This window comes from Vigna unguiculata, chromosome 5 (genome assembly GCF_004118075.2).
Source record: "Vigna unguiculata cultivar IT97K-499-35 chromosome 5, ASM411807v1, whole genome shotgun sequence".
Lineage (NCBI taxonomy): Eukaryota > Viridiplantae > Streptophyta > Magnoliopsida > Fabales > Fabaceae > Vigna > Vigna unguiculata.
Window position 1 is genome coordinate 37,059,209 of NC_040283.1, and position 72,089 is coordinate 37,131,297.

Below are 72,089 nucleotides of genomic sequence, written 5' to 3' on the forward strand. Positions count from 1 at the left end.
ATTATTTTATTTGCTAAACCAAATGGAAGTATGAATCACCTCATTGGTTATGAGAGTGTTAAAAAAAGATGGATTTTCTCATATTGATATTTTTGTTTATATGAAGAATGAATGTTGGCATTAACACCAATGATGAGGATATGTGTCTTATTGATAGTGCAACAACTTATACAATTCTCAAGAGTATTAATTTTTTCTCTTGTTTGGTAATGCGAGACATCAATGTTAGTATTATTTATAGTACAACAAATATATGTGAAGGCTCTGAAAGAGCTATTATACTTCTACCAAGAAGTTGAATATAAACTTATTGAACTTCCAATAGTTTGACTTATTTACAGTTTGACTTTTCGACTGTCACTTTGATGAATAAGTTTTTCCAACATTAGGGGGGAGAAAGAAAACAATTGGAAAAGAATATTGGTTTGAATGAATTATCATTATCTTATCTTGATTCTCGTACAAAAGAATGTGATATGGAAGTTCAAAGAATAATTCATTTACAAAATTAGTCAATCAATTACCAAATGTTCTTACTGACAGAAAGGGTAATCAAATCATATATACCAGCTACTAATGCTTCGAGTATATTTGATATTAATTCATAACACGCCTAAAGCGTGCTAGGCCTGTTAATTCCAAAGACATGTTTGAAGCATGGTAGGTCTATTGGTTCCAAAGATTAAAACTCTTGAATGAGAAAATGAGCTAAAATACAAAATGATCTAATCGAAAAGGTTGAAATCCCAAAAGATTCATTTGACATAATTAATGATTCGGTTCTATAAGAACCTCAGATACCTAGAATTGTTGAAAATGATGAGATCTCAATAAATTATGTCATGAATCATATATTATGGAACCAAAATGAAGTCAACATCGACAAAACTTTTACATATAATATAACAATGAATGCTATAAATGACAATGAGGATCAATAATAAATTATCATTGAAGATTGTCGACAAAAAAATGATTGGCCAAAATGAAAATATGCAAAGAAGCATAACTAGATTTGTTTGCTAAATGAAAGGTTTTTGGATCTATACTTCTCACACCTGAAGGTGTCAAACCCGTTGGGTACATATGGATTTTTGTGCAAAAATCAAATTAAGAATGATGAAATTGTTATATACAAAGTACAATTGGTTGCTCAAGATTTTTCACAAAATCTAATATTTATTTGTGAAAAGACATATTCTCTGGTATTGGATGCAAAAACATTGCAATATTTGACTATCCTAATTACACAACAAGGTTTGCATTTACATCTAATGGATGATGTTACAGCCTATATGTACGGTTCTCTTGAGAATCATATTTATATGAAAATCCCTGAAGGATTTTATTTGCCCAACAAGACAAAATCTAAAGAGGGTTATTCAATAAAATTGAATAAGCCCTTTTATTGATTAAAGCAATCAGGATGTGTGTCTTATTGAGTACTTATTAAAAGAAGGATATATAAATGATCCTATTTGTTCTTGTATTTATATGAAAAGATCCAAAAATGAATTTGCCATAATTATTGTTTATGTAAATGACATAAATATTGTTGGAACTTCTAATGAGTTCACAAAGGCAATTGATTGCTTAAAGAAATAATTTGAGATGAAGGACCTTGAAAAGACAAAATTTTTGTTTGAGATTACAAATTGAGTATTTAAACAAAGATGTTTTTTTATACATCAAGACGCTTATATAATTAAGTTGCATAAAAATGTTCTAAATGGACAAGTCGCATTCATTATGTACTCTCATAGTTGTGAGGTCGTTAGATGTTAATAAATGCTCTTCTTAGACCTTAAGAAAATGATGAAGATCTTCTTAGTCCATAAACATCATATCTTAGTGTCATAGAAACGCTAATGTATCTTGCTAAGTATACTCGACCTAATATTGCATTTGCTATAAATTTTTTAAGCAAGATATAGTTCTTCAACTACAAGAAGAAAATGGTTTGGAGTAAAACATATACTTCGTTACCTTAAGAGTACTACGAATATGAGTTTATTCCATCCAAATGATTCAGAATCAGACCTATTAGGTTATGTATATGCATGTTATTTTACATATTCTCACAATGTCATAATGGTTGATCACAAACAAGATGTTTGTTCACATGTGGTAGTACAATGTTTCATGATGGTGTATGAAACAAACCATAGTAGCAACATCGTCTAATCATACATAATTACGAGGAAAGTTGTGAATATGTTTGGTTAAGGTCTATAATTCAACATGTGCAAGAAACTTGTGGCTATCCCTGACAAATATGGAATCAACAACCATATATGAAGATAAATATATTGTTCAATTGAAAGGATGGTATAGATATCCAAAAAAACATTCATGTGAAAATCTAGCAGGTCTATTTATAAAGCCTTTGCCAAGAAGAACTTTTGAGCAAATGATTCACAAGTTCGGACTCTGTCACCTTAATGATGTAAGTTTACATGAGAGGGAGAAATAGAATATGTGATAAACAATATTGTATTAAAGAATACAGAATGTTGTACTCTTTTTCCTTCACTAGTTTTTTTATCCCAAAGGGTTTTTCCTAGCAAGGTTTTAACGAGGCACATTCTCTTATCAATGGATACTCAAGGGGAGTGTTATGAATTAATGATTGTCCATTGATTTGATACATTTACTCATATGATTGATATGATTGATACTCATATGATTCGTTACTCTTTATGTAAATATTTGTATTAACTAGTTGATTTGTTTCCTTTATGGATTATATGTTGTATATATAAATAAGACTCTTCCTATCAGTAATAATAAACATAAAGTTGCTCCCTATTCTCTAATTCTCTATTATTCCTCTCCTTCTCTCTTATTAGCTTCATTTCATAACAATATCTAATTTAATTTCCACCAATTCTCTGATATATACATTACATATAATTTAAAATTTTTTAAAAATTTTAAAAATTTCAAGTATATAAATATATTATTTTAACAAATTTTAGGGAGGCCATGACCCCTCCAGCCCCTTAAAAGATATATATATATATATATATATATATATATATATATATATATATATATATATATATATATATATATATATATATATATATAATTAGTTACATAAATTTAATACCAAAATATATAAACTATATATGGATATTATGTTGATTCATGAATCGATCAAATTAAACTATGTATGTCCTATAAACTAATTTTTGTAACTCGAAGTTCAATATCTATTTTGGTCAATGAATTAACTTCACGAAAATGATTGTGCTGATAAGTTAACTAATCTAATTTTCATTCCTAGAGAATAATTTAAATGATTTAATGTTTTACCTTCATGTATTTTTTATATTTTTTTTATAACATGTTTAGTTTGTTTGTGTCTCGAGAAGTATAAATTTTATCATGGGTTTGGTATGACCTCCATATGCTTTGTATTCTTTTATTTTATTTTTTTAATAAATTTTCGTGTGATGACAAATGATTAATGAGCTTTGGAGTGTCAGCATAGCTGAGATATCAAAGTTGATAGTGATGCCTAACATGACCTTATGTGGAATTAATTTCAACGAATTAATTTATTAAATGGAGTTTCAAATTATTTTAGTTGATTTGGCTAATTTTCAACCTATTTTTTGAATGCTAACGAAAACTATGCATTATTAGAATTGATTCTAAACATTAAAATAAATAAATAAGAGAGAGTTATAATAGGTTTGTTGAGTTTAATCCAATATAGGACATGTTTGGGACATGTATTACAATTGGATTAGTGTTACATAATGATGAGTCTATCAAGGGAAGAATTCACTAGATAGATTTAACAACAATGTGACCGTAGCCCAACTAACATAAGATATTGACACTACTTTTAACCCAAAACCTTAAGGCAATGAGTGTATGGGTTATATGTTGCTTAACTTTCTCATTTCTACCCAATTGTTGGGAATCTAAGTGTGAGTTTAAGCCACACATTGATAAAAATGAGAAATTTAAGCAACATATAAGGTAAAAGATCCATAAAATTATTGCCTTAAGGTTTTTGGTTGGAGTTGGTGTCAATCCCATATATGGTTGGGCTCTAGTTCAGGTAAGTGTGTTTCATTAAGATGAGTGACAATTAGAAAGAGGTACTCGAGGTTGAGAATCTTTTGCTTAAGGGAAAATGTACCATGTGGAAGGGACTCAACCTTGAGAGTGGAGATTGTTGGAATAGGAGTGTGAATCTAAGTCCCACATTTGGTAGAAATGAGAAAGTTGAACAACATATATGGTAGACGACCATAAACTCATTGCCTTAAGGTTTTGGGTTGGAGGTAGTGTTAATCCCTTATATAGTTGGGTTCAGGTTTCATTAGTGTTGTATCTCTCCAATGATTTCTTCCCTCGAAAGACCCATCACATAGGAACAACACAATATATCAATTGATCACTTTAAATAATTTAGGTTATTCATGTTGATGGGGAAGGATCTATAACCTAAAAATTGTGAGAGAGATTTAGAAGTAGGTTAGTAGAAAGGTAGTTTGTAGGTTTGAGAATGTTGGTAGGTCACATAAAGTTGTGGAATAGAACAACTACGAAGATTGTTATTTAGGAAATTCTGGGAACAATTTGAGGCCATTTATAATAAATGCACTAATAAAGTTCCCGAGTTTCTATTTTGTTCGAGGTTATGTGGGGTTGACACTTTACAAATGTCTTGCAAGATAAGAAGAATTTTAAGTGTAGTGATACATTAAAAACATATGAAGAACATGATTTCTTTTGTAACATAAGAAAGTTCTTTTGGGGGGCCTCAACATGATATTGTTGAGACAAAACAAGTTCTACAAGGTGCTTGCAGAATGGAAGATAAACAATTTCAAAATATGGGATTATTGTGGGGGTTAAATATGTTTTTGGTCCCTTAACTTTTAGTGAAAATTGGAATTAGCCTCGTTTCAAAATTTGGCCATATTTTGTCTCTCAACTTTAGAACTACGTGGATTTAGTCCTTTTAACTAAATTTTGCTAAGTTTATTTGACGTTTCAAACGCATTTCTCAATTAATATTGAACCGGAAATAAATTATATGTTGTAAACAATTCAAATGTTATCATGAAATACATTTGAAACATTAAATAAACTTTAAGAAAATTGGTTAAAAGGATCAAATCCACGCAGTTTTAAAGTTAAAGGACTAAATTGGACCAACGTTTCGAAGAGAGATTAATTTCAATTTTCACTAAAAGTTAAATGACTAAAAACATATTTAACCCTTATTGTAGTGAACGTCATACAATTAAATAATATTTTTTAATTGTTTTCATAAACTTAGTAGATATTAAGATGATACTTATCTTTGATATGGTTTGGTGAAGTGTATTGTGATTAAAATTGTACTAGTAGGCCGAGGAGGAGGACACCTTAGCCAACACTACAACATGGGATAAAATGCTTAAATATCCACATAGGTAGCATGATAAATCGCAATTAAGTAACAATAGATTAAAGGTAATTAAGCAAGTTAGGAAACCCTAAAATAAGGTAAACCTATAAACCCTAAATCGAACAAACAGGACCCATGCAAGTACTATATATAGTCATTGGTCATTAGGTATGTTTGTAGATTCATTTATTAATATATTACTATTCACTACAAGTTATTGACTTGAGTGTTGAGTATCTTTGCAGGCTCCTCCGCAGAAAACATCCAAGTCATATCAGAATAGGACATATCGACATTGTTGGTAGAGAACATATGGACCTAAAGAGTGACAAAACAAGTGGATTCATGTGCTTCTAGGTACATCTCGACCTAGCAAGAACAATTCTATACCGATATTGCTCAAAAGGGCCCAAGATAAAGGAATTTTTATTGCGTTGTTGGCCATACACCATACTAGGTCCCCCTTGTGAAATTTCCTCAACTTGACCTTAATGTTATACCCAATGGCAACAAGGAGGGTAAAGATGCCTGGATCGCATTTTTTTTTTCTCAATTGTTTTTTCTCTTTTTTTCTTTGTTTGTATTTACATTTTTCTCTTTATTTATATTTATCTCTCTTTTTTCTTCACTCTCAATCTTTTCTTCTTCATTAGGCCAACAACTCATTTCTCCCTCACTCTCTTTTTCTTTTTTAGTCTCTTCATCATTTGTTTCTTTTTCTCTCAGATTATCACCAATCTTCTTCCCTGCTATAGTGCCTTGTTTAGTAGTAATGCTTTTGCATTATTCCTTGGGGATTGCTTACCTTGGTGTTTGTTGAGAATTGACCTTCCTACTGCTCAGCCATTTGTTTAGCCAACTGCATACCTGTACTTCCAAATTCTTGATGGATGTTTTAGTATTTTTCTTGTTTGTTGTTGACATTTCGATGAATTATATTAAAGTATCATCCATTTTTGACAGTTTATCATGTTGAAAGGTTGTTGCTTCTAATATGGTACTTGTTGTGGTTGTGGGAAGGTCCAACATCTTCTCTCCAACTAGAGATTTCATTTTGGTTGCTTTTCCATCCAACATTATGGTTATAATAATTATTGCTATAACTATATAGCCTTCTTTGATTATTCATGTAATTAACTTGCTCCTCTTGAGATGGTTCCGCAATTGAGTAGTGACCATTGAAATGGTTTCCTACACAAAAATCACAGCTCATTACCTGTTGAGATGAATTTTGTGCTAGTGATTCAATCTACATCTTTGTCATTTGTTCTATTAGTTCCTCCATCTGTTGTGATATGAGCTTGTTTTGGGCCAATATGGCATTTTGTGTGTCCAGTACCCGAATTCCCCTTTTTGATGGCTAACTCCTATCATGATGTGTTTGGTAATCACTTGCAGCTAGAGCTTCAATGATTGTCATGGCCTCTTCAACACTTTTTGTCATCATAAATCCTCCTGTAGAAGCATCCAACAACATCTTTGTGTAACATAATCAAAAGCTTGTGTCTTGATCAAGGGCATGGTTAGTGCAATTCTCTATCCTTTGGAAGCATAACACTCGATCATTATGTTAGACGTTTGAGCCTATGCTAGATGCTTAATTGTTGTCTAAAGCACTTGAGCGAGGTGAAGGATAGTATGTAGGGGCAATCCTTAGTGTATCTATAAGGGCCCATCACCCCCCCCCCCCCCTCTCCAATTATTTTCTATGTATATATATATATATATATATATATATATATATATATATAATTTTAATGCATTTGATATTTTTAAAAATTTTATATATTTTTTGTATTAAATATGTTTTTAATTTTTGAGTTTTAATGTGTAATTAAAATTTGTCTTTATTTGAAACTTTAATATAGTTTGGTCCATAATGTTAAAAATAAATAGATATAGTTATTTTAGTCCAATTACTTTAAATTTCTTTTAAAGTATAGACGCGTTTCATGCTAGCATTTGAGTTGTTTATAGTGTCTGACACATTCCCGTTTCAATATCTACTGAAAAACGCGTTTGACACATAAAAAAATTAACATAATTGTGTTAAAAGGACTATATTCATTCATTTAAAATTTGAGGACTAAAATGTATTAAAGTTTCAGATAGTAACGAATTTCAAATTTGCATCAAAGTTCATAGACTAAAAACATATTTAACCTTTTATCTTGGCATCCCCTAAGTTTTGTCTAAAGATCTGCCACTGGTAGTATGCATGAGTTCTAGATTCTTGGAGAAACATGTAGTTATGTTGAAGGCACTCAAGCGTTGATGATTGTTCAAGAGTTAGTGCATGGTTGAAATTTGTTTGAAACATGTTGGTTGGTATATTGCTAAAGTGTTGGTAAGAAACTAAAGAAATGAACACTTAAGTAACTGGCTAAGCATTAGAACAAGTAGAGTAAATAATTTATTCTCACTCTCAAGATGAATCTCACTCAAGTGTAGAGTGATTGCTTAAGTAGGGAAGTTTGTTCTTAGTGTGGGAAAAGATGTTGGTCAACCAATGTTTTATTTTTTGTATGTATGTGTGTTGGCATGTGTTACAATATGAATTGATGGTTGTGATATATACATTAATAAATTAATTATATATGTTTGAAATATATGATTAAAGATATGCATGTTTATTATATGATGAACATGTTTATTTAAATGTCTATTTACTTTCTTTATTAAATTTTAATGAAATATCTTTTTTAATATAATAATAAAGATTATAATACATCAATCACACAGAGAAAAAAAAAAGCTAATAATAATTTAAATTTAGACATAAATATTTCATATTTCTATTTTCAATCTATGTTGGATAATGATAAACAAGAATTGTGACAATAACATTAAATTATTAAAAAAAAAGTTAAAATGCCTTTATAGAAATGCATGGTAAAATTAGACTTGTGAAAATAAGTTAGAAAATAAAAAATAATTATATAAAAAATATCAAAGCAATATTCTATATAATAGATAAAAATATTATATAGAAGTCAAAATGATTAAATATATGCCCTAGATTTGATACATCACTAAACGAAATAATACGAAGGAAACAAAAATGTATAGTTAAGGATATGATAAGACGGAAAGAGATAATTAAAAATGTTTTAGCAAAACAAAAGTTCTTCAAATGAAACAAAAATTAAGGATAAAAGAGAATAAAAAAGATAAGTTTATTATATTACCTAGTGAATGAAGGGTTTACTTGATTAAATAGTTAAAATTGAGACTCAAACATTCTCATGTGAAAAAAGTAAATAATAAATCAAAATGTTAAAAAGAAGTACAAATAATCAAATGTGAGATAAAAAACTATTTGATTAACTGAAATTAATAATACACCATTTGAAGATAACCCCATAAATAATAAGAAAAAGTTTAATTTAGGTTGTGATAAGAGTGTAAAGTACATTGGATATTGGAGTGAATTTGTGGATATAGAAAAGTTAAATAAGAAGGAAAAATGTATTATAAAAGAAAAAAAATACAAAAGTAAAAATTAAAAGAATTTTATATATATATATATATATAATTTCTACTTTAGTAATTTAATAATTTAAATGGGGACGAGATGATGACAAAGATGAGTATTGGGATGTGGATGAGGATGAAAACAACTCATATGAAGACTATGAAGACAGGAAGGATATACATATTCATCCTATCCTCATAGCTAATTGAAAATAAGTTATTACTTATACATATACTTATGCCCAGTTAATATGGGGATTGTCGGTCAAAATGGAAATTGATTTGAATAATACACATGGGAATGAATTTATTTACTATCCCTAAATTAGTATGTAGTGTTATATGTTTTGTTATGTGTTTTTCGTCTTTCAAAAAGTGATTTATGATGATCTCATATGCATTGGAAATAAACATGATGTAGTTGAGATTATCCACTAAAGATGTCGAGAAATACACTTATTTTCTTAACAATACAACAATATTAATTTGTGTTATGTAAATTAAATATGATGTATGATTATATATATATATATATATATATATATATATATATATATATATATATATATAATTGATATTAAATTATTAAGAAATATATAAATCAGAAAAACAAAAAAATTATATTTTTTGTTAAAGTATTTTATATTATTTAAATACCATTGCATGCAAATATTTAAATATGTATTATTGAATGAATGAACAAATGTATAGTTTTAGAACTTTCTTACTTTCCTTTTCACCTTACGTTAATGTTTTTGAAATAGTACTCTCTCTTTTTTACAATATTTTATACTTAAAAGAATAACTATTTTAACAATATTTTAATTAATGATGTCTTACCTAAATTCTTAAATTTTTTTCAAGGACACTTTAAGTTATTCAATAAATCCTTGTTTAGTTAAAAATCACTACTTTTATATCTAAAATATCATATAAAGATACTTTCTTTTACATTTTTTTATCCAAATTTAGTTTGTAATTCTTGAAGTCTGTTGTTAAAAGTAAATAATTTCAACTTAAAAATTAGGGAAAACATAAATAAAACTAAAAGCATGAAAAAAAAAAGTTAAACTCTTTGTACAACTTTTTAATGATGAAATTATAAATTCTTTTAGTAACTTTTGCAATAACAAATTTGTAAACTTTTATGTACAATTTTTAGAAGGATGAAATTGCGAACTTTCTTTATAACTTTTGCATCAATAAAAATGCAAACCTTTTTATACAATTTTTGCAAAGATAAAATGTAAATGATAAAGTGACATAGTTTTAGCACTCAACAAGTGTTCACTTCTCTATCTTCTTCTTTAAAAGATAATATTATATAGAGCTTGAAAAAATATTCGTTGCAAATCTCTTTTTGGTTAATGAGAGGTTTTGAACTCAGATAACTTCGTCTTCTTTGTCTAATAAACATAGATGTATAGATGCACTACATGTGCTTCATGCTACATTAAATGTCAATCTCCTCTTTAAATAACACATTGATAGTTGGTAGAACATATCAACACTAAGTCATATAAATTTTTACTCAAAGTGAAGTAAAAATGAAGATTATACAAGACAAATAGGTAAGTCAAAGTTGACATAAACTTATGTTAGAATGATTGTTAAAATAAAACAGGTTTAGGTCGGTGATCTTAGTGTAAACTTGTGCTTTGTCGACTATTTGGATAGTCAAAAAGACAAAAATATTCTCTATAACTAGATAATAAGCTTTAAGAATATTTTTGTTCGGCACGATGTGAGTTTAGAGATTAATTGCATGTACCACATGTTAAAGTTTTTACTTATAAGATGAAGTGAAAACTACACAGTGTTGTATTGCTAGTCAAACGAAACACTTTTGTTTCCTATGATGTTATTTTTCATAATTTCTTATCTTTCATGTGAATATCTTCCTGTTTTATAATTTGTTCCGAGAAACATTTAATCAACAATTAGGTCAATTGATCTTTACTCTTTTTTTAAAAACACAATTTAATCAAGTAAGATATTCTTTATTATATCATTTATATTTTTATTTAACAGTTTACTTCTTCTGACATCTCTATTATAGGGTTACCAAGTCATAAATTTTATAATTTTTTTATTGAAAAATGCCGACATGACATAAAATTTAAAATCTTCAGTAATAATGAAAAAAATATTTTTCTATCTTAGAAAATATATTTTTACCAACAACCAAAGAAAATATTAATTAGCGTATAAGTTTATGATTCAAATCCTTACATAGCAGTAGAAAGAAACTAAAAAAATAAATCTTCAAAAAGAACCCAAAAAAATTAAATTAAGATATCATATAATGACTCTTACAATGGATATAACTTTAAGATTGTATAACTATAATTCATCTAACATATTTAGAACCCAACTATTATATCATATATATATATATATATATATATATATATATATATATATATATATATATATATATTAAAAATGATTAAATATATTTTTATCATATAATATTCAATGAAAATTAGGATCGGTGTTTTTTTGAAATTTAGACCTAATTTTTAATTTTTCAATTGTGAATTTAATTTTTATAACTAAATTTTGTTAAATTTATTTTACATTAAAATAATATTATTTTTTCTTTTTTATTTAGATTTGAAGTATATAGACAATGACTCTGTGGTTTAACATGACTCAGCTAATGTGATTCCAAGAAATGCACTTAAGTCAATTTTTATTTATTGATTTTACTTATAATAATACTATCCAATAAATATTTCTTGAAAGTTGTAATATTGATTGTATTTATAAGAGTTTGAGACGGGTTAAATTTACCCACATGCCTTAAAAAGATAAGGTTACCTTATATACTAAAGTATAGACACAATTTTTTACTATATATGTCACGATCTTTTTTATGCTTGTAACTATATTGTAATTTGTTAGAAACTTTTGTTTAAGAGTGCTGCGGATTTCAATTAATTATTATGGGATTTATTTAGCTTCTCAATAATTATTTTTGAAAGAGAAAAAGTTAAAAGAAAAATAAAATCCATTTCTTTGTTGTATGAGATAACTTTGGAAACGTTTTATTATTTTTCAAAATTTTATTTTTAACTTTTGCATGAACCAAAGTTCAGTGTAAAACCAAAGACTCTTTGTATGAATTCAAGTATTGCATTACTTTATATCAAAGTTATTAGTTATGTGAATTGGGTTTAGCCTACTCTAAAATAACATGAAAATTATTCAACAAAAAATATGCAAGTAATGTACGGAGCAAACATAATTTAATGTGGTTGAATAAGAGGGGTTATATTCAATCATTAATAAAATTAGAAGACTAAACTTAATTAAAGTTTTAAATAAAGATAAATCCCAATTTTAAATTGGGTGACGAAAAATATATTTAACACTTATTAAAATATAATTTTGCTTATGTAAATTTGTGAAATGAACTCCTGAATAATCTTATTTTTGTTTAGAAAACGTTACATAAACACTTTTCAATCCTACAACCTTACCCTCTTCCTATGATTTACTGTTTTTGCAAATTGAAAAGCGATACAAATCCGAAAAACAAAAACGAAAAACACAAAAAGTGATAAAAAAGATATATGCCAATAAACTTCTTGTATGATATAGCAATAATTTAATATATTTATAAAAAATTGTAAAATATTTACATATATAATTGATTGAATTAATAGCATAATCCATTAAGTTTAAAAATATTATTTTATTACTTACATGTACCGGTCACAATAATTATATTATTAATATATTCTAATATTATATATTAAATATAAAATAATATTATTTTTGAAATATATATATATATATATAATAAAAATTTTAAAATAATAAATAGAATTAAATTAATTAATTTAAATTTTGATACTTTATAAAATAATTATCTTAGTATATTACGTAATGTGTTATCACGTTTTCGTATAAAATATATATAATATTATATCAGTGATGTTATAATATTATTAAGTTAATATATGAAATAAATTAAATTTATTAAAAATAAAATTAAATAAATAAATAAAAAGAAAAAATAATTATTAATAAATAAAAACAAAAATTAACCGTTAAAATAATTTTAAAAAAATGTTTAAAAATAATATTAAAAATTATTGTATTACATCAAATCAATCAACTTCAAAAATTTTCACTTATTTTCTTTAATTTTCCACATTTTTTTTCTTAATTAGAATAGTATTATCTTTTACTCACTTTTTTCATCCAAACAAAAACAAAATGATAATACTTTTTTTCAAAAGGATTTATATTTTAAAATAATATGTTAAAGGAGTATTTAATAAAAAATAGGATGTCTGATTCTTATCTCCTTTTTTGTTTTTACTTTCCTTTATGTTTTGGTCTTTGTAAAGAAAGACAGAGAAAGAAGATAAAAGCTGTCCCCACAGTTAAAAAAAAAAACACCATTCCAAATAATAAAATAACTGACCAATTTAATCCTTAATTGCATATTTCTCACATTTAATAATTCCCATAATCTATAATCAAACACATCAGGTTGTATTTAATTATCAAAAGAACAAAAAATCTGATACTTAGAAGATGAAAAAAGCACCTCTCTCTCTCTCTCTCTCTCTCTCTCTCTCTCTCTCTCTCTCTCTCTCTCTCTCTCTCTCTCTTTCTTTCTCTACTTCACTCACTCCTCTTTTACTGCTTTATGTGAAAGTAAGAAACGAAACTCGCTCCTTAGGTTCAAACAGAAAGCCGAGTGAGTAAGATAAAGAGCTCTCTTAGGCCTTACCTTAGCCAAATAAATATTCACACAAACAAACAAACATAGTCGCAACTCCACAGAGAAAGAGAGAGAGATGAAGAATCGGTTTCTCTGTGTTTGTTAAGCAAACCATTGTAGACTTTGCTCAGATCAAAAACATTGTTAGAAGAAGAGAAGAAAGTTTGCTGTGTGTGTAATTGTCAAGAGAAAGGAAAAAAAGTGCACAGTGAGAGATATAGAGATATAGAGATATAGATATAGTGAGAGAGAGATGGTGGGCTCAGGAGCATCAGATAGGAGCAAAGAAGCTGTAGGGATGATGGCCCTTCATGAGTCCCTCAAAAGGGTGTGTCTCAACTCAGACTGGACTTACTCTGTCTTCTGGACCATTCGTCCTCGCCCGTATGCCATGCCATGCCATGCTTCTCACTTTTTTTCATTCTCTCTCTTTTTCTGCCTTCAATCCTCAACTGGGTCTTCTCCATTTCTTGCAGGAGAGTTCGAGGTGGTAATGGCTGCAAGGTTGGAGATGACAACGGTAGCTTGTAAGCATACTAACCATATTAACCGTATTAACCATATTCCTCTCTCTCTCTCTCTTTCTCTTCATGTTTGTGTTAATTTAAGGTTTGGTGGGTGTGTTTTTAAGGATGCTGATGTGGGAAGATGGTTTCTGCCGAGGAAGTGTTGATGGAGAGGATCCTGTGAGAAAGGCCTTCAGCAAAATGTCCATTCAGTTGTATAATTATGGAGAAGGGTGGGTACTGGGTAGGTGTTTGTCATGTTGTGGTTTTTCATTCTCTTTCGTTTCTTACTCTTTCACTTTTTTTTTTTCTCTCTCTTTCTCTTTCTCTCTGAAATCTTTTTCAGTATCAAATATATATATATATGGAGGGACTAGGGAGTTACTTATGCAGAAGCATGGTTTCTTTTTCCCTCCTCTGAACTTTGCTCTGATTGGATGGATTCGGATTTTGGAACAGGTTGATGGGGAAAGTTGCATCTGATAAGTGCCACAAGTGGGTCTTTAAAGAGCCCACAGAATGTGAACCCAATATCTCCAACTATTGGCAGAGTTCATTTGATGCTGTATGTATATGCAGATTCTTAACTTCTCTCTGATTTTTTCTTTTTTATTTCCCTTTTGTTTATTCAGAATATAAACATAGATGTAGATTTGGACAATAATATCTGCATTTGAAGTAGTAGGATGTTTTGTTTTTTCTGGTGGTTATTTTGTGGAACTGTTTGTTTGATGATTGATTGACTCAACCTCCTTTTTTGATGCCATTAACTGCAGCTTCCTCCTGAGTGGACAGACCAGTTTGAGTCAGGCATTCAGGTCAGAACAGAATCATGGTTTTGTTTGGCTTTTGTTGTTACTATTGGTCTAAACATATTTTCGTTTTACATTTTTCAACCTTTTGTTACATGACCAGACAATAGCTGTAATTCAAGCTGGGCATGGCCTTCTCCAACTTGGTTCTTGCAAGATTGTGAGTTCATCATCAGTATCTCACTTTTTCTCCCCAAAATTTGTTTAAATTCGTTTGGCTAAGTTGGAGAGAAGAAGTCACTAAAAAATATCAAACATTTGATATTTTTGGTTCTCTTTTCAGATTCCCGAAGACCTTCATTTTGTGCTTAGAATGAGACACACTTTTGAATCCCTTGGCTACCAATCTGGTTTCTACCTCTCCCAGCTCTTCTCTTCAACAAGGAACACTTCTTCTTCCACTTCCGTTCCTTCAAAACCATCCACCATTCCAGTTAGGCCACCTCCACTCTTCAACTGGGGTCAGAGGCCACTTTCTTCTGCCACCTCCATGCTATCTTCACCCAATTTTCAACAACATGCAGCGAGACTTGGGTTCCCTAAAGATGAAACAAACATGTTTCTGATTCCTCACGCATCATCTGAGAGTGCAAGAGTGGAGGACATGATGGGGGAGCATGAAAACGACATAAAATGGCCCAATGGCTTGTCTTTCTTCAATGCTCTCACCGGAAGAACAGATGATGCTAAGCTTCTGTTCAACCCTGATACCTTGGGGAACAAACCAGGTGATCAAACTCAGCATCACCCTCTTTCTCAAAATCCCAATTCAGATGCCTCCAACATGCAGAATGCTAATGCAACCCACCCAAATGAGTTCTTGAGCTTGGATAACAACCAAGATGATGCAAGGAAAATGGACAAGTTCAAGAGAAGCTTCACTCTACCTGCAAGAGTAGCCTCATCATCTTCATCCACTTCAATGGATCATCATCAAACACAAGGTGTGCAGTTCAGGAATTCTGAAGGAGCTATGTACCCGGATGTCATGGAAACCTTTTTGGAGTGATTTGGGGGGTTGAAATGAAAAAAGGTGAGTTTTTTAGTAAGGAAAAAAAAAATGAGAATATGTATCTAGGAAAAGTTACTTGTGTTCCTTTTTCATGTGTTGGCTTTTCACTTTGCATCTTGTGTTTCTTCTGTCTTCCACTTAATCAGACTTGATTAATCATCATTTGTTTGTTTCTTCTACTTCAATTAGACATAAAGTTTTCATGCTGTCTCTCGCCATCAGATTTTTAAATTTCAGATTCTGACCCATAATTGTACATTGAACAAAAATTATGAAAAGTCACACTAATCATTTAACGCACTTAATTAATTTATCAGTAATTTGTTTACTCATGTTTTTGATATTAAGATTTTCAATGCAAAGTTACATGATTACCCGGCTAAGCTAATGTGACTTTGAATGATTATTAGTGTATTTGCATTATAGTTTGCAAATCATAGTTAGGCACCAAAGGAAAAGTAACATTTTTCTTTTCGGTTTACTTTCATTTAGTCATTATCTGGGACCCAAAATTAAGTTCAGATATAACTATAGTTGTTAAGGATATTTTATTGTCTCTGTAACCTTTCACATGTAAGTGCTACTATATATTAAATATTTTAAATCACTTAAGAAAGCATTGAATGGATTCTGTGTTTGTAGCACAAGTATTTTGTTTAAGAAATAAAATTATAAGTTTGTATACAAACCAACTTAAAAAAAAATATTATATTATCTTCCTACAAAACATTTTTAACTCGTATAAAATATTCATTTGTATTCTTTTTATTTTCCTTTACTAGAAAGCTTGTGGAAAAGTTTACTCAAACGTGTTGTAAGTATTAAGCACTTTATTAAAGCCTTTAAAGTATTTTAAAAACTAAGAGGGAGTTCTGTATTTTGAATAATATATAGTTGCCTTTTCAGTAAAATGTTCTATTTTTAACTTTTTTTTTCATCATGTATATGTAGACACGAGCAAAAGACAATTCGTTTCGATAAATATATATATATATATATATATATATATAAATATATATATATATATATATATATATATATATATATATATATATATATATATATACTAGTGTAAACACAGGCGCTATCGCGCCTGTGTGTACGCATTTTTTGAATTATATTAATAATTGATGATATTGTAATGTTATTAATTTAATAAACAAAATAAAAGTATAATTATAAAAAATAAAATAAAATGTACGGAGAAAATAAGAGAAAAATAACTGTTGATGAATAGTAAGAGAAAAAAAGAAAAAGGAGATAAGTAAATAATTTTATAAAAACTTGTAAAAGTAACCGTTAATTTTTAAAAATTTAATAAATAATTAAATTATAAAGGGTAAAGTTGGAATTATGAAATGTGGACACAAAAGAGGGAATCCCCTTTATATATAGTTATAGATATATATATATATATATATATATATATATATATATATATATATATATATATATATATATATATATATATATATATATATATATATATATATATATATATATATATATATATATTTATTTATATATGAAATTCCGTTTATAATGTCCATATCGTGGTTGAAATTTGAATGGTCGGACATTAGTCCATTAAGGTACATAAGTATGAGTAATTCTTATTTTATAACTATTTGAAAATAAGTTAAATTTAAATTTATATTTTATATGATATTAAAATTTATTATTTTGGATCTATTATGTTTCGGTACAAGATGTATTAAAGATTAAATATAAGACTAATTTAAAATATATAAATAAGGATTGATTATTTTAATAATGATTAAAAAAAAATTGATAAAGTAACGATCTTTTTACATTGGTTGTTATACACAATTGATTAAAAATCTAAACATGTAGTAATTATGTTTTTTTTTTTTTTTTTGAGATGAGATGTATTTGTTGATGGTGATAACTGATTTTACTTTTTGGCATCTTTTATGAACTAATATTTCAATCTTTCTAATTTATATAACAGTGACATATACATATAGTATTATAATTATAGATGATTGATTTAATTTCAACGAATTTGATGTAACGGGGAGTTTGAAGTTATCACAATTTTATCTTTAAAAGATGGTTTAAAGGTTCAAGAAATAATATATATTCTTGCTTGTGTGAGATTATTAGTTGTTTAGCTTACATCATTTAGAAGTTGAGATCAAACGTAATTTAAATATTTATTCCTGCTTTCATTGTTTGAGGTGTGTTTTAAGGATAAAATTATGATGGAGCTCCACGCTCCAAAGTAGACAATATGTCAGGAATGCAATGATTGTTCTTAATGATATTGTCGGACCGACTTGGGTCAGGTTGGAAAATGTCTTTTAAGAACAAAATCGTGACAGAATTTCATGCTCCAAAACAGATAATACCTCAGAAACGCGGTGGTTGTTCCTAATACTGTCAGACCGCCATCCTTAATTGTAACGTTCCAATTAAATAGATAAAAATCAATTTAAATAAACGCCACATGTATTAAATATTCAGAGAGTGCGGAAAAACGGAATATGACGTACATAGTACCTCAACGTATCCATAACAAAAGGAAGAGGCTCCACAGGCCTAAACGAGGTACAAGAACTCGCCAAGAGCGAGAGAAACTACTACTACAACTAAACTCCAAACGCTGAGGCCCCCATAGTGAGCCTGATAGTCGTCCAAGATATCATCAAACTGCAACATCTCTATTATTATTACCACTGCTAGAGGTTCTCACATATGCTCACATCAACAAGGTTGATGATCATCGCAAAGGAGCAAACCACACACAATCATATAAACAAACAAAGGGTAAGCTAATGCAAAAAGGTTCTTATATCATAACACTCAACATACGAGTTCATAGTCAAGCATAATTAACATACATCCACGTAAGAAGTACCAAACTACATGAGACGCCAAGACTTGACTATCCGGATACATACGATGAGGCACCACCACCAAACTGTGGAATTACGTCCTAGCAGTGAGGCATCACCACGAGGCCTTCGCGGAATTACATCCTTACATGAGGCATCACCACGAGGCCTTCGTGGAATTACGTCCTGACCTTGAGGCACCACCACGTTACCCTCGTGGAATTACGCCCTGTTGATGAGGCACCACCCTGAACTCCCCCTAGGAGGGTCCACGGAATTACGTCCATTAGGTGAGACACCACCGTGAACTCCCATTAGGAGGGTCCACGAAATTACGTCCATTAGGTGAGACACCACCGTGAACTCCCCTTAGGAGGGTCCACGGAATTACGTCCATTAAGTGAGGCACCACCGTGAACTCCCCCTAGGAGGGTCCACAGAATTATGTCCATTAAGTGAGGCACCACTGTGGACTACCCCTAGGAGGGTCCACAGAATTACATCCATTAAGTGAGGCACCACCATGGGTACTCCCTATGAAGGTCATGGGATTACGTCGTACCCGCACTTTACCCATGTTTCACCAACCACTCTTAGAGTTCTCATGCACATCAATCTCATGCCAATATGTGTATATATATATATATATATATATTTACCAAACCAATCAAGCATATATCACACCAAGCCCATGCTAAACACATCAACTTACAATCCCAATATATCATATACAATACCTATAGCATCATGGCTCGAATCGTCTTAAGCGTACATCAATCAATCATGTGAGACATACATATATATAAATATATATACACTTAGAAATGCCAAATCTCGCTCAAGCTAAAGAGTCCTCACTCAGGCGAGAGGAACCCCTCGCTCAAGCTACCAGCTCTCGCCTGGGTGAGACTGCGACAGGGAGCACGTCGAGGTCTCGCTCAAGCTAGCCCAACTCGCTCAGGCGAGACTGCTCTCGCTCAGGCGAGTGGCCTTCGCTTAGGCGAGCCCTCGAAACAGAGAGGGGAGTGAGCTACTGATGTTCTCGCTCAGGCGAGAGCTCCTCGCTTAAGCGAGAGCTTTCGTTTTGAGCGACCAACCCGCTCGCCTGGGCGAGTTCAACATAGCTCACCACTCTCTCTCATGCAGAAACAGGTCCACCTCGGTATAGCAGTAAAAACCACGCATTTTCATATGACTAATAACACATACCAACCATCCAGTACATAGATTCAACCGAACATGCATTTAAAACGTAAAAAACAATAAAGCCCTAGCTTCCCTTACCTGGAAAGAGGCTAATAACAGACTGCGACCTTAAGCCAAAGAACCCAACAGCTCCAAGAGGAACTCGAACAGCGGCATAGAGAGAATAACAGGGTTACTAAGGGTTACGACTGTGAATCCTAACAGAAACCACAAAAACAAACTTATAAAGGAGGGAGTACAGTTCAGGGACCAACTTACGTGAGACGAGGTGGCTTTTGAGCTAGCACGAACAAGAGGGAACCAAACCCTAGCAGAGCTTCTGTTGATAGGGAAGGGGAAGGGTAACGTCATGTTTTTCGCAAGAATCCCAAAAAATGAGAGGGTTAGGCTGCCTTAAGAGCTTTGGACACCCTATGGGCTAGTCCTTAGGCCCAACAGATAGGACTAGGCCCAACAGATAGGAGTAGGCCCCCTTTAAATTTTAGGACAAAAAAAGGGATTTTACATTAATCACAATTTTGTCTTTAAAAAATATATTAAAAAATTAGTAAAAAATTTTAAATTACTCTTATCGTAGCCTCCTAATGTGACTATTCTAAACTTTATATAATTCTCAATCTTGTTCGTTAACCTTGTTTTCATTTTATAATCTTAAAATTCAAAATATTATCTCATATTTGATATCCACCATATATTATGAAAATTTTCAAATTAATGGACAACTTGGATATGAGCTAGAGTCAAGTTTTATGTACTTTTGAGAACAAAATAACAAACGCATAACATTAGTGTCTCTTTTAAAGTCGGTATACATGTTTGGTTCTATTACGCATTCATCTTACTAATTGTGTATTATTTTTGTTTCTTTATTATTATTTTTTTCCTTTTTAATTTTTTTAATCAAATTTCCTGAATAAACATGTCATGAATGAAACAACACACCAGTAAGATAAAATATTCATTTATTGTTATCACACCCTCCATAATTTCTGCATTGTTAGATTCATCAAAATGCTTATTTAGAGGTGTAAAAGTTTGATGATCGAAATATAATTTACATAGTTATAACATTGATCAATGATCACATAACAAAACATTTTAATATAATTACATAATGAAAAGCAAATGCAATTTTTTAAGACGTTACAAAACATTTACTCTCTTTTCACTCTATTTTCATATTATTATTTTCCTTTTATTTCTCACTTCATTCTCTAACACACCATTGATTATATTTATAATCTTCTTATTGCCTTTAAAACTTGATTAACTCACTAATATTCATAATACAAATCTTTTTGGTTTCTGGTTTACTTTTGTTTGATTTTCGTTTGTCTTAACTTTTTTTTTCTTAGTTCTAGTTGTTAACTCTCTTTATTAATTTTAACAATGATAATGTATATATCATGATAATGTCATCACATGACATATTAGCAAAATTATCCACTCAAGATTGACCTTCATAAAAAAATGTCATATTAACGTATAATGACATCATATACTGAAATAAAAAGTATTTTTGTAAAGACTAAAAAAAATTAGGAAAAATATTGCAGAAAAACTAAGTGTATCGTTAAATAAAAATTGTCATAATAATATGTAGGGTAACTTTCATTCTATTGATTAGACTTTGAGATTAAATTAAACATAAATCTAACTTTCTAGATTTATTTCTTTTTGTTACAACTTAATAGATAAATAAATACTCTGAATGATGTACCAACCTGAAAACTTGTAAATGTTCTAATCATGTAACTAATTTCCCATCATGTTATTCAATATATATGTTAATTGGTTTATTTTTTTAGAGTTTAAATATAATGTGAACTTTTCATTGGGTGAAAATGAAGTATATAGAAAGCAAAAATACCACAGACTTAATGTTTTAATGTTTTTGGCATTCAATGAGATGTTAAATTTACTTATGTGATTTATGGTTGAAGATCTTCTCCATGTTTACCAACATTTTAAAAATTAATATTTTAGATGATGTTGGATATGTTCCCATTTTAGTTCTAAAAGAGAAAGAATGTTAAGAAGTTTGGTGCACCCAAATGATTATATGGCCATTTCATGCAATATATTTACACATATGTGAAAAACTTGACCACTTTGTCATGTTTTAGAGACATTTGTATAATTAATTTTGATTATAATGAAGTACTAGAAAGCAAAAGTTATTTAATCATCATGCCTCTCTTGGCTCCATAACATATTTAAAAAGATTAATTCTAATTCCTTTTGCAAAACCTTCCTAATAATTCTCATAATTTATGTATTTAAGATATTAATCACTTTGTAATTTTCATTTCCTTAGTCAATATTGCTTTAATGACAAATACATTATCTTAATTATTAAAAAGATTTTGGCTTCATGATTGTGGATTCAATTAGTGTTTGTTTATCCGAAGTACAATGAATCTCACACTACTCTTTTGTCAAGTAGCATTTTGTTATTATTGCAAAGGACATAGTCCAAATACACACACCCATTACTATTTAGAGAAAGAAAAAAAAAGTAAAAAGGGAAGGTAAAAGGAAAATAAGAAACCAAACATGGAGAAGACCAAAGGAATAAATGGTGTGAACTTTCTTTGTATGAGGAAACAATGCCAAAGGGACAATTAGCACTTTGAAAAACCAGAGTCTCTATTTTGGGTTTCTCTTGAAGAACCCATGGGCCCAACTAAGACAATTGCTTTTTGGGACCACTCATAGCCCATATTGACACTAGCCAAAATATTTGTAAATTTTCCTTAGAAACAAAGTAGAATACTTGTTCTTTTGGTTAAAAAAAAAGTTTAAATAAATTAGGCTATGAAAAGCTTATATGAGGATTAGAACATTACACAAGACTTAAAGAAATTCACATTTTTCATTGATAAAAGTCACGTCAGATTGAAAATTATGAGCCTGAATTTTATCGATGATTATTACTTAAGACTTAAAAAGAAAATTCACAAATATATCTATGAATTGTTCAATAATAAATCCTCATACAATAATAGAGTGAAATATGAGTTTGATTTTTATTAGTTAGACTTTTTTTTTTCTTGAAAGGTAGAATATTTATCACACCATTATAGAGCGATAATTCTTTAAAACAGTTTAGGTAGATTAGGTTGTGAGGACTTGATAGAATTACACGAGTAAAAAAGTAGGTGGTAGAATACTACTTTAGTTTGAATTTAATTTATTAATAATTAATCTCTTTTATAGTTAGTCATAAATTATGATTATAACTCACTTAAATTTTATTTTATTATATATCCACAAACACAACTTTCAATTGAGTTTATGTTTTTTATGTTGTTAACTACATTGTTTAGAGAAAAGAAATTATGTTGCTTAAAGAGTAATAGTAATCAATCAAGCACATCATATTTGAATACTTCTACACTTTGAAAAATGTTATAATAAATTTTTCAGAGTCATGTGAAAGAGTCATTCCAAGTATAATTTATTCAACAAGTTTAACAACACCAACAATTTATGAAACCTAACGAGAGTGAACAACAATCTCCGTTGTTTTGATATTTAAGAGATATAGGATTTTTACTACTAACCAATTATATTTTTATACACATACAAATGATATTTTAATTTTAATTTTGTACATGACATATGGATAGGCAGTACTAGGGATGTCAACATGACTAATAGAGTACGAATAGTACCTCTCTCGTATTTTGTCCACTGGATAAATATATTCGTCTTGTACTCGTTCTCATATTTGTGTAGGTACTCGTTAGGTGGGTACCTACATATTTTTTTTAATATCCACATATGTACCCGTAGATATTTAAAAAATATATATTTAACAACATATTTTAACCATAAATTCAAATAAAATATAATACATAACATTCATAAATTTTAAATAAAGTTAAAATAACTAATTTAAACAATGCTTAAATGACAATTTACAAAGAAAAAAGAGATTGTATTTTAAAACTAATTAAAATAACCCATTCAAAATTAATGTGTTGATATTTTAATTATATTTTTAAAAAAAAATTAATTTAAATTATAGTATAGCAGATACATGTATCCACGGGTACAGATAATATAATCCTCGTACATGTTATCCGTGGGTATCCATTTACAATATTCATTTCATTTTTTACTTGTTGCAGATTTTATCTACGGGTACAAATTTTGTTGACATCCCTATTGGTAGAAGATGATTATAAAGATAGACATATAATCATATTTCAAGATGGTTGTAAGTTGTAAAACAAAGTTTCTAGATACAATTGTAGAGTATTTTACATATCCTTATGTTGTTGATGGTATTTAAGACACCTTGTCTTACATCTTAAAACATGTCTTTTATCTTTCAACCTATGCACTAATGGCCTCAACTATTGCAATCCTATAGTCCATGTTGATAGGAAATTTTTTTACCGAAAAAATATCATGATACCTTGTACTATAATTAGTCAAAATAGAAGCTAGAATGCATTATTTTTAGCTTTCACAATTGTTGAAAGTGAAAAAAAAAGATATGATATGATTTTTCCAAATTGTTGCAAGCATATGTCATGCCTCAACCAAATGTATGTATCATAATTGACCAAGGGAACAATATATTGTCATCATTACAATCTCCAAAAGTTAATTGGGAAGCAGGTGATCTCGTACCACTATATTGCATTAGGTCTTAACAAAAGATTCACAAATTTAGAGTTGAAAGAGACAATTAATAAACATGGATATCTATATTCCTTAACTTCCATTATACAACATTACAAAATCACAAAAATGTTTAAGTAATTTCGTTTATTACATTGCCACTGATATCAAATGAAACAACCCCTCTTTTCAAGCTAAGTTATTGGCTATGAGATTAGAATTTTGGCAAGCATTTTCTTGGATAAGTCAAATACCATTAGAAAAGTGAGCTCAAATATATGACAAAGGCAAAAGGTAGAAGCATATGATAATAAATCTAATCGAATTCATACTATTTTAAAAGGAGCATGATCATCACCCATTTAAGTTGTTATTAAGACAATATTTGAAAGAAAAATATTATAATTTGTTGAACAAGGGACCAAAACACATAAGATTTTACGGCCTTACTAAGAACAACAATTTATGATGTGTCATGTGCAAAGATATAATCAACAAAATTGTTTATTATTTACAACTAGTGACATTTGTTAACCTAGTCTACAACCTCCACAATATTTGCAAGGTTTATAGTCCAATTTGATCTAATTTAAAATAAAATTTATTAGTGTACTTATATGGACTGAATTTCATATATAACCTTACATGCCACTTAAGAAATCATGAAAACCAACTACTAATCGTATTTATAACAAAATAAATAAACCAATTTCGAATAAGCCAGAAGATATATTTTTATTTTCAGAATAAAGATTATAATAGAAAGAATTTTTAATCGAAACAATAAAATATTGTCATTTGTAACATTTTGTCCTCACTAAATTAAAATTTGATTACTTTATTTACACTTTTTTTTACGCATATTATATCACACATTCAATTTTCCTCCCATTTTAACATACATACAATAAATTAAATTAAGACATAATTATGTTTTGACTCCCTCGTAAATTTAAGAATTTCTAGTTGAGTCTCTATTAGATTTTAGTGGTATATTCGGTCCTCAAAATTTATTTTAAAACTTTTCAATTAAGTTAATTAAGTTGTTTCTCTCAGATTTTACTGTTAACTTTGTTAACTAGATATGACGTGAGAGTTAGAAATGTCAACGTGGCGGGTAGGGTACGGGTAGTGGTTCCTTTGTACCCTACGCGATGGATAAATATTTGTCTCTTACCCGTACCCATATCTGTGCCGCATAATTTTTTAATATCCACGGATATTCGCGAGTATTTAAAAAAAAATAAAACTAAATATTTAACAACATATTTTAATCGTAAATTCAAATAAAATACAATATATAACATTCATAAATTTCAAACAAAGTCCAAATAACCCATTTAAATAGTGTGAATGACATGTTACAAAGAAATGAAATTTTTATAAAACTAATTCATAAAAAAATAACTCATTCAAAATCAATATGTTAATATTTTAGTCATGTTTTATTATTTTTTAATTTAAATTAGAGTACAGTGGGTACGAGTATACATAGGTATGGATACTATGATACTCATACTCGCCCCTTTAACATACGGGTATAAAAATACCTGTACCCGTTACCTGTGAATGTCAATTTACAATATATATTTCATATCCGTTGCGGGTTTTATCTATAGATACTCGCGGGTACGGATTTTTTTACATCCCTAGTAGGAGTTAACTTACACAATCATTATGCTTAAATGTCACCACATAATACTATTACAATATACTTTAACGATGAGAATCTTCATCAAGGATTTAATATATTTAACGATATATTATTCTTAAAACAAATTAAAATTAAAATTATAAAATTAGATATTTAGACAATAATAAAATTAATAAATTAATAAATATTAAATATTAAATATAATTTTATGCTTTTAATTTCATAATTTTTAATTTTATTAATTATCTAATTTTACACTTAATATTTCTATATTCTATAATTAAACCATTATAAATTTATAAAAATATTTACTTATATAATTATGAAATTATAAAATTACAAAAATTATAAAATTATGAAATTATAAGATTAAAAAATTATAATTTTTGAAATTATAATATTATGACATTATAAAATTACGAAGTTATAAAATATAAAATTATGAATCGTAAAATTAGATAATTAAAAAATTATGAAACTAAAATTATATTTTTTATTTTATCTTTAATAATTAAATTTTTTTTTATTATATAATCTTATATTTTATAATTTTTGAATTTTTTTTTATCTTTTATTTTCATATTTTTTAATTTTATGCTTTTAATTTGTTTTAAATATAATTTTTGTTCAATATAGTAAATCTTCGAGGGAGATCTTCATTATTAAAGTCTTATAGTATTATGTGACGGAATAGTAATGTAAGTTCACTATCACATTACATAGTTAACTGTACAATCTAATCGCATAAACTCAATTAAAAATTTTTAATATGTTGAGAACTTAGTAAACCACAAAAACTTAATACGAACTCAATTGAAAGTTTCCAAATTTATTGGAGACTCAAAACATAATTAAATTAATTGAAATATTTATTTCCAAATTTAAATCAATCATACAAATTATAAAATAACAAACTAATATAATAAATAAAAAATGAAATTCACATTTGTACGATGTCAAAGTTGTATAGATAGTACATAATTTCTATAGTATAAAAGCAAGTGAAGTCATTGTCTTTCTATATTATTTTAGTTTTAATCACATAAAGTTGTGTCCTTTATATATTATTTCAACTATTGCTCCTAACTAAACTAAAATTGCGTAATTCTTGCATGATTTCATTGTAAATGAAAAAAAAAAAAAAAAAGCAGAATTAGACTAAACAAGTTGTTGTTTGTGACTAATATAAAAGTTATGATAGTTAAATACAACTTCACGTAGAGTCAGATGCCAACAAGCAGGAAAACACATATTTAAGTAACACAATTTCCTTAAAATAAAATCATATCAAACAATAATCATTTAACTACGTAAATAGTTTTTATAAAATTGGATAAAAAAAATTATGGTTTGTTAAATTTCTTGTTTAGATAACACAATTTCATTATTATATAATGGAATCTTATCCAACAACCACCATTTAACCGTGTAGGAAATTTTGATAAAATTGGATAAAAATAAAGTTACTTTGTTTAATTTCCCTTCTTTCTACCTACTTCAGATTTTTATTTATTCACATCAAATTATAAAAAGAAATACCTATATATACTTTACAAGTAACAAGTTTCATCCATTGAAAAAGTCACGGTAGCCATTAGTCAACATGGGTAAGCGTACAACTTTTACGCAATTAAATAAAATTTTAAAGTTTAGTCTTTCAATTATTTGTTCAATGTATTTTATTCAAAAGCTATTCCTTTATTAAAAACCAAATTCAGATTATAAGTGTTTTATTTGGACGTATAAATTCAGATTATCAAAAAATATTTACTATTGAGCCAATGAGTACTTCTTATAATTATATCTCATGAGTTGAAACTTACAAGTATATATTTTGAAGAATAAATTTTATATTAGAATTACTTTTGCATTTTAAATTTAATTTTAAAAATTTATCAACAACTGAAAAGCTTATATTTAATTTCTTAAAATATACTTGTGGCGCCTGCATTATTTCAACTTTTATCTTTGTTATTTGTTATTATACTTCTAGAAGGTTACTTTTTAGTTTTTATAATAATTTGGCAGATGTTTTTAGTTGGTTAAATATATTTTAATGTTTTAATTTTATGTGAAAATTAGTCTATTTTTAAAATTTTGGTTTAATTTAATTTTTAATTTTTAAAATATGTGAATTTAATTTTTTTAATAAAATTTTATTAAATTTATTTTAAGTTTTTAGTGTATTTTATGATAATATTTAAATAGTTATTTATACAGCTAGACACATCTTATTTTGATGTTAGTAGAAAAATATGATATTAAATTTGAAACTTTATATAAATTTAATAAAATTAGGTTAAAAATACGATTTTTAAGTTGGAAACTAAATTAAACTAAAGTATAGAAGAATAACTAATTTTAATCTCTACTTAAGATAAAAATATATAATTTTACCCATTTTCAAAAAATATTACTTTTTATTAAAATTTAAACGAAATGAAAACGATGAACATAAAAGGTTAAATCTTTAAATTAAAGATAAAAGCTATGTATAGTTAAAAAAAAAGAAAACTTACTTTAAACCTTAAAATTTTGCTCTATTCCACGTGGAGGGCTAGCTATTGAAAACACCTGATATAGGATTATAAGAGAAGAAACCAAATCAAATCTATGGGAAGGTTGGTAAAATATGGAAATTTTGCAGAAGGGGTGTAAAACGTAGAGTTAAATAACAGTTTTAGTAGTTATCAAAGAACAACAACAAATAATAATACGTAGATTGTTTAAGAATGTTGTTTTGATTCTTCCAATGTAAATGAAAATACATTATTAGAAAGTAAGTTTATTTTGATAATTTTTACTCAAAAGGATAAAGTTTTGATTATCAATGCAGATATCTCTTATATACATAAAGAAAATTATCAAAAAATCAAACATGGTGGACTTGTCCTTTTCAGACCTGTCTGTCAACGCCACTATTTTCCATCCTCATCAGCATATAGCACAGTCACTCATCTTTCTCTTCTTTTTTGCCTTCTTTTTCTTCCTCTCTTTTCATCAGCTCAAGGAAAACAGCTATGACCACCAGAGAAATCCTTAACAAGATGAAGGTACAAGTCATTCCCTTTTGATATTGCATAGAAAATTAGTGGTGGCTGTTCTTGGATCACATTTTTCTTGCTTTTATATTCATCAATTGATAAATGATGTAGATCTTCATTTGTGGGTATTACTCTTCATCATTCGATTCTGTGGATTGCTTTTTGTTGCTTATAAGTTAATAAACTCAACTTGTTTTATTTGTATGCTTTTTGTGGTTGTTGTTGAACCGATTCATGGAGTGTGCCTGGTCTTCCATCATTGACTTTGACTTGTAAGAGAGTGTTTGCAATCACTTTTCTGCAATCTAATGTTATTATCTTTCAGCTATCTCCGATCTGTAGAAAAACATATCACTGAAACTCATATGCATCTTTGTTTCCGGTGTGAGATAAATATACCGGATCATGTCAAATACTTCAATTGATTTTAATGCGTATGAGTATGTAAATTGTGATGAGTGAGGGTATGTTCCAGAACCAACCTGCTTATCATGTTTGCTCGTTTCTGTCATACCCTAGGCTTTACTTTGAAATGACAAAGTTACAAAATAAAGATTTTAAGAGTGCTTTCTTCCAAAACCTGGTTCTTTGTCCATTAAGAGCCATCTGGGATTTGCCTTAATGAACTTTGCAAAAGCTATGGTAAAAGAAGTTGAGGGCTTTCTAATTTCCTTCCAGGGAAATGCAAAATCATAATATATCACTTTGAATGAGCTAGGTTAAGTTTTAACAATAGGGTTTGTGGGGGGTTTGGCTTTGACCTATCTATGTGAGCTAGATCATTGTTTGACAGCTCTAATACAAAGTGTAACAAACGATCTTGTTATATAGTGTAAATTTGGGAGAGTGGTTGTGTGATTCATGTAACCTATCTCAGTGTTGAGATAAAGTTTTCTTGTTGTAACGGAGAGGGTTGGGAGAGCACCACTGGTTTCTCTGGTCATAATATATTCTTTACATGGGCATCTTCTTAATGACCATAGGACCATATATGGCAAGGTCAATCACCCACTTGATTAACTACTTCACATATAGATAACCAAAGCATGAATCTATAGTCATTTTTTGACATGAGCATGTTGCTTGCAGGTAAAAGTTGGTTTGGGTTCATCAGACACTGATTCAGGGAAAGGCAAGAGCAAGATGTCGAAGAACATAACTCATGGCTTTCACTTGGTAAAAGGAAAATCATATCATGACATGGAGGATTATGTTGTTGCTCAATTTAAGCAAGTAGATAGCAATGAATTAGGTTTGTTTGCAATATTTGATGGACATGCCGGTCACAATGTACCTAATTACCTGCAGTCTCATTTGTTTGACAATATCTTAAAAGAGGTAATGCATGTTGTTAGCTATTGCTGATTACTTAACTGTAAAGGAGATTAATTTCAGGGATATCCTCAAAATTGAAAATTAACTATAGTTAAAGGAATATGATTACTATTTTTAATAGAAGTTCAATCATTTTTTGTCTTGTGTAGCCTGACTTCTGGAAAGAACCTGCAGATGCTGTCAAGAGAGCTTACAGTAAAACTGATTCTAATATTTTAGAGATGTCGGGTGAATTAGGTAGAGGAGGTTCAACTGCAGTTACAGCCATATTAGTCAATTGTCAGAAGTTAATAGTAGCCAACATTGGGGATTCCAGGGCTGTCTTATGCAAGAAGGGTGTGGCCAAACAATTATCAGTGGATCATGAACCAAACACGGAGCACGAAGATATAAAGAATAGAGGTGGTTTTGTATCAAACTTTCCAGGTATGACATAATTTAAAATGCATTATAACTTAGCATCAATCTTACTAAATGCTCCGCTAGGTTGGTCAGTTGTGAGATTTGTAGCATAGAACTAAGCTAATGATTCTCGCTGTTTTTCTGATCTAGTTGAGTTGCTTGCTTTAAAAAGTTCACTTAGAGCGGCATAGACTTTGTTCCAGTGCTAAGTATGCAACTTTTGTCATTACTTCAGGGGATGTTCCACGGGTTGATGGACGGCTGGCTGTGTCAAGGGCTTTTGGTGACAAAAGCCTGAAGAAACATTTGAGTTCAGAGCCATTTGTGACAGTGGAGAATATAAATGATGATGCAGAGTTCATTATATTAGCCAGTGATGGATTATGGAAGGTCAGTTTTTATAAATGAAGCATGATGCAAACACCTTATAACCGTCTAGCTATCTATCTATCTATCAATGTATATATTTGATAGGTTTAATTACTTATTTGATTCTTGTGTGTGCATAATCTTAAACGATTTAGAAAATACTTGTTTTTAGTCCATGCACACATACCTTTTAACTCTGTTTAGTATGTTTTTAATCGGTTTTAGTCCTTATAGTTTTGGACAGCAGGGATTAAAGAGTGTATGTGTAGGATAGGGACTAAAGAGTAGTTTCTAAGTAGTCATGTTTGGTGCTTGTGGAGTTTTATCTAATGTTCAAATCTGTTTATTCAAATTATTCCAGGTCATGTCAAATCAAGAAGCAGTTAATTGTATCAGAAATATAAAGGATGCTCGGTCTTCAGCAAAGCGCCTTACCGAAGAAGCAGTTAACAAGAAAAGCACTGATGATATCTCGTGCATTGTTGTCAAATTTCAGTGATCACAACACTCACATGACATACTTTGATCCAGAAACTTGCAAGTGTAACATATACTGCGGTGTAATGAATAAAATGATAAATTATGTTGAGTCCTTCATGCAAATTAACAATGTGGGCAAGATGTAGATTCTGTGATTATATGGACCAAACTTTAATCTGCGAGTTTGCAAGGAGCTTTGGCTTTGTCAGTGATCTTGGAACCATACTTTTAGATCACTGCCTAGGCCTGTAAGATTTTAGATCAAGTTATTTGCTTGTATTACTCCTATCACTGTTGTCATAATTTGTTGTTATTTTTCAGAAGGAACATGGGAATGACCTTCAACAATATCTTTTCATAAATAGGATGGAGGGTGATGGCTTTGCAGTGTCATAAGCATATCAATAATTGACAGGGGCAGACAAGAACATGTTTGTTACCATTTTGAGTTATCTTACAGTTTTATTTACTGGAGATGCAAATAAATCCTACAGATATATTGTGGAGATTTTATTTTACCATTTTATGCGTTTTGAGTCTGTTGAATCTATAGAAATAATTGAAAGAGATACCTGAATTTACTCAATAAGCAATAGATTTTATTCTAATAATGGGGAAATACATCATTCCAAGGGTGGTATCAAGGCACACAGAAAATAAGAAACTTGGTAAGTAAATAATAAAATACAGAGCTTCAGCACTATGACGTAGTTTACATATGACACCACCTTTAAGTGTTGGGGGTTTTTAATTCTGGTTTTAGATTCTTATTCTCGTAACATAAAAAGTGGACTTTATTATATGCCTTGGCATATTGTAAAGATCCATTGACAGAAGAGAGGGAGCATGCTGATGAACACATTGAATTCATCTGAAGTGGAAGGACCTGTAACCAGAATTCCTTGCCATGTTCATCTGAATTCTTCCCCAGTCATCAGCATTTCTGCATAGGCTTTCTGTAGGGTTCTGTCCTTTGCTGCTGCTGCATCCTTCACTGCAAGTCTCAGCATTGCTCTTCCGGCGCCGTTCATTGTGTCTGGCCAAGCGTCTCCGGCAGCTTCTTTTAGCTTCGTCAAACTCTGCCAGCTCATGGAACCTGCACAAACTCATCACAGGTTTCTAACAAGGCAAATGCACAGAAGCAATCCCTTGAAATAGTTGACACTTGTTCTTTATATGAAAGATATGTTAAAAGATCTAAGCACTGAAGTTGATTTTTTAATGTATGTTTCTGATGTATGCATCAGAAAATGTTTCTTGAGTAACACAACAACAAATTCTTTAGTCACTGATTAAGATTCAAGGCATGCCTCTAATTCTAATAAGTCTGTTCATAGTTTGAATTTAAAGGACTACTTCAAAAGTAGTACAATGCTTAGTTTCAAAGTTTTCATGGATAAAGCATGATCCATCCACTCTACTATATATAATGAAGATGCTAAAGGCAATACAGTTTTACATTAAGAGAAAATGGTTTAGTTTAGATGAGGGATTTAACACCTGCTACATTGCTGGCAAAACCTCTGCCTCATTCCTGCAACCATCACAAAAGGTGCCTTGGAATGAAGCTCACACACCTTATGGCGGCGATGGTACCTCTTTGCAACAGTCAAATCAGCACCACACATCTCTGCTTGACAAGAAGGTGGAGAAACTCCACCCCCAGTGGACCCTCTTCTCCCACCACCACCTGCACCACCCTTCTTCCTCTCATCTTCTGCAAGACAGCCCTCACCGCCAGCCACACTTTCATCCTCCTCCTCTTCCTCATCCTCAACTTCAACTGGACTTTCTCTCCTCACCTTCTCAATTGACACTTGCCTCCTGTCTCTACTCTTGATCTCCATTATGAGTTCTTCTGACAAGTATGAAGAAGAAGAAGAAGATGCTGGGGGCAAGAAAACGGTTAGAGCTTGTCTCTGGGAGCATTGTGAGTGAATGGAAGAGTTTATATGGAGCCAAAAAGGTAGAAAAAGAAGAGGGAAGGGTGTGGACCACAAACTTCATTTTGTTGGTTGTTTGCTTTGTTAGCATAGGGTGGGGGGGAAGTCATGCATGGGGATGTGGTTTGTTTTGTCTGTAATGATAAGCAAATAAAGCAAAGTTTAAATATCACTTGTTGTAATAAGTGGGAAGTGGGGATTGATTTTGCATGAATGATGTGTTGAAAGTGACAGTGCTGTCAATTTTGGTTCCTTTGTGGTAAATGCCTATCTAATGGTGCTCAAGGAGTTACAATTTAGCAGAGAAGGATTTTCCCTTTGTTTGTTGATGTGATTTCTGATACGCAGGTGAAGGACCCATATCACATGCACAGCCATCCCTAGCCTTCATCTACTGTATTTACAGAAAGATATATATAATTTACTAATGACTTCATGCAAAAATCTGCATGATTAAACACAGAATCAGAATGACAGTACCAGCAGGGCTAATTTGGACTTTGACACTGTAGGCTTTATATGAAGAGAATTTTTTGAGTTAGATTATTGTAAGCAAAATCAAGTACTCCATTCTAAGTGCACCACAATTCCAACTAATCCAACATAGCAAATTAAGAACTGTTCTTATGGTTCACTACCAATATGGAAGTTACTAGGAGTAACAAACTTAAACATAGGGTTTAGGTATATAGGTCTGTTTTCTCTGTTACTTGTATCACTAAAATATTTTATTGAGATGCACAGTGACAGATGTACTTGTGAACTGGATTTGAAATCAAAAGCTTGTGAAGTACTCATTGCAGTGGGAAAGGGTAGAAAGTTGAAAGAAACATATCATATTTTTCATGGAAGCCAAAGGTCTAGGGAACATCAACAAGAAAATCAACTCTGTAACTTCTCAAGAAAATATGGGTACGTTTGAATTCACCATGGATCAAATTAAGTGCAGATTCTGCTTTGAATAATTTTTAGATTTTCACATCAGAAACATATTTCACTTTGGCTTTAGTTAGAAGCAAATGAGCCCAAAGAAATAGATCTAATGATGCACATTTGTTTAAACGGTTGAAATATTTAGTGCTTGGAAATATGAAAACTGTACTTCCACAACCACTCTGGTATAAAATGATATCATAAACTCTTTTTTTGATGCATATCAAATGATGTCACAAAGTTCGGAGGATAGCATTCCACATTAGCTGGTAATCTTGACGCATGCATGTTTCAATAGTACTACTTTGGCCACAACAATCATGGTACTGACATGACCCAGCACGCTAACACCATGGTTGCACAAGAAGGCAAGGAGCCATTGTACTTGCCACTTGATGTGAGTTTTCACCATGGATGGCTTCTAGTTGTAACAGACAAAAGCAAATAGTTTCAATCTTATCAATGTTACAGAAAAAAAGGATTTTATTTTCAATTGGGAGGAAAAGAAAACAGGAGAATTCATTTCATTTGGAAGTTATAAAAACGTTAACTGATGTTTGACTATTGATGTCTTTTATTATGACAGTTTTATGGTTTTCAATCTTGTGGTCATGCCTGCTTAATTAATCTTTGATGGAGTTATTAAACTCATTAAAATTCAAAGACTTAATTAAGCACAACACAACTAATACTTAATAATTCAGAGAAACTTCATAAAAACTTCTGTAAAGGAGAGAGGAAAATAACACTTAAGCTTTTACCTTGACTTTTTCCTTGTGCTTTTATCTTGACATCTTAAAGGTAAAACAAGTTAGACTTGCAAATATGTTCTTGTACTTTTTCCTTGTGCTTTTATCTTGACATCTTAAAGGTAAAGCAAGTTAGACTTGCAAATATGTTCTTGTAATATGTTTCAGTTGGCTTTTTATATGATAAGGATTTTAGATACCCTTTATCCTGTTGTAGTGTTCTAGGTGACATCAATTGTTCCACGGTAGTGATGAAGTGGGTCAAGTCACAATTGAATTGTGACGTTTGGATTATTTAGTTCTTAAGTAGAAAAAGTTGTGTCATGACTAACGGCTATAGCTTTTTACCTAGTGGTAAATACTTGATTCAACAATTGGTACCAAAACCCAGGTCACGAGTTCGATTTACAGTAGATAATTGTTCAGGTAAAGATTGTTGCAAGTAACATTAATTATCCCATGATGGAAGCCAAATGGACCGAGTCATAGTCGAATTATGTCATGCCTAATGGTAAGTGCTTAGGCCACATCATGATAAAAATCATGGTAAAGCTAAAAACTTAATGGATACAAAATCAATTTCTGTTGGTATAAATGATGTTTGGTCAGAAATGCAGAATCAGTTGTAACATTAGCTTGCCTTCTCTTAATTTGCCTTCTGGCCATGAGAATCGGAATATCACAGTGTACATATTTCTCCAAAAATCATGCCCATCACTCTCATGTTGAGTTGGTTTGGTCCCCTTGTTGTTCCTTTTATTTTTTGTTTTTATTAATGATGCATGAAATGAATACTAAAACCTAACTAGTCATCATGGCACTGTCATCATCTTTCTTGATTGAAACTTGAAATTAGCAATGAAAATGAGAGTACAGAAGCACAATGATATATCCCATTATGCCATAGTAATTGTGATCCCTTGTGAAATGGTCCACAAGTTTGTGTCTTTAGCAAAGTGTGAAGAAGGACAGTTGTTGAGAATTGTATACTGATAGGACAAAGAAAGAAGTTGTAGTGAGATTCTTGGTTGGTGTCTGTAAAGAAGGGATAGTGCAGAGACAGCTTGCATGGGCACTAGTGATCTGATTCAAGAAGCTTGGAATTTGTTGTTGGTCCCAAGATTTTGGTAAGCTAAATGAGAATAAAGGCATAAAATCAAAATGATCTTGTTTGAACTCACCTTTGTGTCTTCTTCAAACATACAGAAAAACAAACCATTGGCTCTTTGCATGCGATTGCTTTTCTCTTATCAACGCTTTGTCGCTTTTGCCTTTATACAACGGTATCTGATTCTGCCTCTATTTTCATGCATCATAACTCTATATTCTCTTTTCAACTAGTCAAAATTATAGTACATATGATTCTTATATTTACTAAACCTCTATAACTTAATTCACTTTAAATTTCAAGTTTTTATGCTTTCTCTTTTTATCATATAAAATAAAAACCAATTTTTTTTATTTTAATAATGCTTACTTTTTACTTTTAAATACTTTTAATTTTTGTTGTCTAAGTCTCTTTCATCATTAATATATTTATTATTTCAATATGAACAATCAAAATAACATATATTTTTTATTCATTTATAAAATAAATTAAAAATACATAGTTTATAATTCATGTGCATGTAATATTAAGGAGTTTAATTTCCTAATAAATTTGATACTTTCACTTGAGTTTTTATTAACTTTTTTTATTACTCAAAATTTTATGGTTTTTAATTCTTTTGTCATTTATTTTTCTTTTTAGTGGATATCTTATTTATTTTCACATGTTAAGAAATATGAGATTATGTGATTGATATAATGATATCATAATTAATATAAAATGATTAGTGATTTTTAAACTCAATAGAAAATTCAAATTCTGATTTTTATCGTACGAAACCATGTTAGATGACATGATTTCATCGTAGAGGTGACAGTAGAGTCCCTTAATCATTGTAATAATGTGGAAGTCATCAAGGATTATGATAATTTCGTTAATCAACATATTTTAAACTAAAATAATAAAGTCATTTAGCATTTTATATTCATTAGCATCATTTTATATTAATCATAATGTCATATTTCTTTTTATATATATATATATATGGAAACAAGTAAGATAACAATTAAAAAATATAAAAAATTTGGGTAATAAAAGAAGTAATAGAGACTCAATTAAAATATTCAAATTTATTATGGAATTGATACTTAATTATTCATAGTTTTATTATAATAATAATTATTAAAATAATAATAATACTAACACGTATATGAATAAAAAATATTAATCAAAGACTCAATAATTTTTAGAACAATAATAAATAATAGATAAAAAATACAAGAGGTAAGGAGTAGAGATAACCTAGGTTGAGGCACGCATAACGTTATCTTTAGAGAGAAAATGTCCCTACTACATAGGGCAAAACAAAATCATATGCGATCTCTCCCAAGATACAATCGATCGAGTGCAGCGAATGATCTCTGAACCTTATGAACACCAATGTCTTAAAGATAATATAGAGAAGAAAGAATAACACTTTTGATAATGTTGTGTCTTTCATACACCTAAGTGTTATTTATAGGTAGAAAAATGAGACACAAGAGTAACTTGTAATAAAAAATTATAATTGTTAGTCATAAATAACATGAACCCATAAATTTAAAAGTCCATGAAAACATGAGTGAGAGTAGGATTTTGATTTTAGTTAGTTATTTTATAAATTATATTAAAATATTTTTAACAATAAATAGTTCAAGATGATTAAAATAAGCAATCATTCACAAACACTAACTTCATTCAATCATACAAAATTTTCTAGATAAACTACAACAACTACCTCTTGAGAAATTTATGTATTGAATCAGACCTCAGAGATTATGCATTTGTCATAAGGATCTCAATAGCATTTTGGCTTATAAAACCATGGCTCTACCAAGCCTTCCTACATGATAAGGTTAGTTCGACTATGACACGCCAGAAAAGTTCTATTTAACACTAATTCTCGTCATAAGAACCTCAATCAACTCTCATTAACTAAATACCTTCTACATGAGTTAGAATATCTAGTAAAGTCTAGGTAATCTCCTTCTGAGTCCCTACTCAACACACCTAACATAAGAGTGGAATGCTTTCTCCCTTGAAAGCCATTTGACATTCATCACTCCCAACCACACATTAGCATCTCATACAACATTTAAACATTACTAGTATTCATTCACATCTAAACCTCTAATTAACAATAAACTATACCAAGATAGAAGGCACACTCACAAGAAAATAACCAAAGAGCAACCTATCACACATAGCTCATTCATCACATTCTCGTATAATCTTACATCATTACATCATTTCATATATATGTAATTTACTGTTAGTGAAAAACGTCAATTGCATTGATCGCACGTAGCAAGTAGTAAATATTGTTATCTCCACTCCACAAGGACTTGTGTAACACATGACAACTCTTACAATTCAAAACTCAATTAAACAACAAAGCTCACAAAACACAAAGAAACTCTTTTTGTATTTTTATCATACAATTGGTGTGTTATACAAATTTAAAATAATATACAATTAGCAAGATTAAATTCCATTCACTTCATTCTTATACATTCACAAACATCTCAATTTCATACTAAAGTCAAAATCAACTCATAAATATACTCAAATCATATCCCTAGTGACTTTGAGCCTATGATAATTCTTCAAGTTCTAATTCCTTGAATCCTCGACAAGTGAAATCATGTTTTAAGTTCAAAAGTCTTAAGATTACTAATGAATCATATTATATCCTTAGATACTAGCTCCATTAGGTATTCAATTTTAGTCCTAGGTTCAAAAGACATTTTCCAACACTTCAAGAGCCAACAATCAAGCCATGGGTGATCAAGTCACAATAAGCATTAAGCATAGAAATCAAATACTAACATTGAAATGGAAAAGCATATGTATTACCATCACAAAATACACAAGATTCAGTTTATTACATCTAATATCAACAAATAGGGTTAGCTCTCCATAGTGAAGAATCCAGGGTTTACAAATAGAAGAGTTAGGGAAGAAATAGAAACCAAAGAGAAGATGCAAGCCCTCTCCCAAGGTTTTTGGCAATTGCTCTATGATCCAATTGCACCTCTTAATCGTGTCTCCATCTCCAAATTGTAGATCCTTCCCATGGATGAAAATTGAAGACCCAAGGAGGAGTGGAGAGCTTCCTAGCACCCCAAACAACCTCTAAGGGACTCTATTAGTCGTTCTAGGTGGAGACAAATCATGAGAGGAAGATAATGACATGTCAACGATGCCACCTCTCAACGCCTCTTTCAAACCATTTTGACATGTCAACGATGCCACCTCTCAACGCCTCTTTCAAACCATTGCCCAATGCCAACTCTGCAAAACTACTTCTGTGTCGCTCAATGTCAGACTCCTCTACAACACTGGTTGCTCTTTGACTTTGCAGTGCTGAGCGTGATTCTAGTGTTGCCCAGTGCGGGTATTTACTTTTGAGTTCAATATTGTTTTTCTCCACCACAAATGCTTGTTATTCACTTATTTAACACATTAAAAATAAATATTAGAGGTAAAACAAACATAAACTAACTAAAACACAAGAAAATACAAAATATACTAAACTTGAGATCAAACAAGGTAAAAACTAGGGACAATTGATTTTATTCTCTAAAATCACCACACCAAAACACATAAAAATCATCATTATCATTTACCTCAATCCAAACTTATCTCATAGCATCAATCACCTATTATTTATTTTAATTTAAATGTTAACAATCCATCATTTATTTAGTATTACATTAGCATAATATTCATTTACAATATTTCCATTAAGTACATCAAAATGGCAAAACACATGACTCTAACCACAAACTCTAATCAAATATCACAACATTCAAAGTGAAAGAATAATATGTCTATGACCAACTATCAAAATTTTAACTCGATCCGACAGTTAATGAAATGGGAATCTCAATTTTCCTGAGATAACTCAGGACAAAAAAACAAGGTGGTGTCGACCGTTGGGTAAGTAGCGTTAGGTGATAAAACCCCTTGGTACTCACTAATTTGGGAGCGCCCAAAAGTCCAAAAGTGATGCACAATGCCAACAAGCTAGTGAGACACAGTCTGATTGGTGCCCAACGATATTGCAGGGGTGCCTAACGCTCCACCAAATATTTTGAAATTTCTCTGAATGTTAATTAATCAATTTGACTTTTTCTGAGCTATTGACCACTCAATATACTCTATAAGATCATAATATAACTTTATCTTAACTCAAGAAGCACCAATTTGAAAAATTAATTTATCTCTCAGAAAAATCCCTCATCAATAGTTAAATAAACACAAAAGAACTAGTTCAAGCACATAATGGCACATGCTTATAATATCATTTTGTCAATCTAATATCCTCAAATGTGACATCTCTAGTTATTTCAAGACAATATCAACCATTTTAAGAATCTAGATTACTAAAGAGATATATTAAGTTAACTCACCAAACATAGAATTAATCATTCAACCAAACAAATCATCTCATTCATCAATTTCAACCAGTCCAAAACAAATTTATTCTATCATTAGATTAGTGAACTCGACTAATAAGTCTCAACAGGTATTTTTCTTACATTTCAAAACTCAAAACAGATTATACAAGCACAAAATATACTCATTGAAATCAATTGAGGCAGATCTACCAATACTTGACATAAAATTTCCCATCAAAATCCCAATTACATACATTAGTTGTATCTAAATTCATCAATTCAACTAGTTCACCAATTAACAACACCAAACAAACAAAATCACCTCATGTATCAATTCAACCATTCATAACTCATAAATCTAACCACAATCTCATTTAACAATACAATAACTTTTAAATAACTAACTTTCCTTACCTAACTTATGAGCACAAAACACAATTTCCTCAACCTCAAAGCACTCTTAACCACACATAAGGAAATATATGAACAAAGAATGCTCATATCAATGATTTGATCATACCTAACTATCCAAATTGAACATAGATTCATCTATAGCCTTGGGATGACACATGCAACCCCCTAACCTCACACAAGCATTACAAAAATAAACAAGACTTTAAAAATAACAAAATATGAACTTAAGGATAAACCTTGCTACCAAGAGTTTTAGGGTATACTCAAATCTTTAGACAAATGAGAGATGGAACCAAAGATATGGAGAAAAGGTTTAGAAAAAAGTTATAGAGATATAGTGTTTCTTATTAAAAGAAACTTGATTAATAGAGATTTATATTTATAATATGACTTTTATTAATATAATAATCGAGTGTCATCTTTTAACATCAACACTAATCTTTGTTATCTTTTAGGTCCCTACATTTACCCTTTTATTATCACAAAATGCGTTTAAAATGTCAAATAAACTTCATAAAATTTGGTAAGAAGGACTAAATCCACGCATTTCTAAAAATGAAGGACTAAATTAGTATAAAGTTTCGAAGAGGGACTAATTCCAAAATTCATTGAAACTTGAGGGACTAAAAATATGTTTAACCCTTAAATTAATTATTTTACTGATTTTACTAATTTTTTAATTTAATCGTTCTTTCATTTGACCAATTTTTAATTATTAAACTACCTATAAAATAAATAAAAAGTATTTACAACAAATTTATAAAAAATTATTTATATGTAATTTCATAATAATAATAATAATAATAATTTTATTATTTTTTATTGTCATCCAAAAAATGAACACACATGTAGCGTATGTGGTTTCACTGATTTACTTAAAATGAATAGAACTAAATGTGTATTTAATTGAAAGTTATTAATAAATAAATATTGTTTAATCCAAAGCTTAAAAACTAGTTATGATTTTTTTTATTAGGAGGAGAATGAATAAAAAGGGTTGCATTGAGGAGAAGGAAATGAAATATTTGCATTTAATTCATGTGGTGAAATTTAATTGTAAATTAATATATTGAAAAAATAATTTATAAAATATTTTTCTTAAATTAAATGTAAAGACTATTTTCTTAAAATGTAAAATAAAGTAATAAAGTTTACATTAAATAAAATTATTACAAAACTTTAATAAACAAGAAATATATTTCAAAATAAAATATATTAAAATAAATCATCAAAATTTAAATTAATTATTTTTTTATTTTCATTTTAATGCCTTTTTATTTTTTATTTTTATTTTTTAATATTAAACATCTATTAAAAAATATTAAATTGATTTAATTTTATTAATTATTTAAAAAAATTAATTATTCATTTTATTATAATAATAATAATATATTTTTAAAGTGTTAAATATATTTCATTTATAGATCTTAATTCTTTAGTATGTTAGAGTAAAATAACAAATATTATTATTTTTTATTTAAATTAATTCATTAAGTTTCTTCTTTAATCGATTATAATTCATTTTTATAAGTAAAATTTAATAAAGTTTTTTTTTAAAGGCAACTTTCTTTATAAATTACTGAAAATATACATCAAGATTTATCTTACTTTTGGTGATTTTGCGTTTCATTTTCGATTTTTTTACTTTGTTCCATTTCTTATGTTTCCTTTCGAAACAAAGCATCGTAAGGATGAGTGATAGTTCTATAGTATATGTATTAACTTTGTTTTAATGTGTTATTGTGGTACTAATAAACTAACATATAAACATGTATATATAGATAAGCATAGACACATGAATTATATTTATAACTTATGAAATGATTATTTAAGAAGCATTATTTACAAAATAAAATTCATAAATATGATAAACATACTCACATTTATTAAGATTGAACCCAAATAAATAATAATTTTGTCCATACCGGGTTGTCTCATGCAAAGTGCTACTTCTTTATTGGGTTTAATTAGTCGGATGATATTCACTTTCGTTCAGATGTGTCAGTTTGGTATCCGGTTTTAAAAATGTGTCAATCTAGTTCCAACTTTTGAAAAAGTGTTTTAATCAAGTCCCTTTCAGACAAAAATTACTAAAGCCTTTATCTTAATTCATGACTTTTACCACTAAATTTTAATATAAATATCAATACTTAGTTTTAAATATCAATAACCTTAACGATGTTAATAAAATTTTTGCTGAAAAGGACCTAATTGAGGCATCTTTTCAAAAGTTGAGAGTCAATTGACATCTTTTTAAAAGTGGGTACCATCCAACTAATTAAACCTCTTTTTTTTATATTGGGTGCTAGTAGTATTCTACAATCATAATGTTTAAATCATCTAAATATAAAATCTCAAATATATATATATATATATATATATATATATATATATATATACATATATATATATATATACATATATATATATATATATATATATATATGTATATATATACATACATATATATATATATATATATATATATATATATATATATATAATATGATAATTCAAGTTCAAGTTTTATAAGATGAGATGGTAGTTGCTTTATTCATTTCCCATACTAGTTTAAGAAAAGCTTTGTTATTTGATAATAATGTTTTTATTTTTATAAATAAATTATGAAAAAGCAAGACCTGTTTTTATTCTGTAAAATTTATATTGAGCTTTTATTTATGTTTTATACAAATGGAAAACAAAAAATAAAATAATTTATAAAGATAGTAAAGGTTTATATTTTTACTGTTTTGATTTTTTTTTATTGTTTAGAAACTTCAAAATTGGTAAATAACATCAATATAAATACCCCAAATTTTCCTAATCTCAATTAATTCTATTAAGAATAATTTGTGAAGGAGTACGGATGATTTACAAGAACTTGCTAAATTTATACATGATAATCCAATGGTAGTTTCATGGGATGAATTGGGAGAACCGGTAAGATTTCATTGTATTTATACATGTAAGATATCTTAAAACTTGTGACGGGGACCAAAAATTGAATATTACAATTTTAATTATGGATGATGTAAGTCTCTGAACCATTTTTTATTTTCAATTATTGTATCTAATTACGTATATTGAAACAATCTTTTGTGTTTAGATATATGTATGGTTTTTGTAAGAACGTGAGAAAGAATGATGTGTATGAGTTCATAGACCCCCAACCCATTTAAGCCAAGAACAATAAGATGGACATCCAAGAATATATCACAAGTCCTTTGGGGTAAGAGAAGCAAATATATTTCGTCCCTTATATATTATTAATGAGTAAGAGTAGTTTGTTGTATTATAATTATAATCTAACATTTTCAAGTTTAATAATGATTATATTTTTAACTTAAGTAATATGTATCTACAAAATATATATATATATATATATATATATATATTAGAAATAATAATATATTTATTACAATAAATTATGAACATATAAATGCATTTGTTTATCTGTAAACATATGAATAATAAACAAAAGAAGAACGGTAAACTTTCTAACATGATTACACAAACTTTTAGTTATATAAATAAATCTCTTAAACAAATATATAAGAATGAGTTTAGGTTGAATAAATATAAGAAATGATAACAGTGAATACTTGGTGAGAAGTTAATCTATTATAAAGAAAGAAAAAAAAGTGGGGATGAAATTATAGGATAGTACAAAATCTATTAACTCAGGTATAAAGCATGTGCATTTTTACTGTAGAAGAAAAAAAAAAATCTTCTAACGAAAAATTTCAATCAAACCAAAATGTCAAACTAAAAGAATTTAGGTTCAAATTGAATCACAAGTAATGATTACAAGAAGACTTATAAATAGGGATAGAATGAAGGAAAAATGAATGATGAGATGAATCGTGAAGAAAGAAAAAAGAAGGCAAAAACATTCACGAAGTTATTCGTAGAGTAGCTACAATTTTTTTGGATATATCTTCCACAATAACTAAGGTAGGGGAGAAGACATTTATCATCTTATTCTCTTACTTTTATTATCTTTTCATCTATTTATAATTATTTTTATTTTTATATTTACCTTCAGTGAGGTGTCCCTAATCTTATTTTAATTTATATTTTAGTTTCCATTGTTATTTATTTATTTATATTCATCTTATTTATTTATATTTGTCTCCGGTACTAGTTCTCTTTATTTATTATATTTATTTTTAGTTATGCACTAATCCTATTTATTTATTTATTATACAATTATATAGTTTAATATCAAAATAAAATTATGATAAATAAAGATTTGATTATGTAGTTAGAGTTATGATCTTGGGGATTTAAATGAGTGGATATTACTCAAGATGAGATGTTCTTGGGTTACTTTGTTGCCCATGATGAGGCTCATTTACTGACTAGTCACTACAAAATTAATCAAAATCTTTTTAAAGTATGATAAAAACCCAATTTCATGAATTTGAAAGAGTTTTTATTTTATTTTATTGAGATATGCTATATTTTTGTGATATTTGTCTCACTTCCCTATTTTATGGCTGTGTTTAAAAAAATATATAATTTCATCGTAGATGACTACCCCTAACATGTTCGACCCATTCCTTGCCGATGTAGTAGTAGTATTTCCGGGAAACGCATGGCAAACTAATGCGGTAAATAATTCGGTAATGTTTCAAGAAACTAGAAATTCTACCATTACATTCCTAAATGCTCCAAATGCACCGGTTATCCTAGAAGGACAAATTGGAGTCACTTTTTATTTACCCCCAATAGTCCAAGTGAATTCTATCCATAACTTTTTTTCCTCCACATGTTTAAAGGTTAACCTACAAGGGGAAACTGTAAATAAATAATACTTCTTCCTCTTCTTGTGTAGAAAATATAATATGTACCAAATGATGTAAATTTAATATGCATACAATACTGTAAAATATATAAATATATGTATATGTGAATATTTTAAGTATGTTATATGTTATTGTAAAATTATGTGTTAAATTTTTTTTATAAGTATAATATAGAAAATAATAGTAACAAAAAGAAATGGTTGTCACAAATAACACTGATATTTGGTTTTGCTCATTGCATAAGCCTCCCTTCATACATCTCAAATAAGTACTAGATTGCTAAGAACCTCAATCTTATGAAATTTTCTTCTTATATAAGTGTGTCTTACTAATGTATTTTTTCATAGTGTATTCACTGCACATAACATGGTCAAAGGAGACAAAAAATTGAGTTGGCATGGATGTCGCTCAAGATTAGCTATTTCAGTATAATTGCAATTGATTGTTTCTTTTTCTTCCTCAATTACTATAAATGTGTTGATATATTTGTAATGTAATAGACAACCCAGCTTGTATGAGTGTGGGTATTATGTTATGATATGGATGACAACCATTGTTCGAGCTGGTATTCAAACATGTAATAATTTACTTACTTCAAAAAACTTTAAAATTTTCTCTTTTATGTACTAATTGAAGTCTTTTGTAGAATTTCAACAATCCCCGGCCATTGATTTTGGATTCAATAGCATATGTAAGGAAAACATGTGCCAAGTATATAATTCAAGTGTACAATAATTCAAATAGGTAGTCTATTTTGTATGTAATTTGTACTTTGTACATTAAGTAGATACTTTTGTACATTAAGTACTTACTTCAATTTAAAATTGCTATGTATTTTGTTATGAGATTTGGTTGTCTCTACATATATTTGTGTAAATATTTTTCAGGTTTTGAAATTATGTAAAAAGAAACAAAAACAAAAAAAAAATATTTGAAAAACAAATTGTTATAGGCTATAGTTCCAACAAAAATTGTGGCCAATAGTCAAGTATAGGCTATGGTTCTAGACCAAAACCTTAGCTTATACTTGTTCCTTTTTTAAGCTTGTAAGCTACAGTTATCTCTAAAATCGTAGCCTATTCCTTTTTTTTTCTATTTTTCAAATAATTTTTAAAATAGGATTATAGGCTACGGTTCTAACCCAAAATTGTACTTTATACTTGCTTTTTTTTTTAATTCTTTTGTCCTAAAGGGTTATAAGCTTAAGTTTTTCCAATAATCGTAACCTATACTCTTGTTTGAAAATGGTTTTAGGCTACAATTTTTTTGTAGAACCATAGCCTATAATTAAGTATAGGTTAGAGTTTTTAATCGTAGCCTATAAACCCCCCTTTTTTAGTACACCCTGATATACTATGATTCAACAACCATAGTTTAATAACAAAAAAGAACCGTAGTTATATCTCTTTTTTGCACTGGTCAGAATATTATTTTGAGTGCAATAATTTCTAACTATAATTGAATATTATCTAATGCAATTACTTCTAATTAGAATTAAATATTATCTAGTGCAATCATTTCTAATTAGATTAAATATTATTTGAAATATTTTTGTTATTTACTACACACGATTTATAAGTTGATCTTATATATTACACTTATTCAAATTTTCTCACCAAATTATCTTTGACAAATTTTCTAGTGTTTTGTAACAAGTAATTTTGTCACAAAAAAAACTTTACTTTTATGATATTATGTTATCTAGAATTTGTTATATTTATATAATTATTACAGATTAACATTATCCAATAAATTATATTATTTGTTAATATCAATTATATTGCACATTGTTATTAATTTTTAGATAATACATATTAAGTTTCTTATGAATGGTTCATGATGAGTTAGACTATTTAGTGAGCGGTCTATAATGAACTTGATTGTTCAGTAACCTGTTGAGGGGTACTTGGCCTCTAGTGGTAAGAACATAAAATTGATATCCCATTAATCAGTTTTAAAATAGAGAAATAAGATAAATAGTCATATATGTTCTTTGCTTGAGTATTCAGTCTTTTGGTATATCTTACCAGAAAGAGAGCATTATCATCTCACACATGCTTCAAGAACAACAGACACTTGAATCCTTCATTGATATCGGGTACACAATTCTTTTTAAAAACATATTTGAACATGCTATATTTTGTATCTTAGATTATTTTTTCCAAGAATTGGTACTTAAGATAAAGATTATAGTTGTTCAAATTTTTCCAAGATGTGTATCCTAAATTTCATATTGTTCATTGTCTATGCATGAAAAAATGAGGATCTTAAATTTGTCGTTTGGATTCAAAAATTCACAAAGGGGTATTGTTTTTTAATGTAATAGGATTGTACTATTCATTTTCTTTTTTGTGTGAATTGTTTTATATTTCAAATAGATTTCGATCTCGTTTTCTCTTTCTTTAACCATTTTTTCAATCTATTTTCCTCCCCTTTTAGATTTATCATTGTCAATAGGATTGAGGCTTTTGACCACTACATCAAGGCAATTTTATGGCCAGAAAATTGGATCATTTTGATATGCATAACACAAGAATTGAACCGGGTCAAAAATGGGTCTGGGTCACAGCTTTTCTGACTCGTCTTTGTGAAGGAGATGGTGAACGATGTGCGTTGTACATCTCTTTTAACATATAAAAATGCATGAACCATCTTTTTGTTATCCATTATTTATGGGATATAAGCATATGGTATGTTTTGTATTTTTTAATTGGTATTTGTGTTGTAATTGATATAGTTAATATATTTATTAATGTTATTTAAGTGGAGAATGTTATATTTATATAATTTTATTATATAAATATTATGAATTAACATTAGTCATATATCAATTATATAGTACACATTGTTATCAACTTAATAATACATTAGAACACATTGTTATCAACTTAATAATACATTAGATTTTTGATGAATAATTTGTGATGAACTTTAGTGACATTTTGAGAAGTCCCTATTGTGAGGATATAAAATAGTAATAAAACAAATAGTTGGATACGTTTTTTTCTTTTTACATACTCTACCGAAAAGATAGAGTAACATTATTATCATTGTCCGCGTTTCAAGAACAATAGACAATGAATCATTTATTAATATCATGTACACAATATATACTTATATTTGATTTTTTTTTTTTCAGAATTAAGTATAAACTTTTTATGTTTAGTGACCTTTAGCTTCTTTTGAAGGAATGCCTATTATATATTTTTTATAGGTTTTAAGAACCGGACTTTATTAACTCAATTTTACAAAAACCGGTTAGTAAAATCATTTTATATACTATTAGTTCGTCTAATTTTTAATCGTGTACAATTTTTAACACATTTTTTTCATATTGAAATATATATATATATATATATATATATATATTAAGAAATGATTTAATAGCGTTTAATACTGATATAATAGACAAAAAAATCGTTGGAATAAATTTTAAATAATATGATATCATCTTAAAGATATCATTTAAAAAAAGTAAATATTAGAAAACAGATTTATAAATCTTTTTCTAATATATATATATATATATATATATATATATATATATATATATATATATATATATATATATATATATATATAATTGCTTGGTATCTCAAAGAAAGCTAGTTATGTTCATATATCACACCAGCAAAAAGACACATAACACTAACTTTTCTTCAATCTTTTATATATTACTACAATATCTTAAAAAAGAAAAAGAAGTAAAAATAACAAAAACCATAGGGGTTAATTTAGCACATATGATTCCATCAACTACTGATATTCAAGTATAAGTATCATGGCCATCTCCAAGATGTCCCCCCAAATCCTCAGAACTTCTGTATTCAGCAGTGTCCACAACATTGGTATCAGCCTCAGCCATGGTTGACCCTGCAACTAATTCTGCATTCAAAGCATTGTTCACTGTTTCCTTTGCCTTCTCTCCCACACTCTCCACTGCCTCTGTTGCATTCACTGCCCCTTCTGCTGCTGCTGCTCCCACAACTGACTCACCACCCTCAAAATCAAAACCACAAACAAAAACATCATCAGATTTAACCACCATAAACCCTACAACAGTTTTACACTATAAACTCACAAAAACAGTTATTTATAAAAGAATTCTAGTGCATGATCTTATACTTGAGTATGCAGATGATGAAAAACATCTGCATTCGGGATGCAGAATCCACTGCTACTAACTCTAGCAGCTATAGAAGTAGTTGATTGGAGGTGTTTGAACAAGTTTTGGTTGGACAAAACACTGGGAAATCTCTTAGCCATTTTTTGTTGTTGTGTGTTAATGTGACAAAAACTGTGATATATATGATGAGAAGGTTATATAATATAAGAAGGAATAGAGAGAAGGGAAAGGAAGAAAAAAGAGTGTGACACGCGGTGGAAGAAAGGAATATGCAGAGCATGAGTCATGAGAAATGGAGAATTAGGAAGTGAACACGTTTTGTGTGGTATTTGCATGACACATGTCAAGAGCTTCATCGGTGGAAGTGAGGTGAATTGAATGGAGGAGACAAGAACATAGGATAACATAGGATAACATAATAACACACTATGTTTTGCCAGACACATCTTTCCAAAATAAAGGGATTTTATACGCTGAATCTTCTGATTACATTTTTGTTTCAAGCTTTTCTCTTTCTCCAATTATTGTACCATCATCATCATACCTGCACATGCTCTTCACTTCTCTGCAAGGTTCTGAACTCAAATGTTCTAGCTACTCCCTCTTTTGCTCATTGTCATTATCGTAAACTTCAATTTTATTTTTAATAGATTTTTTATTTGTTTGTTTTGTCCAGAATGTTTTTCTCTTTTACATCAAATTTTACATCAAATGTACTGCTGACTTGAGAAATATTTTTATACCTGAAAAGCATAATTTATTAAGATATTTAAATTCTTATAAATATCTATAATCTGTTAGATTAATATAAGATATTCACATCAAATTTTTAAATTAAAAAGTCGTAGTAATATAATTTTTTCAATACAGAAACTTTATTTCAATTAAAGAAAGTTAGATTTTTCACCTGTTTTCTAGAAATTTTTTGAAAAAAATTGACCTGACCTTTTTTAGAGAAACTTGATTCAAATTCTAAAAAAAATGAAATTTCCCCTCTACTATATGGAATGTATTTTAAATTAGGAATATTTGTTTTGTCTCTTGAAACATTTTTCCTGTAACTATTCGAGTGTTTGGCACATGGAATAAATCATGTAACAAAATTATGCTGGATCGAAATAGGCCCAATCTTATTTGATATAGAGCAACTAAATTTGGACCATTTCTTTCTGCACTTCCATAATTTCAACCTGTACCTTTATAAATTTTTGTATTCCAAAATTTACAATTCATACTACATTATTCAAAATGCAAGAATTTATGAAGTGTAAGAAAATTTTATGAGGTGCAGGAAGATACTTCCCCAAGATGGGCCACAGACTCGTGATAAAAATCCAATAGAAAGTTGGAAATGTGATCCCATCTTACTCTATGCTGGGCACATTCTAATAGATATTTTATCTAATATTAATTTTAATTTCATAAATGAAAGAATGCTTAATATTAAGGTTTGGTTGATAAAAGAAAAGGATCATGTCGGAAATTATGATATTTAAAGTTAATAATTTTAGTAGTGATTAAAATATTTTCACTTTTAATTTTAAATAAGCTTTTTCTCAAGCTGAATTAATAAAGGTAAATTGTGTTTTTTTAATGTCCCATTTAATTAACGATCTTAATTAAAGGAAGCATCACACAGAATAATATAGTAGCACGGTCCTGGAGTATAAGCACCACTCCTTACAATATTCAAGACATACTACGATGTCAAAACAAGACAAGATACAAAGTTCAACGGTAATCAAAATGAGATTTAAAAGACAAGCCAATACATGGGCCATCGCCCAAAAAGAAAAGCCCAATAAGCGAAATCCACCCCGGGCAGGCTACGCAGCGAAGCCACCATTCTCCTGTTGAGCACGAGGGTTTCTCGCATCTGCTCACATCAATAAATTGATGATCATCACAAAAGAGAAAACCACACCAGACAGAACATACAACAACAGAAGGGTTAGCTAGAGTAGAAAACAGTTTATCATACAGTTACATACTATTTCACAATCCAAAAAGTATATGTCAACCAAACATGTTATGACTTTCCAAACAATACACTAAGACTCAGACACGACTCATCCGGATACATATAATTAGTCGTCGGATTCAGCGGATGCTTGCACTTGTGGTGGACTTCCCTACTCTACTGAGCTAATTGTTACAATGTCACATTCTCCGCACACAAGGTTAGCCCTTAATGAGTTGTAGGCCTCCTACTACTCTAACCACTAGAGTCAGTACGCTCTATGTGAGACTAATTGACTCTTTAGAGTGTCAAGATGCAACATTTCCTTGAATCCTTACTAAATTATATAGATGGGGCACCACCATGAACTCCCACTAACAGGGATCATGGAATTACGTCCTGACCAACTGAGGCACCACCATGAGGTCTCACCTAGAGGCTCATGGAATTACCCCCTAACCAATGAGGCACCACCACGAAACTATCGTGGAATTACACCCTAAACATACCAACATCATGTTTCATCCATTAATATAGAATCATACCTCATACCATCACCATTCCAGTTTCATTACCAACCATCTCATTTGCTTTACATGCCAAGACCATACCAACACATCAATCCAATCCATAACCTCATATATTTCATGCATATTCACATGCCTCATACTTTAAATAGAGCAAAACAACCAATCAAACAATCCATAACAATCAAGTGAAGAAAACAGTGTGGCCTGCAGCAGATCTCGTTCAAGCCAGGAAGCCTCGCTCAGGCGAGAGGAGTGTTCTCGCTCAAGCTGTAGACTCTCGCTTAGGCGAGATCGTGATAGAGGGCTTGGAAGGTTTTGCGAATGCTCGCTTAGGCGAGGCCATCTCGCCTGAGCGAGGCCACCCTTCGCCCAAAGGTGGGGTTCCTCGCCTGGGCTAAAAGTGCAACGACATGCTAGGCTCTCACGCGTTCTCGCTTAGGCGAGCCCCTCTCGCCTAAGCGAGATGTCACCTTGCTCAAACGAGAGCTCTTTGCCTGAGTGAGAGCTCGAGTACGAACCTAGCCTGTTTCTGCAAGTCTCGCCTAGGCGAGACAGGTTCGCTTGGGCAAGAATGTCAAATCTCGCCACTGTTCTCCCTGCAACAGCCACATTTTCACATCCAAACAAACAATACAAGGCATTCCACATGTTCACAGTAACATACAGTCCATCCAAAGGAGGCAACAAGATTGAAAATAGGTTGATTTACAGGAACGTACTAAAGACCCTAGCTTCCCTTACCTAGAAATAGCTAGAAAATGCCTCGACTTTAAACAATGGAGCACGGCAGCTTTACGAATGGACTTGTAAGCTGGACAAGATAGTGGAACAGATTTAGAAATGAGCTTGCAACTAAACCTTACTGTAAATACGAAAATATGCCAAGGGAAGAAGCATGAGCTGAAGAATAACTTACATGGAGTAGGACAAAATGAGGTTGAGCTTGCTTGACTAAAGTGGTACCAAACCCTAGCAAAGAAACGACAGCAGTTCTAGAAAAGAATAAGGAAAACTGTTTTTCTGAAAGTGAATGGAATGAGGGTGTTAGACAGATTAGGGTCTTTGCTTCCCTTTGAGCCAGCCCTAGACCTAACTGATTTGAGGACCGCTCTTAAAAATAAGAATAGAAAAATAATTTGACTTTACATTTTGGTTGTAATAATATTTTTCATGAGAACAATTTCTTAAAAATATATAGATAAAAAATGTTTTCAAAAATAATATATCTTTAAAATATTAGTTTAAAAAAATAAACCCTTATATGAGAAGAAACTTTTTCCACTATGTATTCTTCAAAAGAAAATATTGAAAAGTTCTCAAGTTTTGATTTTATCAATCAATTTGCTTATAAATCACCAAACTATTTGAGTTTTAAAATATAACATAATTCTTAACTGCCTAATCAATATATTTTAAATGTTATTCAATCATAAATTATACTTCGATTAACAATGTAAAAATAATTACAATAATAATATATGAAAGTTACACTCTTGTAAATCAGGTTTACCATCATGTTGTTCAAAACAAATTATTATACATGTTTATGCTTTATAAAATATATATTACAAAAAACGTCTAAATAATAACCCATTTTGGTCTGATAATTAAAATATTTTTATTATAAATAATTAACTTTTAAATTGATAATTAAAATAATTTGTATTATAAAGTCTGTTATTAATAATGTTTATTATAAAGTCTGTTAGTAATCGATAGGAATCAAATTAATGTTTATAATGATTAATTATTTTAATTAATTTTTCAAATTAATTCCTATAATTTATCATGAATCATTATTATTTACGGATTATATTATTTCCGGATATTTCTTCCGTATAGTGATATTAAAGCGCATTTCAAATCATAATAAATACTTATTAATGTTTTTCTACCGTGTCGTCCTTATGTTTCTCCTCATTTATTATTATAAATTCAAAAATTTGTAAAAGAAAAATTTTTTTGTTATTTTTTCTATGACAAAATTAATTTTTTTATATAATTATTTTTTATTAAATTATAAAATTTACAAATATTTTTATAAAATTTATTGCAAAAAATATTTTATACAGAATATTTTGTATAAAAAATCAATAGTAATTTTTTCAGAAAAAAAAAAATCGTCATCATTACTATAATTGAGTCTCTCATTATGATAATAAAAAAAACTTAAACATTTCTAATGCTCCTTTGAATTTCATTAAAAAAAGTTTACGAAGGAAAACATATCTAAAACATTGCACATAAAAAGTTTAACAAGGAATTGCTAAGATTTTGATGTTGGATGATGAAGCGAGTGTGATTTGTCTTCAAGCCTTGTTGTGATTGTCTCTAACCTTGTGTGGTGTTTCTTGAGCTGCCATCCAAGCTCCATCCATGGATTCCTTCCCACTCTCTCTCACCATCTCAGCTCCTTCCACACCCTTTCTTGGATCATCTTTTGCCACCTCCTCTTCGTTCTCTTCTCTCTTCTTCTCCCCACTTTCTTCTGCCACTGCATTACTACCCTGAAACATTAACATATTCCATATTCCATGTCAACTTCTTTTTTTATCAACAAAAAATTAGCTCACAAATTCATAATACATGTCTTTGTTTTTTCAATCAAAAATTCAACGAATATACCTCAGCACGTTCATAAGCAGTGGATAGAGAAGCTGTGGAAAGGCGAGGGAAAACGTAAAAGCGAATTGATTTGGAGATATTCAGTATTGTGTTCTTGGTTAACTGCATTGTAACAACGTTGGTGTTGCTATTCTCTAATCTCTTCTAGAAATTGCTACCTCTGTGTTGTTGTTGGGTTTGATATGTGTTAGGATTAGGAAAAGAAGATGAAGGGAAAATTGGTTGCCAGTGTTTGAGCAACACGTCGAAAGAGTTTGCATGTACACGTTTTGACATGTGTCATTCAGCATTTGATGACTCAGAAATCACAGAAATGCATGTTCACGATTTGTTTTCTAGCATCTTCCGTTTTTATTTAATTTGATTTTCGCTTTGTTTTATCTTGAAGTCTTCACCATATCCTGATCCTACCGTTTGATTATTATAATCCAAAAAAAAATATCTTAAATTCCATATGATTAGATATGATCAAATTATTTTACTTTCGAATAAAATAATAATAGGAATATAATATTTAGATAAGAATAAATGACAGATATTTTATGCTCAAGCACTACTCCTGTGGTATTTTAAGTATTGCTTTCTGTTGGGCCCAAATATATAAATAATGGAGGCATCTCCCTGCACCTGTGGTATTTTAAGTATTGCTTTCTAAAAAAGAAATTAAAATTTGTTAAACGGATTTTGGAATCCGTTTCATACTTTTCTGAAATGGATTTTGGAATCTGTTTCAGAAAAATATGAAACGGATTCTGAAATCTGTTTCTAGAAAAAAAATTAAAATTTGTGAAACGGATTTCGAAATCCATTTCAAAAAAAAAAAATTGTGAAACGGATATCGGAATCCGTTTCAGAAAAGTATGAAACAGATTTCGAAATCTGTTTCTAGAAAAAAAAATCGTGGTTGTCGTTGATGTTGTTGAGGGAGGGGTCAAAGGTAGTGTCAAACTCGACGGCGAAGGAGGTTGAGCTGGGGGAGGGTTGGGGGAGGCCCATGGAGAGGACGGAGAAGTGGGTGAAGGAGGCGATGAAAAAGGCGAGGCCTTCGCCGGAGGGGCAGGAGGGAGAGGAGAGGATGGAGAAGGAGAAGCGGGAGGAGAAGGAGACGGTGGAGTTGGTTTGGGGGGTCAAGAAAACAGATGGTCAAAAGAGTAATTATTAGAAATACAGGAGAAGGTTTGGGGGTGCAGGGAGAAGCTCCCATAAATAATAAATGGGTAGGGTTTTTAGAAGACCCAGAAAATGTTAAGAGCTCGCTATGTTATTAGTATTTGAGATTTGGGGTGGTTCCATCCACATTTTCCTTTTCACTTTTTACTCCTATCATTTTATATATTTTGAAAATTAATTTTCGAAATATAAAAATGATAATTTTGCAATCTAATACAGGAAAAAAGAGAAGATACGAAGAGAGAAAAAAAAAAAGGTTATAGAATCACCCTAATGTTTGACTTTGTTTTGTTTTGGGTTTGTCAAAAGCTAAATACGAAGTACAAAAGTCCAAACATATAAACAGCCTTGTCTATATGTGCCATCTGTGGGATACTATAATCATTGTTTCAGTTTTGGAAAGAATTTTCAGATTTAGGATTACATAATCCTATAATGAGAGAGAGAAAATATAATCTTAATCCTTTATGTTCTCTCTCAACTTTTATAATATTGATCATGTGTATGAATTTAATATTTGCAATCTTGTATTCTTAAACTTGGATTACGAATTTGAATTAAACTTTCCTTATAAACATAAATATAAGGAATAATACCGATCAATAGATAAAGGTTAAATATGTTTTTAGTTCCTAAATTTGATTGTAAAATTAAAATTTGTCCATCTTAAACTTTGATATATTTTAGTTCGTAAACTTTAAAAATGAATAGTCCTTTTAATTCAACAAGATTAATTTTTGGATGCATGTTAAATGGTATCTTATAAAAAGACATTTAAGTTGGAATATGTCAAATGATATAAACATCTCAAACATTAACTTAAAATGTGTTTGACATCTCATAAAAATTCGATACAATTGGACTAAAAGGAATATATTCATTCACTTTTAAAGTTTAAATATCAAAGTGTATCAAAGTTTCAAATTCCAATTTTGCGTACAAATTTAAACACTAAAAACATATTTAACCCATATATATATATATATATATATAAAGCAATAAGTATTAACATATTTCCTTGTTATTTAGAATAAAAAAATCGCATTCTTAATACAAAATCTTAATTTTGTTTATACTTTGTTAATGATCAAAGTAATTGAACACTTTGATAAGTGTCACATTGTATATTTATCAAAGCAAAAATTTAAACCTTAAACATTTGCTTTAATAATTGTATATTAACACACTAAATTTCACTTTAATAAATATACATGATAATTATTAAAGACTAATTACAAGTTCAATTACCTTAACTATTAATGACAAATTTAACGAAATTAAATTATTTATAATAAGAATGTAATTTTTTTGTTATACTAAAAATAAGGTTAAAATACTTTTTTTTGTTCTAATTTTTGTCAAGTTTTGTCAAATCAGTCCTAATTTTGTTTTTTGTTAAATAGGTTCTAATTTTCATCAATTTGGTCTTTCTTTGCTAACACCGTTTAAATCATTGACGGTCATAGAGAGTGACTGCCACGTGTTACTTCTTGGTTTTTTTATTTTTTTATTTTTTTTAAATGAGTCAATGTTTTATATTCAATTTGGTTGCTATATTTATTATTTTTGTTCAATTTAGTCTCATTTTTTTTAACATGAACCAATTTTATTCCTCTCCAAATTGAAACCAAATTTAATTTTTATATTAAAATTCATATTTTTATTAAATATTTTTATATAATATATTAAAATTCACATCATTATAATTTTTATATTTATATATATATAATATATATAATATATTATATATATATATATATATATGTATGGTTTTGAATTAACAGGTAACATTATTGTTAATACTGTAAAATTAATTTAATTATTTAATATTTAATCTTTTAATATTATTAGTTACATTATTTTTTTCTTGTTTTATTGTAGATGGGGATAAAAAAGATGTTTCAAGAGATGAAAATATTGTGGATTTATCCATTCAAGACTTTAATACTATAGTTTGATAAGTGATAAGAATGATTTGATGTTAGATAGTAATTTATATTTTTGTGATTTTGGTTTGTATCTGGACTTTAACCTAATATGGGATTTTATTTGGATTGTATTGAAGTTTATTTAGATTTTAATCGGAATTATAATTTAGTTTTCTTGAGATTGAAGAAAAAAAGTTGTGTGTTTTTTTTTTTAATTAAGTGAGTCAGTGAGCCAACCCGTTTAACCTGCCAACCCGTGGTGGGTCGGGTCAGGTTCTAATTTTATTGGCTCGCTAATAAGTGAGCCGAGTTGGGTTGACCCACTAAGTAGCCAACCTGTCATGGGCCGAGCCGGGTTGGGTCGGGTGACCCATTTTGACAGCTCTAGTAAAAAAGGACCACTACTAGATATATAATGTACAGTAACACTAAAAAAATGTTACTAAATCATGAAAAATGTTATTAATAGAATTTAGTAACATTTTATCACATGTTACGTATTTCCCATGTTACTATTGATTTTTTGTAACATTTATACTTATTAATAGAGACATTTACATAAATGTTACTAAAGATTTTAAGTAACATTCTTCTAATAAAAATGTAACATTTTTAAAATGTTACTAAAAGTTTATAGTAACATTTTTTTATAGAAAAGTGACATTATAAAAATGTTACTAGAAAGTTTTAGTAACTTTTTCTTAATAAAAAGGCTACATGTTAAAAATGTTACTAAAAATAACAGAAAATTTCACACGTGATTGGGCAGGACAAAAACCACAGTCCCAACGCCATCATATTAGCCGATACATATTACAAGGAAAAAATCCAAAATTTTAAAATATGCTGAAGGACTATCATATTAGCCGATACATATTACATTTATTTAAGCAACCAAAGCTAAATTATCAGAGTTCAGAAACCAAAAGATTAACCAAAAACATCTAAAGGAGAGGGAGGATAACCCTGGAAAGAACAAACAAGTCCTTAATTTAACCAAAAACATCTAAAAGAGAGGGGAGGATAACCCTGGAAAGAACAAACAAGTCCTTAATCTCCTATGGCAACGCAACAAGTGAAGCCTTGCTTAGACAAAGGCCTTCCACCTTTGACACACGAAAGAACACATCAAGGACCTGTTGAATAATAAAAAAGAAACAATGCTCACGAACAATACCAATTTCAATTTCAACTACATAAACCAACACAAAGGCACACTTATAAAGAGTGTGTGGACTCATTAAGTGATTTTGAACTACTTTATATAACTTATTTAAATTTTAAAATTAACAAAGGTAAAGTCTACTCATGCAAGTTTAAAATAACTAAAGATAGCTAAAAATCAACTCATAACCAGAATTCTACAAGAAACTAAAAATTTCACTAATCAAGACCTAAAAAGGACTCTAAAAGTAGGCTAATACTAAGGACTGTATTAAAACAGAAAGTAAATAACAAAAAAAAAATTATCTAAACAAGTTTTAATGGACTAAAAATGACTAAAAACTAACTCAAAAACTGATTCCTAATAGAACTCCAAAAATTCACAATTCAAACCTAAAAAATTCTACTAGAGCATATCTTCATAAAGCCCTCCCAAACCAAAAACTAACACCAGTACTAAGTAAACACAATACATGGCAACTACATAGATGCTCAATAATGTCAAGTACTAAACACAATACACAGTAATAAGCACACATAAGAAAATCTCTAAAAGGATGTCAAGTTCAAAGCTCTAAAATATTTAGACTAGAAAGTGAACCAACGTGTTAAACAACTGCATTGTGAATAGACTAGCATGTGACGTGAGAAACCAACAGGAATCTTTTCACCAGGGTCACAAGAGCATCATACCTCAGTTTTTTATGTCATAGTTGATTGAGGTGGTTTTTCTTTAGAACCAATAGGAATCTTTTCACTAGGATAAATGGATTCTACATGTTTTTCCCTCTCTGATAGTTCAGAAACAGTGTACATATAGGTTTCTTCCTACAAAAGTAAAACAAACACAAAAAATTGATTTAATCCAAACATATTTTGATTAGTACTCAGAAAGTGAAAGAAACAACGAAACAAAGCATGGGAGATTAGTACTCAACACTATATTAGAATATACATGACTGATTTCAAATATAAAAGTTATTTGAATAAGCATAAGTAGTATCTGAAAGCTAATAGCTTGGACATAAGTGTGTGAAATGGAAAAAGAACTGTAAGTGGCTCTGCAATTTGTTTATCATAAAATCAAAAACATAAATACAGAGTTTAAGAAGAATGGTAAAAAATTTCACATAAACTTATTCTAACATGGTCTAAATGGTTATAACAATCAAACCACAACCTATTTCTAAAACAGAATACAGAAGTCACTGTCAAAATTGCCTAAACACAAATCAAATTCATATTATCATCAAAGTGAAGAATGAAACAAAGAAGTGAACCCTCACCGCTACTTGAGAAGCTGTGGCATTGAAAAACGAAGCCTCTGCTTCAAGGTCCTTGATATTAGCATCAAGGGAATCAACCTCCGCATCCAAGGACTTCCCTCTTCACTGCAAAATCTCAACAGTTTGCTTCGAAGTTCTCTCTGCATAATACCCTTCTCCCAAATAAACCTAATAACCAAAACAAATGAAAACCTTTCGCCACAGAGAAAACGCACATTCAATCAAGGAATCGAACTTTCCCATTTGGTCTAAAAGGTCCATTTTCAGAGAATGCACCCACTCCAAGAGAAGAACACCCAGATCCTGTACAAAACAGAAATTAGCTTATACATTTAAAGTCCTCTACTTCGTATTTTGATCAGGAATAAAATCACCTATACAAATCATTTATTTGCCTCTACAAACCTCGTATGCAGCTAGAAATTGCTTAAATCGTCGAGATGCACCGGAATCTTTACCTGATTCAGAGGTTTGGGTTGTTAAACAATGCAACGATCACGAACACCTTTCTCGCAGCAATCAACGGAGCGTGACGCTAGGCAACAATGCCGGAACCAGTGAGAACACTGACGCCCATATTCACACGAAGTTCTGTGTCGAACCCTAGATCAAGAAGATTTTATCCTAGCTTCTGGTGTAGAATACCTTCAAAGCATGAGAGATAAAACGAAAGGGGGAGCAAATGGTAACCTAAATTAATTTTTTCGTAGATTAAAATCAATTATACAATTAAATTATTTTTTACGGTTACACAGAATGATAAAACGAAAAAAAAAATCTAACACAGAATTGGCTAGTAAAATTTAATTCTTTGTAGTGTTTATTTAAAAATATTATTATATAATTATTAATATAAATTAATAATTTATAATAACTTTTATTTAAAATATAACTTATAATAATTTTTATTTAGAAAACATTATTATAATTTAGAAAATTAACGTATAGTAACATTTTTAATAGTTATGAAAATAAAAATGTTACTAAAAATAGAAAATGTATAATTATCTATAGTGATATTTTTTAAAAACGTTACAATATTAATATTAATATTCTTTGTAGTAACAATTTTAAGAAAATGTTACTATATTATATCTATAGTAACATTTTTAATAAATGTAGCTGAGTAAATGTTACTGTAGCTACTAAATGGTGTAGTGGACCAAATTGAACAAAATTGATAAAAATTAAAATTTATTGAAAGATAAAAACAAAATTATGACTGATTTGACAAAATTTGACGAAAATTGAAAAAAAAAATATTTTAACCTAAAAATAAATTATGTTATTATTTATTGTATTTAATCAACTATTTACTTAATAAGGTAATATATAATAGTACATCATGTCTAATACAAAAACAAAAACAAGATTGCTTCCAGGGTGATTAGTGTGTTCATTTTTTTATGATAATAAAATGAATAAAAGTTTTATTATTGTTATTGTAATCATAAAATTAAATATAAATATTTTTTATATCTTTATTGTGAGTAATTTTGATTTATTTTTTTAAGTAAGTTTTTAATTAAAGAAATAGTTAAGTTTAAAAAATTGATCAAATGAAAAAAATATATATTAAATTTAAATAAACTGTCACTTTAAAAATAAGATTGATAAAATACTTATTTTAATTTTAAAAAAATTATTTAAAAGATAAAATTAGAAAATAAATGTGGACACCAAAAAGAAAAATTCTTTATATTAGGTGTTCTCTTGGGTGCGGTAGGAATAATAGGTATAGATCAATAGATTAAATCGATAATAAATGAAGTTAATGAAGTTAATCGTGACAAGTTATTTTAAAAAAATAAAAATTTGACTTTTTATGTATCTTCTTCGATAAATTACAAATATGTATTTTTTTATAAGATTAAAAATTCAACTCAATTAAAAAATACTTAATAAATTTTATAAAGATAAACCAAAACCTATATTAGCTCCTTTTAAATCATATTCTTTTAATGAATTCATGAATAAAGATAGAGGAAAAGAGAAAAAAATCCAACATTCTATAATAATGACTAGAGCACGATAAGAGAAAGAATCCGAGAAGTTATAATATTCAATTTGAAGAAAAATATGGTGTCACTCTCAAGAAACCAATGAACTGAGTTTAAAAGATTGTTGAATTCGGCTTTCAACAATTTTTGAAATAGGATGTCAAATCTTTAAAGCCTTGATTGATTAAAAGTAATGCAAATCAACTTTTGTACAAAACTAAAATTCAATTTGAATATTTTCCAATATGCAAGGTATATGTCAAACTACTCCATTAGTCTTTTAATTTTTAACAAACACACCGAAAGAAAATAAAAACATTTAAGAACTAAGATCTTTTGTGAAACAGTATAACAAGATCAACCTGGAAACCTTATCTAAGCCAACTAGAGATGAAAACAAATAACTTGAGAATAAAATCACCTAAAAAATGATTTTGCATAACACAAAATCTAGTTGAAGGTGATCACACGCAACATTTTTCTAGAACTAAAAATTTTAATCACAACAATAAAGCAAAATAACTTTGAAAAGTATGTTTAATCTCAATTCAATTTCTCCTTTAGTAGTTGAAGTGTTTTAAGAAAGATTGATTTTAATCGTTGCATTATACATACTCGAGATCATCCCGGACACCCAACCTAAGATCATCTTAGTCTGCATATACTCGAACAACATGATATTATATCAGCTAGGACTTAACAATAGAGATAATTGTGATTAAATTAAGACAACAACTAAAACACATTAACAAAGCATTAGGCAGATTAATCAAGGTGATTATCTACGTGAACTAGGTTCATCCAAATAAAAGCTTATAAATACAGTACAAATAGCATTACACAAAGTAAATTTATGACGTTCATTTGTTACTACACTTATTACCATCTAACACACATTGCAAACTTAAGCATTAGAGTGTCTTTCCCTTTAGATTTGGACAAGATCTGGAATCTAAATATCTTAACTTGTAGATTAGAAGTTGGAGGACACTTGAAGAGTATATCATGGAGATCTTTGCAAAATATATTCAATCTTGTAAGAACATTTATCGAAAACTTGTTCTAATAGATTAAAAAAGAGAAAATTATTTAATTTTGATTTCAAGTGATTTTAATTTATTGAATCATTGTTTTAATCGATTAAAAAAAATCTTACATTTCTAATAAATCTAAGAGTATTTGTGTATATATAAACACATTTAATCTATTCAAAGATAACTAAAATCACAAATGACTCCAAAATACATTCCCATGCTTTCTAATCCAATGAACAAATCTAGAAGGACTCCACAATACATTTAGTAGCTTTCTAATCCAATGATCAAATCTAGAAGGACTTACAACAAGTTAAAATCTTAAAAAGCATCCTATAAACCATATCAACACATTATTGTTTAAAGATCTCTGTCTTGATCCTCTAGTCTTCCATTGGCTTTGTCTCAAACAAGGTTTTCATTGATCAAGAGGGTGAAAATCCTTAAATACTTCACTCTTATGTCACTTAGAAGTCATGAGGTTGATAATAAGATATTGTCTTGATAAGATTGAAATTTTGGTTCTTATAACTCAAGCTCCATAAAGCTCTTACAAAGTAAACTTACTTTTTTTCTCAAATTTTACATATTTTTCAGTACATTACAAGTATAAGTATGTCCCTTTATAAGCTAAATTTAGATATCAATTATGACATCACTAACCATAATCATCAAGTTTCTAACTAATTTCCACTTAATAATCTTCAATATCTGCTAACAATTAATTCTCAATAGTGTAATCTTTATTAGCAATTAACTTAATGTTATCTTGAATGATCCACCTCTATAATTTGCTATCTTTCTATATTTATGACAAGTTTAGTCGGTTTAATTAAAAATCATAATATAAATTAAAAATATATATAAATTATTTAACCATCACATGACTTTTTATTCTGCTTAAATAGAAAATTCTATTATTTATTCTATTATTTTACTAACTCGTTTCTTTAAATAATGTTATACTCACATAAATAAATTATTTGTGCTATATCATAGATGAGAAAGAAAAGTAGATCTTAATGAAAATAAAATATACATTTATTTCTGTTACATAATATTAAAATTTCTTCTGATTAATCATTTAAACACGTGATTCTCCAACTCTTAATTTTGCTTTCCAATCCCTGAAGTAACATAGTCTTGTCTTGTGCATTAACTATAATTTTTCAAATTAAATTCTTTCAACTATGGTATTTTGACGACAAAGTTTTCAACTTAAATAAATATTTCTTTTGCAACTATCTCAAACAAAACCAAAGTAATGCATTATCCCAATTTGACAAAATTTAGCTCATGACCAACTAGGCACAACTTTTAATTAACTTTCCTTTCTAGTATAAATATCAAATAAACTAAACACGTATAAGCAACATTTTTTCTGGTTTTGATCTATTATTTTCGGTTTGACCCAACTTTGGCATCAAACAGAAAGAAAAAAAAAAGTTTCTTAGGTTAAAATTCCATAACTAACTAATCTTTTAGACGAAAATGTTGATAATTCCTCTAACATTTTGTACAGTTAAATATATTTGTTTTCCTTCATTAACTCCCAATTAATTACAATTTGTAAATATATATGTTTTTCTCTTGTCTACACATCAACAAAAAAACATGTTTAAACAGCTTTTTGGTTCATAGATAAACAATTTAACAAAAAGGACACATTTTTAGAAGATCTAAGTATGTAATAAGAAAACTTATGCGCTTATCTTTCTTTTACTTACATGGCCTCATATTTTGTTGAAAAATTCCATTTTAAAATGCAATCGTATCAATTCTGCTTTCATTGATGATGACTTGACCTATATCATTTCTACTTTTTGATTTCTAAAGTACATCATTAAATATAAGCAATTATTGATCACCATACGCGGAAGAGAGTATGCTTGGATATGTTTATAACCACCCAATTTGTGCATTAGATGAGTTCACATACACCAAGTTGCTACACACAAAAAGCTTAATCATATATTCAAATGTGTAATTGCAACTTCGTGGTTGGTTTCATGGGATTTTAGGTTAATCAAAACCTTATGGCTAATATAGAATTTCAAACACCCATAGAAATTTCCTCCATTTCCCACAGAAAGCAACTTTTTGGTGTTGGGAAGGGTTTCAACATGGAAAAGACAGTCCCATGTATAATAATAATACATGGCAGTGGAATTTCACATCACTGCTATGATGGGGTTTGTTTCATCACCCAATTCAAATTCCTTAGTGCATATTCCACTATCTTCTTGTTATGGCCATGATGCCCCACCTTTCAGATTTTTTTTTTTCCTTTCTTCCTTAGACCACTGAGAAATGTTGCTCCTCTTGTGATTCAAGGGTACTTCCATCACCAATTTTGTTACAAGAAAGTAGTCAGTGTTTTCTTCCCATAAAAAACACTGTTTGACTTGAAAATTGAAGTCTGCCAAATCTTTTTCAGTCCTTGTTTTCCAAAAGTAAATGACAGCATGGAAAACAAAGTGTCATGACATGAACTCATTTGAATATCTACACTATTCTCACTTACATATTGCATAGGTAAGGTTTTCATGCAGTTATTTCTCCCAGTTGAAATAAGGATTGTAAATACTCGGAATCAACTCTTGTTAAGAAAAAGAAATGGTGCATGCATGGGTTTTAGGTACAAGTATTAGCCACACAAAGTGAATCTTACCCACAATCAGGAATAGACAAAAAATCCAAAACTGAGTGATTTAGACCATGCCAAGAAGTCAGCCCGAGGAGAAAAGGCACCTACATTTGGAAGTATTAGAAATCATTTTGTCAGAAATCACTATGCATCACATGCACATGCATGGCACAGTAAACGAGTCAGACTAAGACATTACATTAAAATCACTAACAATTGTCCACAAATTATCAACGGAAAAAAAAAGAAAGAAAAATACTCAAACTGTTTATTGCAAGACCATCTCATTGCCAAAATTATCATTTATACATATTACACCTATCAGTTTTAATGAACTAAAGAACGAAATAAGGCAGTAACTATATCAATAACATTCAACCTTCATACAACAAACTTGCTTTACAACTGTGTAGTCAATGATACATCAACCAAAACCCAAGGACACCAATGAAACTACAATCACTGTTGAGAACCATCAAATCTTACACTATCAAGCCATGAAACAACTACTTCAATAGCTGGTCTCTGCCTAGGATCTTGGTCTAGACATTTACAAGCAATGGCAAGCACCTCTAGTAGCTGTTTCTCATGATCCTTATGCCAAATTGCTGGATCAAAAATTTCCTGCTCCTTATTCTCAGATTTCATCTGGAACACCCAAAAAACCAGATTTCTGCAATTTTTCCCCTTGATGACTTCCACAGGTCTTCTACCAGTAAGAAGCTCGAGAAGAACAACACCAAAACTATAAACATCACCCCTGAAGGTTGCTGTCAGTGTCTGACTATATTCTGGAGGAATATATCCTAAAGTTCCTACCAAGTCAGTTGTCACATGAGTGTCATATGGTTGAAGTAGTCGTGAGAGACCAAAATCAGCCAAATGAGCTTCAAACTTGTCATCCAAAAGAATGTTGCTAGATTTAACATCACGATGCACTATGAATGGTTCACAACCCTTATGCAAGTAAGCTAATCCACGTGCAGCACCTTGTGCAATCTTCAGTCTTGCATCCCATTTTAGAGCTGCACTTTCATCCACACACTCATGCAGCCAATAGTCCAAGCTTCCATTCTCCAAGTACGAGTATATTAGCAATCTGTCATTGCCATGCCGACAATATCCTTTCAGAGAAACAAGGTTCTTGTGTTGAGCTCTTGAGAGGGCCTCTACTTCAGCTTGGAATTCACGTTCCATCTGACCACAGTCACCTGAAAGTCTCTTGATAGCTGCTTTTGTGCCATTTGGAAGATATGCCTTGTAGACAAGACCAAACCCACCACAACCAATGATATTTGCCTGGTTGAAATTGTTTGTGGATTTTAACAAATCTGCAACTGTAAGATCCTTGCAATCTGAATTCTGGAAAAGAACCAACTTTGAGGAAACAAGTGCCTCGGATAACCTGTGTGGCCTGCTATTGAGTTCCTCATCATAGTTGTCCATGGGCTTATCATCATCCCTCCTTGACATTCTTAGCAAAATAATTGCAAGAAGCAGTGCAAGCCCTATCCCTATACTTATAGTTATGCCAAGGACATTGCTTCTACCAAGCTTTTTGGAAGAACCGGAAGAACTGATGGGCTTAGTATTGTTGACAATTTTGCAAGGAGAATCAATTTCCCTACAAAGCCCTTGGTTGCCCTCAAAGCTTGAACTTGGGAAGCCTAAAAATTGATTCCCAGTTGGAATTGATCCCTCTAACCGATTATATGCCACACTGAACTTTGACAAGAAAGTGAGGTTATTAAATGATGAAGGAATTTCTCCAGTAAGATCATTATAAGACAAATCTAAGGTTTCCAAGTTCTCCATCTCCGAAATAGTGCTAGGAATGGTACCAGTGATGTTGTTCCTGCTTAAATCCAAGACATGCAGTGCTTTCAATTGACCAATTTCGGGCCATATATTTCCACTCAATATGTTATTGCTCAAGTAAATTGAAGGAGGGAAACTTGAGGCCTGGTTGTATTGCAATCCACTTGTACTTGTGTTTCTCTTAACAAAGAGAGGAATGAATGCAAAAGCAGCAAGATTTTCTCTATTACAGTTTGCACACATGAGGCCCTTTAACTCTGTCAAACTTTTTGGTATTTCTCCTGAGAGAGAATTATTCGAGAAATCCATATAGAACAAACTGTCCATCTGACCAATCCAAGAAGGAACACTACCATTCAAACGGTTCCAAGACAGGTCAAGAACTGCCAACTTCCTGCAATTGGATAACCAAGAAGGAATATGACCTTTAAGACCACAATTTCCAAGTGCTAAAATCATAAGGCTCTCAAATCCTACTATGGTACTTTCTAGAATTTCCTCACCATGGAAATTCTTAGTGAGGATAAGAGTGGTGAGATTTTTGCACTGCTGCAAAACAGATACTGCCCGAGATAAGTTCTCAATGCTGTTGTTTGAAAAGGATACAAACAAAAGTGAGCTTAGGTTTGCATAGTTTTCAGGGATAGAGCCAGTTAAGCTATTCCTAGCAAGGCTTAAAACCTTCAATTCACCACAAAAGGACAGGGAAGTTGGAAGATGTCCAGTGAAATGATTAGTAGCAAGGTCGAGTGTTTGAAGATTAGACAAGCCAGTGAAATTAAGATCAATAGGCCCTGACAAGGAATTATTTCGGAGGTTAAGGACCCTAAGCTTAGAGCATAAAGCCAAGGTGGGGGGCAAGGGTCCAGAAAATGAATTGCCATGAGCTTCTAATTCTTCTAGCTGCAAAAGATTCCCAAATACATTTGGAAGTTCCCCAGAAAACCTGTTTCCACAAAGCACCAGAATCTTTAGGTTAGAGAGCTTACTTAGTTGCTTGCTTAACTGGCCAGAAATATTGTTGGCAGAGACTGAGAGCCCCTCCAAGGCTGACATTGAATACAAGGAATCTGGAAGAGGGCCTGTAAATGAATTGGAATCCAAATGCAGCCGTTGGAGAGATGTGGTGCAGTTGTCCAAGCCTTCAAGACCACCAATAAACTTATTTGCTGACAAATCAAGGGTGTGAAGTTCTTTGGCAGCACTGCAAATTTGTGAACTGAATCCGCCAGTGAATGAATTGTTGCTCACGTTGAGAGCAAGAAGGCGAGGGAACTCCCCAAAAGGGAAGAGAACTCCAGAAAGTGAATTGCTAGAAATATTCAATATTTCAATGGATTGCAGACCAGAAAGAGTTTCAGCAACGGGTCCAGACAGCATATTATGGCTCACATCAAGGAACTTCAACAGCTTCAACTGGGAGAACTCCACAGGCAATCCACCTTTAAGGTGATTCAATGAAAGATTCAGCACACTGAGCTGATCTAGCTGTGCTAAAGAGGGTGAAATTGTACCAGTGAGACCCATTTCAGGCAGGATCAACTTGGTCACTCTACTAGTAACTGTTCCACCACCTCCAGTCACATTATCACAAACAACTCCACGCCAGTTGCAGCAGACAGAGTCATTGGACCATGCTGCGATGATAGAGCCACTTGTAAGTTTTCCTGCAAACTTCTTCAGAGCTGATAAATCATGAGGGTCACAGGGGACTTGATTATTATCAAGCCCTAGTGACAAGCAAACTAAGCAAGCCAAAAAACACCATTGTAAAAGTGTCATTGATAAACATCTGAGCAGCACCATTGCTGAAACCAAACTGATATATACTCTGCTCAGAATCAGGACTAAGCTCCCATGAGCACAGCAGAAGCTAGTATCACTGGAAAGTGCAGCGTTGTGCTCAAGAAAAAGAACTACAATGAAGTATCTTTTAGTCAGAGCTCCTAGACTTTCAGCCTCAAACTGCAACAAACAACTTGCAACTTGCAAAGGAAAGCCACAATTTGAAGGTAAAGATTTGGACTACCAATCCCCACCAAAACCAAATCCCAAGAACAAGAGATCTAGACAGTGGGAGAACCCCTACTCAAACTGAAAGCAGATTCAGAAACACCTCCCTCGAAGAAAGAGATAAGATGCCCAAATGAAGATACTTATATCCCATATCCCCAAACACCAAAGTAAGTAGAACAGGGACCATATGGCAACAGCTTGCGGACGAAGCAACCAACAGTGGCCATTAAAAAAATGAAAGTGAGACAACAATCAACAACGCAAGTGGAGGGTGTAAGATCCCTCAATTCCAACCTGAAATGTAAGATCTTTGAGCTAAAAAACAAAAACCCATAACCTCAAAACTCAACTCAACTAAACAGCTACCATTTAGCATGAAAAAATCCAACGGGATCTCTCGGAACTCAAAACACACCCCAAAGACAACCCTTTCACACAACAATGAAATCTGTGTTTACTTGGTGCAGCAGAAACCAGAAAGGTTTGAAATTTAAGCCCAAAGGTGAACTGAGGGAGCAGAGGAAAGAAAAGGGGAGCCAAAAACAGTGCCCTGAGAACCTACTCTCAACAAACTTTCATCAAACGGGTCCCCGTCAGCTTCCAAACCAAACCCTTTTTTTATTGTTTTCTTCCTTCTAAGATTTTGATTTTTGTTTTCTTTTTCTTTCCAAGAGTAATAGCTGTCAGCTCTCTCTGATTTTCAAACCTAAACAGTGATCGATAGAATCTAGAGGAAGACAAGGATAGCAGAAATCTCAAATCAAGAAACCATGATGTAGGAGAGATGTAGTATGGTAAAAGACAGAAAAGGAAAGTTCTCTCTCTTTACTCAGAATCCCTAAATATTTATTAGAAGAAATAAACTATTTCCTTTAACATATTTTTATGATTAAATTAACATTTTTATTATTAAACAACGTGTAAACTTCTATATGAATTTATTAAAGCATTCAAGTCCATGTTGATGTTACCATGAATTTTTACGATTAATGGATTCAGTTCATTATAAAATATACTAATCATCTCAGGTAAGAATTTAATAGCAGTACTTTTTAATTTTATTTTTAATAACAGTTCAAGTTACCATATACAATTCATGAATAAAAATGAAGATCTAAAAAATAAAATGAAAAAAAAAATTGTGTTTATTTCTAAAAATGGATTTGAGAAAATGAATTTAAGTAGACTTGAAAAAAAAATGAAAGTTTGGTTGTTTGAACGATGAAAGTTTGGTTATTTGAATGAAGGAAGACATGATTACGGATGTAAAAAAAATTCGTATCCATGAATATCCGCGAATAAAATCCGTAATGGGTAGAAAATGGATATTAAAAATAGATATCCGCTATCCGCGGGTACGGGTATTTTTGATACCCGCATGTTAACGGGGCGGGTACGGGTATTATAGTATCCGTATCCATGGATACTTGAACCCGCTAAACTTTAATTCACAAAAATGCCCTTATATATATATATATATATATATATATATATATATATATAT

General features: G+C 30.0%; 6 protein-coding genes and 2 long non-coding RNA genes across 10 annotated transcripts; 2 read left to right on the forward strand and 6 right to left on the reverse strand.

Moving 5' to 3' along the window:
* Positions 1 to 13,512: 13,512 nt before the first annotated feature.
* Positions 13,513 to 16,171, forward strand: LOC114183217 (protein RICE SALT SENSITIVE 3-like). 2 transcript variants are annotated; one of them, XM_028070148.1, is made up of 7 exons: positions 13,513 to 14,015; positions 14,108 to 14,158; positions 14,263 to 14,370; positions 14,597 to 14,702; positions 14,914 to 14,955; positions 15,053 to 15,109; positions 15,233 to 16,171. In XM_028070148.1, exons 1-7 carry the CDS (start codon positions 13,885 to 13,887, stop codon positions 15,956 to 15,958), a joined length of 1,221 nt encoding a protein of 406 aa, XP_027925949.1. In that variant the 5' UTR covers positions 13,513 to 13,884; the 3' UTR covers positions 15,959 to 16,171. The 2 variants fall into 2 exon arrangements, with proteins under 2 accessions (XP_027925949.1, XP_027925950.1); XM_028070149.1 differs by having other exon boundaries at positions 13,940 to 14,015; positions 14,263 to 14,381.
* A 13,010-nt stretch (positions 16,172 to 29,181) lies between these two features.
* Positions 29,182 to 32,450, forward strand: LOC114185322 (probable protein phosphatase 2C 39). 2 transcript variants are annotated; one of them, XM_028072983.1, is made up of 5 exons: positions 29,182 to 29,367; positions 30,448 to 30,696; positions 30,843 to 31,119; positions 31,331 to 31,485; positions 31,826 to 32,450. In XM_028072983.1, exons 1-5 carry the CDS (start codon positions 29,335 to 29,337, stop codon positions 31,961 to 31,963), a joined length of 852 nt encoding a protein of 283 aa, XP_027928784.1. In that variant the 5' UTR covers positions 29,182 to 29,334; the 3' UTR covers positions 31,964 to 32,450. The 2 variants fall into 2 exon arrangements, with proteins under 2 accessions (XP_027928784.1, XP_027928785.1); XM_028072984.1 differs by having other exon boundaries at positions 30,448 to 30,534.
* Positions 32,451 to 32,601: 151 nt separating this feature from the next.
* On the reverse strand, positions 32,602 to 33,952 carry LOC114185323 (squamosa promoter-binding protein 1-like). The gene is made up of 2 exons (XM_028072985.1): positions 33,445 to 33,952; positions 32,602 to 33,040 (listed from the first exon to the last, which is right to left on the reverse strand). The coding sequence occupies exons 1-2, from the start codon at positions 33,789 to 33,791 to the stop codon at positions 32,812 to 32,814; spliced, it is 576 nt and encodes a 191-aa protein (XP_027928786.1). The 5' UTR covers positions 33,792 to 33,952; the 3' UTR covers positions 32,602 to 32,811.
* Positions 33,953 to 49,916: 15,964 nt separating this feature from the next.
* LOC114186044 lies at positions 49,917 to 50,592 on the reverse strand. The gene is made up of 2 exons (XM_028074042.1): positions 50,407 to 50,592; positions 49,917 to 50,281 (listed from the first exon to the last, which is right to left on the reverse strand). The coding sequence occupies exons 1-2, from the start codon at positions 50,545 to 50,547 to the stop codon at positions 50,048 to 50,050; spliced, it is 375 nt and encodes a 124-aa protein (XP_027929843.1). The 5' UTR covers positions 50,548 to 50,592; the 3' UTR covers positions 49,917 to 50,047.
* Positions 50,593 to 52,069: 1,477 nt separating this feature from the next.
* LOC114183177 lies at positions 52,070 to 53,989 on the reverse strand. The gene is made up of 3 exons (XR_003604301.1): positions 53,814 to 53,989; positions 53,639 to 53,708; positions 52,070 to 52,283 (listed from the first exon to the last, which is right to left on the reverse strand). It is a non-coding gene; the product is annotated as an uncharacterized LOC114183177 (long non-coding RNA).
* Positions 53,990 to 55,051: 1,062 nt separating this feature from the next.
* On the reverse strand, positions 55,052 to 55,728 carry LOC114186095. The gene is made up of 2 exons (XM_028074115.1): positions 55,523 to 55,728; positions 55,052 to 55,404 (listed from the first exon to the last, which is right to left on the reverse strand). The coding sequence occupies exons 1-2, from the start codon at positions 55,628 to 55,630 to the stop codon at positions 55,207 to 55,209; spliced, it is 306 nt and encodes a 101-aa protein (XP_027929916.1). The 5' UTR covers positions 55,631 to 55,728; the 3' UTR covers positions 55,052 to 55,206.
* Positions 55,729 to 59,384: 3,656 nt separating this feature from the next.
* On the reverse strand, positions 59,385 to 61,766 carry LOC114185675. Its single transcript, XR_003604883.1, has 4 exons — positions 61,529 to 61,766; positions 61,071 to 61,373; positions 60,478 to 60,612; positions 59,385 to 59,756 (listed from the first exon to the last, which is right to left on the reverse strand). It is a non-coding gene; the product is annotated as an uncharacterized LOC114185675 (long non-coding RNA).
* Positions 61,767 to 67,007: 5,241 nt separating this feature from the next.
* On the reverse strand, positions 67,008 to 71,390 carry LOC114184227 (phytosulfokine receptor 2-like). Its single transcript, XM_028071510.1, has one exon. The coding sequence runs from the start codon at positions 70,373 to 70,375 to the stop codon at positions 67,211 to 67,213; it is 3,165 nt and encodes a 1,054-aa protein (XP_027927311.1). The 5' UTR covers positions 70,376 to 71,390; the 3' UTR covers positions 67,008 to 67,210.
* Between the last annotated feature and the right edge of the window lie 699 nt (positions 71,391 to 72,089).

Bases quoted from the DNA above. Each gene is read 5' to 3' on its own strand.
- LOC114186095 (XM_028074115.1), bottom strand. From the start codon at position 55,630: ATGCAGTTAACCAAGAACACAATACTGAATATCTCCAAATCAATTCGC. The intron at 55,405-55,522 runs GTATATTCGTTG...TTAATGTTTCAG, and splicing joins CTGCTTATGAACGTGCTGAG to GGTAGTAATGCAGTGGCAGA.
- LOC114185323 (XM_028072985.1), bottom strand. From the start codon at position 33,791: ATGGAGATCAAGAGTAGAGACAGGAGGCAAGTGTCAATTGAGAAGGTG. The intron at 33,041-33,444 runs GTGTTAAATCCC...GAGTTTGTGCAG, and splicing joins TTTTGCCAGCAATGTAGCAG to GTTCCATGAGCTGGCAGAGT.
- LOC114185322 (XM_028072983.1), top strand. From the start codon at position 29,335: ATGACCACCAGAGAAATCCTTAACAAGATGAAG. The intron at 29,368-30,447 runs GTACAAGTCATT...TGTTGCTTGCAG, and splicing joins AAATCCTTAACAAGATGAAG to GTAAAAGTTGGTTTGGGTTC. The intron at 30,697-30,842 runs GTAATGCATGTT...TGTCTTGTGTAG, and splicing joins TTGACAATATCTTAAAAGAG to CCTGACTTCTGGAAAGAACC.
- LOC114183217 (XM_028070148.1), top strand. From the start codon at position 13,885: ATGGTGGGCTCAGGAGCATCAGATAGGAGCAAAGAAGCTGTAGGGATG. The intron at 14,371-14,596 runs GTGGGTACTGGG...ATTTTGGAACAG, and splicing joins TTGTATAATTATGGAGAAGG to GTTGATGGGGAAAGTTGCAT. The intron at 14,703-14,913 runs GTATGTATATGC...CATTAACTGCAG, and splicing joins GGCAGAGTTCATTTGATGCT to CTTCCTCCTGAGTGGACAGA.
- LOC114184227 (XM_028071510.1), bottom strand. From the start codon at position 70,375: ATGGTGCTGCTCAGATGTTTATCAATGACACTTTTACAATGGTGTTTT.
- LOC114186044 (XM_028074042.1), bottom strand. From the start codon at position 50,547: ATGGCTAAGAGATTTCCCAGTGTTTTGTCCAACCAAAACTTGTTCAAA. The intron at 50,282-50,406 runs GTATAAGATCAT...TTTGATTTTGAG, and splicing joins TTCATCATCTGCATACTCAA to GGTGGTGAGTCAGTTGTGGG.